The 71,214-nt window shown below is 45.1% G+C and overlaps 1 protein-coding gene across 1 annotated transcript; it reads left to right on the top strand.

Annotated features, from left to right (window-relative positions):
- Positions 1 to 41,970: 41,970 nt before the first annotated feature.
- On the top strand, positions 41,971 to 67,426 carry LOC138731059 (hydrocephalus-inducing protein homolog). The gene is made up of 15 exons (XM_069876755.1): positions 41,971 to 42,105; positions 42,624 to 42,749; positions 44,646 to 44,765; positions 45,459 to 45,593; positions 48,478 to 48,677; positions 50,648 to 50,772; positions 51,804 to 52,005; positions 54,229 to 54,316; positions 55,056 to 55,155; positions 57,397 to 57,515; positions 59,037 to 59,260; positions 64,905 to 65,040; positions 65,460 to 65,624; positions 66,332 to 66,484; positions 67,184 to 67,426. The coding sequence occupies exons 1-15, from the start codon at positions 41,971 to 41,973 to the stop codon at positions 67,424 to 67,426; spliced, it is 2,271 nt and encodes a 756-aa protein (XP_069732856.1).
- Positions 67,427 to 71,214: the final 3,788 nt, after the last annotated feature.

Genomic DNA, 71,214 nt, shown 5'->3' with positions numbered 1-71,214 from the left:
TTCTCAGAAGCGCAATGGTAAATTTTCCGTCTGTCTACCTGAAGTGCCCCAGGTGATGATGACTGCAGCATCCAATGTTTGAATTGGCATCAAATAGGTGAGCAGAATGCCTTGGCAGTTTTACAGTGAGTGTAGTACAAGATGTTGGCAGTGAGCAGTGTGATGCTGACTTGGCACTGTGTTTTCTGTATGTGGTTTTTTTTTTTTTTGCAGATGATTGTCCAGGACAATGTGAGAGTGCAGGATTTTTCCAGATAGTTGATGCAGTTTGGGTTTTTTCTGCCAAGGATATCTTCAGGCCCTCGGTCCTCAGAAAGTTAAGGGGGCTGTGGTTTTGGGCCGGGAAGAGGGCAGAATGTTGAGAATGGCAGGGAAGGGATTTAGCCTAGGGTAGAGGGTTGTGCAGGAAGAGTGCACCTTGTTACACGTTTGGAGAGGGGTTTAATTTTCAGCCCCAAGCTAGCGTGTACCATGCAGGGCAGTTCCAGCCTGTATCTGTCTTGTTGTTTAGATTGTGTAGACTCTGCTGTGTCTTAAATCTTCTGCAGGTCTTGATGTCATCTTTGCATTTGATCCACGTGTCATCTCTAGACTCTTGGATGTCTGTTCTTAGTAAGGTGCTGATCGGGCACTGCTTTTCTTGCATTGTGATCTTCATGTACAGATAGGTCTTGCATTTCGGCAATTTCTGGTCAGTTGCCTATTGCGTAGGCATCGCAGGACACATTAGCATCCTCAGCCCTTATTGTTCCATTTTCTTAAATCCTTGTTCTGGCACTTCCTCCATACATACTCTGTTTTGAGGCCTTTAAGAAGGGCTCACCCTTGCATCCTTCTAGTTGTGGCTGTGGCTCTTAAAGGGGCCATAGTCTTCCATTTTTCAAGGGCTGACATAATCTTTCTTGCAGCTCCCTACATCTTGTTGCCCAATGCCAGCCCTCTTTTGAGAGTCATTCTTACCAAGTTTCCTTTTTGTTTCTGCATCCTGTCATTGGTTTTCTGTGCAGAGTCAGTCTGTGCACGTTTGAATCTGGCTAGAGCTGCTCTGCCTGAGCTAAAGAAACGGTAGTTAGCAGAAGAATAGCAGTGAAATTCTATCTTTAGATATACCTGTCTAGTTAGGCTTTGAAGGGCGAGGTGATACGGTGCATTCCAGAGCAAGTAGCCATAGATACATGGGGTGAGGAGAATCATTTTTGGTCGGTTATGCAGCCACAGAGGGAATGACCAAAGCCATCTCAGATATAACGTTGGAGTGTCGGTAGAGCAGTTTAAATTCTTGGGGCAATAAATCTGGTGTGTATGGTTGTTAAGATTTGATTTTATCTTTTTTTTTCTGCCTGGCTGTTGTGTGAAGAAGGGTTGGTATTCCTGAATCAAAACAGTGTGTGGAATTGTTTAGTTACTATCGAGTCTGGGGGTAAGTTATTGAATGTTGAGTTCTACAGGTGCAGAGGCATCGGGTCTGGCAGCAAGGGGTGACAATTGAACTGGGGGCAGATTCCCATAGCCAGGTGGGTTGGCTGCCGAGTCAACAGTTAGATATGACTTGTACCTACATTACCTACAAACGCCAGCTAGTAATTTTGTTTGGGTTTTATTTTTTGTCTTTCAAGATGCAATGAGCATCGTTGTCATTTATGATGTTTGTGTTGCCTGTGTCTATTGTGACATCATTTTTTATATATAGTGTGTCGTGTGTCTATTTTGACATCATTGTCATTTTTAATGTCTGTGTCGTCTCTGTCATCATTCTCGTGTCTGTGTCGTCTGTCTCTATTGTGAAATCACTGTCATTTATAATGTCTGTGTTGTATGAGTCATCATTTTCGTGTCTGTGTCTATTGTGACATCATTCTCATATATAGTGAGTGTCGTCTGTGTCGTATTTCTCTGTTGTGAAATCATTGTCATTTATAATGTCTGTGTCGTCATTTTCGTGTCTGTCATCTGTGTCTATAGTGACATCATTGTCATTTAGGAAGTCTGTGTCGTCTGTGTCTATAGTGACATCATTGTCATTTAGGAAGTCTGTGTCGTCTGTGTCTATAGTGACATCATTGTCATTTACAAAGTCTGTGTTGTCTGTCGTCTGTGTCCATAGTGACCTCATCGTCATTTATTATGACTGTGTTGTTTGTCAATTGTGACATCGTTTCTTATAATGTCTGTGTCGTCTGTGTATATTGTGACATCATTGTCACTTATAATGTTTGTGTCTGTGTATGTTGTGACACCACTGTCACTTATAATGTCTGTGTTGTCGGTTTATTGTGACATCATTGTCACCTATAATGTCTGTGTCATCTGAGTTGTCAGTGTGGTCTGTGTCTATTGTGACATCGTTGTCATTTATGATGTCTGTGTGGTCTGTGTCGTCTGAGTCGTCTGTGTGTACTTTGACATCATTTTCATTGATGTCTGTCGTCCTTGTTGTCCCTGTCTTTTGTCTATTGTGACATCTTTGTCATTTATAATGTCGTTGTCACCTGTGTCATCTGTGTCTATTGTGTCATCGCTGTCATTTAAAATGTCTGTGTTGTCTGTGCAGTCTGTGTCGTTTGTGTCTATTGTGACATCATCGTCACAAATAATGTCTGTATGGTCTGTGTCGTCTGATTCTACTGTGACGTAATTTTAATATATAATGTCTGTGTCATCTCTGTCGTTTGTATCATATTTGTCTATTGTGACTTCATTGTCATTTATAAATTCTGTTTTCTGAGTTGTCTGTGCCTATTGTGACATCATTTTCATTTATAGTGTCTGTGTTGTCTGTGTCTACTGTGACATCGTCATATATAATATCTGTGTGGTCTCTGTTGTCTGTGCCTGTTGTGACATCATGCTAATTTTTAATGTCTGTGTCATCTCTGTCTATTGTGACATCATTGTAATTTATAATGTCTGTGTCGTCGGTGTCTATTGTGAAGTCATTGTCTTTTATAATGTCGGTGTCGTCTTTGTCTGTTGTGAGGTCTTGTCATTTATAATATCTGTGTTGTCTGTCTATTGTGACATCAATGTCATTTATAATGTCTGTGTATTCTGTGTGTACTGTGAAACCATTGTCATTTATAATGTCTGTGTCATCTGAGTCTATTGTGACATCATTGTCATTTATAATGTCTGTGTCTGTTGTGAAAACATTGTCATTTATAATGTCTGTCGTCTGTGTCTATTGTGACATCATTGTCATTTATAATGTCTGTGTTGTCTGTCTGTTGTGACATCAATGTCTTTTATAATGTCTGTGTCGTCTGAATCTATTGTGACATCAATGTCATTTATAATGTCTGTGTGGTCTGTGTCTGTTGTGAAACCACTGTCATTTATAATGTCTGTGTCATCTGGGTGCCTATGTATATTTTGACATCATTGTCATATATTATGTCTGTTGTCTGTGTCGTCTCTGTGGTCTGTGTAGTCTCTGTCACCTCTGTTGTTTCTGTCGTCTGTGGTTATTATGAAATAATTGTCATTTAAAATATCAGAGTAGTCTGTGTCTAGTGTGACATCATTGTCATTTATAACATCTGTGTTGTCTGTGTTTATTGTGCCATAATTGTTCTTTATAATGTCTGTGTCATTTGTGTTGTCTGTGTGGTCTGTGTCTGTTGTGACATCATTGTCTTTTATAATGTCTGTCTCGTCTGTGTGGTCTGTCATGTGTGTCTATTGAGACATCATTGTCATATGTAATGTCTGTGTCCTGTGTTTCGTCTGTGTCTACTGTGACATCATTTTCATTTATAATGGTTTTGTCAACTGTGTCGCTTGTTGTCTACGTCTATAGTGACATCATTTTCATTTATAACGTCTGTGTCGTTTGTGTTGCCTTTGTATATTGTGAAATCATTGTCACTTATAAAGTCTCAGTCATCTGTGTTGTCTTTGTCTATTGTGAAATCATTTTCATTTATAATGACTTTGTTGTCTGTGTCATCCCTGTCATCTGTATAGTCTGTCTATTGTGACTTCATTGTCATTTATAATGTCTGTGTCGTCTCTGTCATCTGTCTATTGTGATATCATTTTCATTTATAATGTCTGTGTTGTCAGTGTCTATTCTGACATCTTTTTCTTTTATAATGTCTGTGTTGTATGAGTTGTCTGTGAATATCGTGGTATCACTGTCATTTATGTCTGTGTCATCTGTGTCTATTGTGACATCATTGTCATTTATAATGTCTGTCGTCTGTCGTCTGTGTTATCTGTGTCTGTTGTGATATCATTGTCATTTATAATGTCTGAGTTGTCTGTGTTGTCTGTGTCTATTTTGACATCATATTCATTTATAATGTCTGTGTCGTATGTGTCATCCGTGTTGTCTGTGTCTATTCAGACGGCATTGTCATTTATGTCTGTCTGTTGTGACATAATTTTTTTTACTATATCTGTGTCGTCTGTCTGTTGTGACATCATTGTCATTTGTTATGCCTGTGTTGTCTGTGTCTTCTGTGTCTATTTTGACACCATTTTCGTTTAGAATGACTGTCTTCTGCGTAGTCTGTATCGTCTGTGTATATTGTGACATCATTTTCTTTTATAATGTCTGTGTTGCCTGTGTAGTCTGTGTCTATTGTGATATCATTGTCATTTATGTCTGTTTTCCGTGTTGTCTATGTCTATTGTGACATCATTGTCATTTATAATGTCTGTATTGTTTGCGTCTATTTTGACAAAATTGTCATTTATAATGTCTGTGTCTTCTGTATCGTCTGTGTCTACTGAGATATCATTTTCATTTATAATATCTGTGTCATCTGTGTCCGTTGTGACATCGATATTTAAAAGTGTGGGTGTCGTCTGTGTCTATCGTGACATCATTGTCATTTATAATGTCAGTGTCTTCGGTGTCGTCTGTCTATTGTGACATCGTCATTTATAATGTTTTTGTCATATGTATCGTCTGTGTGTATTGGGACATCATTGTCATTTATAACAACTCTGCCGTCTGTGTCGTCGCTGTCTATTATGACATAATTGTAATTTATAATATCTGTGTAGTTTGTATCGTCGGAGTCTATTATGAAATCATTGTCATTTATAATGTCTCTCTTGTCTTTTACAACTGTGTCGTCTGTGCTGTCTTTGTCTATTGTGACATCCTTGTCATATATTATATCTGTGTCATCTATGTCTATTGTGACATCTTTTTCATTTATAATGTCTTTGTTGTCTCTGTCCACTGTGTCGTCTGTGTCTATTGCGACATCATTGTCATTTGTAGTGTCTGTGTCACCTGTGTCGTCTGTCTCTATTTTGACATCATTGTCGTTTAAATGTCTGTGTCATCTGTGTTGTCTGTGTCGGCTATTTCATCTGTGTCTATTGTGACATCATTTTCATTTATAATGTGTTTGTCTTCTGTGTCGTCTGTGTCTATTGTGACATCTATGTTATGTATAATGACTGTGTCATCTGTGTGGTCTTTTTCTATTGCGACATCATAGTCATTTATAACATCTTTGTTGTCTGTGTATTCTGTGTCTATTGTGACATCATTGTCATTAGTAATGTCTGTGGCGTCTGTGGTGTCTGTGTCATGATTGTCTGTGGTGACAGCATTGTCATTTAAGATGTCTGTGTCATCTGTGTCTATAGTGACATTATTTTAATTTTTAATATCTGTGTCCTCTGTGTTGTCTGTGTCTATGGTGACATCATTGTCATTCATGTCTCTGTTGTCTGTATCGTTTGTGTCTTCTGTGTCTATTGTGACACCATTTTCATTTATAACGTCTGTGTCATCTGAGTTATCTGTGTTGTCTGTCGTTTGTGTCGTCTGTGTTGTCTGTACATATTGTGACACCATTGTCATTAAAAATGTCTGTGTCGTCTGTATCTTCTGTGTCTATTGTTACATAATTGTCATTTAGAATGTCTTTGCTGTCTCTGTTGTCTGTGTCTATTGTGACATCATTGTCATTTGTAATGTCCGTTCTTTGTGTCATCTGTGTCTGTTGTGACATAATTTTCTTTTATAATGTCTGTGTCTTCTTTGTCGTCTGTGTCTTCTTTGTCGTCTGTGTCTACTGTGACATCGTTGTCATTTATTATGTGTGTCGTCTGGGTCTGTTTTGACATCATTGTTATTTAAAATGTCTGTGTTGTCTGTTTCTATTCTGACATTGACGTTTATAATGTCTTTGTTGTCTGTGTAGTCTTTGTCGTCTGTGTCTTCTGAGTCTATTGTGACATCTTTGTCATTTATAATGTCTATGTCGTCTGTATTGTATGTTTCTATTGTGACATCATTGGGATTTTTAATGTCTGTGTAGTCTGTGTCTACTGCGACAACAATGTCAATTATAATGCCTGTGTCCTCTGTGTCATCTGTGTCTATTTAGACATCTTTGTCATTTATAATGTTTGTGTCGTCTGTGTCGTCACTGTAATTTATAATGTCTGTGTCGTCTCTGTCTATTGTGACATCGTCATTTACACAATCTGTGTAGTCAGTGTCATCGTTGTCGTCTGTGTCTATTGTGACATCATTCTCATTTATAATGTCTGTGTCTTCTGTCTATTGTGACATCGTCATTTATAATGTCTTTGTGGTCTGTGTCGTCTGTGTCTATTGTGACATCATTATCATTTATACTGTCTGTTTCGTCTGTGTCTTTTGTGACATCATTTTAATTTATAATGTCTGTGTTGTCTTTCTCGTCTGTGTGGTCTGTGTCTATTGTTACATATTTTTCATTTATAATATGTGTGTCGTCTGTGTCATCTGTGTCTGTTGTGACATCTTTGTCACTTATAATGTCTGTGTCGTCTGTGTATATTGTGACATCATTGTCATTTATAATGTCTTTGTCTTCTGTGTCATCTATCTCGTTTCTCGTCTGTGTCTGTTGTGATATCGTTGTCACTTATGATGTCTGTGTCCTCTGTCTGTGACATCATTGTCATTTATAATGTCTGTGTCGTCTGAGTCATGTGTGTTATCTGTGTCTATTGTGACATCATTGTCATTTATAATGTCTGTGTCATCTGAGTCATCTGTGTCGTCTGTGTCTATTGTGATATCATTGTCATTTATAATGTCTGTGTTGTCTGTGTCTATTGTGAAAACATTTTCATTTATAATGATGTGACGTCTGTGTTGTCTGTCGTCTGTGTCTATTGAGACATCATTTTCATTTATAATGTCTGTATCGTCTGTATCGTTTGTCTTTTGTAACATCATTGTCATTTATAACGTTTGTGTTGTCTCTGTCGTCTGTTTCTATTTTGATGTCATTGTCATTTATAATATCTGTTTCGTCTTTGTCTATTGTTACATCATTGTTATTTATGCTGTCTGTGTCATCTGTGTATTGTGACATCACCGTCATTTATAAAGTCTGTATCATCTGTGTCTATTGTGACATCATTGTTATTTATGCTGTCTGTGTCGTTGGTGTTGTCTGAGACGTTTGTGTCTATTGTGATATCATTGTCATCTATAATGACATTTTCGTCTGTGTCATCTGTATATATTTTGTCATCACTGTCATTTCTAATGTCTGTGTCGTCTGTGTCTATTTTGACATCATTGTTATTTATAATGTCTGTGTTGTCTGTGTCATTTTTGTCGTCTTTTTCTATTGTGACATCATTGTCATTTATAATGTCTGTGTCTTCTTTGTTGTGACATCATTTTCAATTATAATGTCTGTGTCATCTTTGTCTTCTGTGTCATCTGTGTCTATTGTGACATCTTTTTCACTTAGAATGACTGTCGTCTATGTCATCAGTGTCTATTTTTGCATCATTGTAATTTATAATGTCTGTGTCGTCTATGTCTATTTTGACATCATTTTCATGTATAATGTTTGAGTCGTCTGTATCTTTTTTATGTATTTTTACATAATTTTCATTTACAATGTCTGTCATATGTGTCATCTTTGACTATTGTGACATCGCTCTCATTTATAAAGTCTGTGTCGTCTATGTCAGCTGTGTCTATTGTGACATCTTTTTCATTTAGAATGACTGTCGTCTGCGTTGTCTGTGTCTATTTTGACACAATTTTAATTTATAATATCTGTCTTCTCTATTTTGACGTTATTTTCATGTATCATGTCTGAGTCTTCTGTATCTTCTGTATGTTTTTTAACATAATTGTCATTTATTATGTCTTTGTCATCTGTGTCTGTTATGACATCATTGTCATTTATAAAGTCTTTGTCATCTGTGTCTATTGTGACATCGTTGTCATTTATAATATCTGTGTCATTTGTGTCGTCTTTGTTGTCTGTGTCTATTGTGACATCGTTGTCATTTATAATGTCTTTGTCGTCTGTGTCTATTGTGACATCATTGTAGTTTATAATGTCTGTGTCGTCTGTGTCTATTTTGACATCATTTTCATTTATAGTGGCTTTGTCATCTGCGTCATCTCTGTTGTCTCTGTCATCTTTGTCTATTGTGACATCATTGTCATTTACAAATTCTGTCTTCTGTGTTGTCTATGTCTATTGTGACATCATTGTCATTTATAAAGTCTGTGTCATCTTTGTCTATTGTGACATCATTGCCATTTATAATGACCTTGTTTCTGTGTTGTCTGGGTCGTCTGTGTCTATTGTGATATCATTGTCTTTTATAATGTCTGTGTCTTCGGTGTCTATTATGACATCTTTGTCATTTATAATGTCGGTGTCTTCGGTATCTATTAAGATATTGTTGTCATTTATAATGTCTGTGTCCTCTGTGAATATTTAGATATCGTAATTTTTAATCTCTGTGTCGTTGGTGTCATTTCTGACATAATTGTCATTTATAATGTCTGTGTAGTCTGGGTTGTCTGTCTATTCTGATGTCTTTGTCGTTTATTATGTCTGTCGTCTGTGTCTGTTGTGATATCATTGTCATTTATAATGTCTGTGTCGTATGCGTCATCTGTGTCTATGGTGAAATTATTTTCATTTACAATGTCTGTGTTGTCCTTTTTGCCTCTGTCGTCTGTGTCGTCTTTGTCTATTGTGAAATCATTTTCATTTATAAAATCTGTGTCGTCTCTGTCATCTGTATCTATTGTAACATCATTGTCATTTATAATGTCTGTCATCTGTTTCTGTTATGATATCATTGTCATTTATAATGTCTCTGTCATCTTTGTTGTCTGTGTCTTCTGTGACCTCATTTTTATTTAGAATGACTGTCGTCTGTGTCGTCTCTATCGTCTGTATTGTCTGTGTCTATTGTGAAATCTTTGTCATTTATAATGTCTCTTTTGTCTGTGTCATCTCTGTCGTCTTTGTCTATTGTGACGTCATTTTCATTTATAATGTCTGCATCTTATGTGTCGTCTATGAATATTGTGACATCATTTTCATTTATAATATCTGTGTCCTTTGGGTCGTCTGTGTCATCTGTGTTGATTGTGACATCATTGTCGTTTATAATATCTGTTGTCTGTGTCGTCTGTCTAGTCTTTGTCTATTGTGACATCATTGTAGTTTATAGTGTCTGTCGTCTGTGTCTATGTCTATTGTGACGTTATTGTCATTTATAATGTCTGTGTCTTCTGTGTCTATTGAGACATCTTTTTCATTTATAATGTCTTTGTCGTCTGTGTCTATTTTGATATCATTTTAATTTATAAAATCTGTGTCGTCTGTGTCTATTGTGACATATTGTGTAGGGAAAAGATCAGAAGGGCTAAGGCTCAGCTAGAAATCAGATTGGCCAAGTCTGTGAAAGAGAACAAAATATCTTTCTACAAACATATACATAATAAAAGGAGGACTAGGGAGACCATACAGTCCCTATTGGACACAGAAGGAACAACAGTGACTGGGGATGAGGAAAAGGCTGAGGTACTTAATGCCTTCTTTGCCTCAGTCTTTATTTGTAAGGAGGGTCGATCCGTCTGTGTACAAACCCAGGAGCTAGAGGAGCATAATGAGGCTCCCGTGATCCAAGAGGAGGTGGTCAGAGCCTTGCTAGCCCGACTAGACACCCACAGGTCTATGGAGCCAGACGGGATTCACCCAAGGGTATTGAAGGAGCTGGCAGATGTGCTGGCCAAACCCCTTTCCATCATCTTCCAACAGTCCTGGCTGACTGGGGAAGTCCCACTGGACTGGAGGCTGGCTGATGTTGTGCCCATCTACAAGAAGGGTCGCAGGGAGGACCCAGGGAACTCCAGGCCTGTCAGTCTGACCTCAGTACCAGGGAAAGTCATGGAGCAGGTGATCTTGAGTGCCATCATGGAGCTCATGCAAGAGAACCGGGTGATCAGGCCCAGTCAACATGGGTTCACAAAAGGCAGGTCTTGCCAAACTAACCTGATTGCCTTCTATGACAAAGTCACTCGGCTGCTGGACGAGGGAAAGGCTGTGGATGTGGTCTTCCTGGACATCAGCAAAGCCTTTGACACAGTTTCTCACAGCGTTCTGCTTGAGAAACTGTCAGCCTCTGGCCTGGACAGGCTCACACTCTTCTGGGTGCAAAACTGGTTGGATGGCCGGGCCCAGAGAGTGGTGGTAAATGGTGTGAAATCCAGCTGGAGGCCGGTGACAAGTGGGGTTCCCCAGGGCTCAGTGCTGGGTCCAGCCCTGTTCGATGTCTTTATCAATGACCTGGATGAAGGTATCGAGTGCACCCTTAGCAAGTTTGCGGATGACACTAAGCTGGGTGGAAGCGTGGATCTGCTGGAGGGTCGGGAGGCTCTGCAAAGGGATCTAAACAGGCTGGACCACTGGGCAGAGTCCAATGGCATGAGGTTTAACAAGGCCAAGTGCCGGGTCCTGCACTTGGGGCACAACAACCCTATGCAGTGCTACAGACTAGGAGAAGTCTGTCTAGAAAGCTGCCTAGAGGAGAGGGACCTGGGGGTGTTGGTTGACATCCAACTGAATATGAGCCAGCAGTGTGCCCAGGTGGCCAAGAAGGCCAATGGCATCTTGGCTTGTATCAGAAACGGCGTGACCAGCAGGTCCAGGGAGGTTCTTCTCCCTCTGTACTCGGCACTGGTGAGACCGCTCCTCGAATCCTGTGTTCAGTTCTGGGCCCCTCACCACAAGAAGGATGTTGAGGCTCTGGAGAGAGTCCAGAGAAGAGCAACAAAGCTGGTGAGGGGGCTGGAGAGCAGGTCTTACGAGGAGCATCTGAGAGAGCTGGGGTTGTTTAGCCTGGAGAAGAGGAGGCTGAGGGGAGGTCTCATTGCTCTCTCCAACTCCCTGAAAGGAGGTTGTAGAGAGGAGGGTACTGGTCTCTTCTCCCAAGTGACAGGGGACAATTTTCAAAACAATTATTTACCTAAAAAAGCCCACGATGTATAATTTTATCTTACTGTAGCACTGTATACAGATTAGCATTTCACTGTAGTAATTTCCTAAAGTAAATTCTTTGCGTGTTTCTTATTCTGTGTGTGAATCTCTTCTTCCATTTTTTTCTTAGTTTATTTTTTAATGCTGGTCAGAATCAGCACTTCTGCTCTCCTGAGCTATGGAAACCAGAAATCCCTTGCTGTAGAGCTGGTAGGATAAAAGGATGCTACACGTAGGTTGGCAAGTAGTCTGAATAGTGTCTAGCTGGGATGCTCAGAGAGGACTGGAACTCTTTATTTCTTAGTTACCTTCTCTGTCTAAAAATCTTTCTCAGGGATTTTTCTGAGTGGTCCCCATGTCTGTGCCTCACAGCCTTGTGTTAAAGATAAATAATCTGTGCCAATAAATAGATTATTACCTTTGTGTCATCTCAATAGGATGCTGGACGGTACCTGTTCTTCTGGAACAGCTCATGAGTGACTTCGTGGGGAAATGTACATCCTAGCAGCTCCAGAAATTGTTTCTGATGGGAATAAATCTTTTCATTGTTATTATTACCTCAATTGAGCATTATTAAAGTATCCAAATTGATTTTGGTGAGAATGCAGTATCCAAGTGGGGATCCGGACCTAAACGGCTCCAAACCACTTCAGTAGAATGAAATATTTCATCCCAATTGAAGTGAGATTTTCTTTAAATCTTCTTTTCATCTGCTCTTTGCTTTTGAAAAAATGAATTGCAAAATTTCAGTGCTTTGATACATTTGGGGATTCTTTTTTTACCTTTCATTTTGAACCTCTGGTACCTCTATCCTAGTATTTGAATATTAACTGTGTGTTTTGTTATGTCTATCTCATTATTTGAATAACTATTCTGTGTGCACAATTTACTTATGAAATTGAGTGTTGGCATAGAAAGATACAAACTGCGAAAACAGAAGCAGAATGATTGTTAGTGATCTCCGGTGCCTCTGAAAATGCCAACAAGCCTGTAACAGGATTCCCGTTTTCCTCTTTTCAGGCTTTCACATTCTTGAAACTTCGGGGAAATATTAACTGCCCTCATTCATATACAAAAAACCAGATTTTTCAACCAGGCTGCCTGCACCAACTTCCATAGAATTTTAGATTATTTGGTTTTCATAGATTTTCTTATTTTTTTGTTGCTAATTTAGGATTGGACAAAGATTTCTTTATTTCCTCAAAAACCTCTTGCTGTTATGGAAAGGTTTTATCCAAATCTCTCTCTACCTTTACTGTTACCTCGTTTAAGTCACAGATCTCGACCCATAAGGACAAATAACCAGCAACACGTTCCTGGTTATTTGGAAATTGCATTAGATTATTAAGGGGACTTTTATTTTTCTAGTCTGTTGTCTGGAAAACTTATTGATCTGTTTTCATTTTCATGGTCCCCTTGAAATTGGGGGGCAATTGAGGGGTGAGGAAGGCAATTGGAGGGGGCCTCAGGGGCAACTGGAAGGCAGTTGGGGTTCTTGGGGGGCAATTGGGGAATGAGAGGGGCAATTGGGGGGTCATTAGGGTTCCTGGGGGGCAATTAGCGGGGTGACTGGGGGGGGGCAAGAGCATTTAGGAGGGGCTGGCGTACAAGTGGGGGGGAATTAAAGTTCCTGGAGGGGATTTGGGGGGACAATTGGGGTACCTGAGGGGCAATTTGGGGGCAAGGGGGGGCAATTGGGGTATGAGGGGGGCAATTGGGGCAGGGCAAGGGCATTTGGGGGGGCTGAGGGCAATTCGGGAGGGGGATTGGGGTAGCTGGGGGGCAACCTGGGGGGAATTCAGGTTCCTGGGTGGGATCTGGGGAGACAAATGGGATCCTTGAGGGGCAACTGGGGGAGAGTTGGGGTTCCTGAGGCGCAATTGGTGGATTAGAGGAGCATTTGGGGGGGCTAGGGGGCAATTAGTGGAGGAATTTGGGTTCCTGGGTGGGGTCTGGGGGGGAATTGAGATTTTTGAGGGGCAACTGGGAGGCAATTGGGGAGCAACTGGGGTTCCCGGGGGGGGGGACTTCGGGGGGCAAACTGGGGTTCTTGAGGGGCAACTGGGGGACAATTGCAGACAACTGGGGGGAGCAAGAGCGTTTGGGAGATGCTGGGGGGCAACTGGGGGGGAAATTGGTGTTCCTGGAGGGAATTTGGAGGGGCAATTGGGATTCCTGGGGGGTAACTGGGGGGCAAGAGGCAGGATTTGGGGGGGCAATTGGGCAGTGAGGGTCCTTTTGAACCAAAACTGTTCTACGATTCTATGATCTTGGCTTATGTGTTTCTTGGTCTTGCTTAGCTTTGAGGAGCTCTTTCCTCAATATTGGCTCTTCCAGCACTGTGTGTGTTATGTGGTGTCCTAAACTTCTGCATCTTGGCAGCGATAAAGTGTAGCAGAGCAGAGGTGCATGGAGAACCTGTGTTACTGTGAAGAATATGAACCCAAGTGTTGTCCAACAGCAGCTATTTTTGAGCGTAAAAGCTAAGTTTCTGGCTATACTGCTCTGTTGTTTGCAACATGTGAAAATGGATGATGTTGTTCATGGTGTTTTGAATTTCTTCAGGAATGTACAGGTAACAAAGAGTGCATAAACTTTCCCTACTGCTGCGTGTTTGGACTGAGATGTCATGAATCAATGCTTGGGTACAGAAACAGCATAATTCAATATCGCAAGCTGGCATGAGAACATTGGCTTATCCTGTAGTAGTCCCTCTTTGGAGAATTATTATACTTAATGTGTGGGGAGCACAAAATTGACCAGGTGTTGTTATAGTGTTTAATGAACTGCTGGTGAGCCTTAGATGAGGTGAGGAAACCAGATTCTCACCAACCACGTAAATCTGTTCCCTTCAAAAGAGAAATTTCCCTAATCATCAAAAGCCAGATGAAGGAATCTTTTTTTGCTATGCTAATGGTGTAGTTGGAAATGAACCGAATGATGTTTATCTCTCTCTCTGTACTCTCCAGCTGTACTTTCCATTTAATAAGTAGAGACTTGAAGTTACCACAAAACACCTGGTGTCAGTAAAACTGGGGAATTTTTGCAAGTGGATTTCTAGGAAAACATTTTATAATGCACTTTTTATTAATTTGGATATAAATGATACTCATGTGAAATTGGGGGTGTTGGTGGATGAGAAGCTCAACATGAGCCGACAATGTGTACTTGCAGCCCAGAAAACCAACTGCATCCAAAGCAATGTGGCCAACAGGGGAGGGAGGGGATTCTTGCCCTCTGCTCTGCTTTGGGGAGAGCCCACCTGGAGCCCTGTGTCTAGTTCTGGAGTCCTCAGCCCAGGAAGGACATGGAGCTGTTGGAGCGAGTCCAGAGGAGGCCACGGAGATGATCCAAGGGCTGAAGCACCACCCATACCAGGACAGCGTGAGAGAGGCAGGGTTGTTCAGCCTGGAGAAGAGAAGGCTGTGGGGAGAACATAGAGCAGCTTCCAGAGCTGAAAGGGGCTCCAGGAAAGCTGGGGAGGGGCTCTTGCTCAGGGAGTGCAGAAATAGGATGAGGTGAATGGTTTTATGCTGAAAGAGGGGAGACTGAGATGAGATCTTAGAAATGTTTTGCTCTAAGGGTGGGGAGGCCCTGGTCCAGGCTGCCCAGAGCAGTGGTGGCTGCCCCATCCCTGGAGGAGTTCAGGGCCAGGTTGGATGGGTCTTGGAGCCCCTGATGCAGTGGGAGGTGTTCCTGCCCATGGCAGGGGTGGAACTGGGTGGGCTTTGAGGTCCTTTGCAATCCAAACCATTCTGTGATTCCATGATTCTATATTTATAATGTTAACTTCTAAATATTCTGCTATCATCAGTGTTACAGAACTTAATTTACATTTGATTCTATGAGTTTTGAAATGTTCCTCGTTTCTTTCCTTGTTCTGGTAAGGTCATTATTCCTACAACATGATCCTCTTTCCATTCTCATAAAAAGTTCTGTTGTAATATTACACTCTCTAAGAAATAGTTTGAAAAATATTCTAGTCCAGCTTGTGCAATGGTCATGAGCTTGATTTCTAATTTAGGATAAGTTTACTCTTTAGAAATGATTCTCATTCTTGCAGTGAACCTTTGTGCTCCTGGAGGCATATCCTCCAGCTTGCCTCCTGTGGGTTGCTCACAAGGAACATTTAAATAGGTAATTTCCTACATGCCCATAGTAAATACACACTGCTTCAGACTGGCATTCAGAACTTTAAATGAAATTACAGGAGTTCGATTTCTGTTAGCTAAATTGGCCATCTGTCATCTATTATGATAATATCATGTATACAGGCACAAAGTTCCTCTAATCATCTGACTTTTCTTAAGCCTCAGGGCATAAAACCCTATAAAATGGAGAAAATGCTCTTTACACCCACTGAGCAAGTGCAGGAGAGACTCAGAGCTTCGTGAGAGGGTGGACACATGGGACATGTGTATCCATGTTATTGATTAACACTTGGAGGGATGGGAAATGGTCTGGACCCCAACTCTGCAATGCTTTTGGACTTACTGAATCACCCTGATGTTCTTGGATGAATAGTTAATAGAATTACTCAGTCCCTATTTGGTAACTAAAGGCTGAGTGCCCTGTGGTAGGTGCATCTGGGGTAAGAGGTTGGTTTCCCTCCCTGCACGGTGGTTGGGTTCCAGCATTTGCCTTTCAGCAGGGCAGAAGATCCTGGTTGTGCCCTTGATCTCTGGAGCTGGAAGAGAGCAAGAGAGGGCTGAGGTTGCTTAGCTGAGAGGCAGCAGTGGGGTGGATCCAAGTGCTGTGCACCGAGCTGGAGTCTCGATGAGAGCAGTGGCATCTTCATAAAATCATAGAATCATAGAATAACCAGGTTGGAAGAGACCCACCGGATCATCCAGTCCAACCGTTCCTATCAAACACTAAACCACGCCCCTCAGCACATCGTCCATCTGTCCCTTAAACCCCTCCAGGGAAGGTGACTCAACCCCCTCCCTGGGACGCCTCTGCCAGTGCCCAGTGACCCTTTCTGTGAAAAATTTTTTCCTGATGTCCAGCCTGAACCTCCCCTGGTGGAGCTTGAGGCCATTCCCTCTTGTCCTGTCCCCTGTCACTAGGGAGAAGAGGCCAGCTCCCTCCTCTCTACAACCTCCTTTCAGGTAGTTGCATAGAGCAATGAGGTCTCCCTTCAGCCTCCTCTTCTCCAGGCTAGGTTTTGCTGTGATGAAATTCACCCAAATGGAAAGAAAATGCATGAGGCTTTCTGAAATGCGGGTCGCTAATAAGATAATGCTTTTTTTTTTTTTTTTTAATGTAGGAGTATCAGTTTCCAATGTGTCATTCTTAACATATGCTATCTATAAAGCTTTTTATTACTTTTATTTTGCAGAGTAAATACACAGTACAATTATTAGATCTGTGATAACATTGCCAAGAGAAGGTTTGTTTTTTCCAACAAATATTCTGTGTTTCGGTTAAAAAGGAATATAGTCCAGTTTAACAAAAAGGGAAGAATTCTGCTATTTCTGTTTTTTTCTTTTAATCAAATTGACCTTAATTTGCAAGTGCAGCTCTGGGGCTTCACATTTCTTTGACAGGAGTTGGGTTTTGCACAGAAAAAAGAACATCTCTCATTCTGAGTGCTTATAATGTAAATCAACTAGATGCAGTAATTTAACATACATTTATTTCAGTGTAAATTAAAATTTGACACACGTAATTGCTCTTTTGCGTCTGTGTTATAAATGAGGAGAAACAGTGGTGATGTATCGCAGTAATCAGAATGAACATGCAAGAAGAAGAGAAGAAGGATTACCTGTGAGAATTCAAGGTAATTTTCTGTCACAGCAGACACTCCTTGGGAATACCAGAATGATGTTCTTAGTTCTACTAGTTCAGTAAGGAAGAAACCCTATCATCGGGGATGAGGTGCTGAGGGACATGGTTTAGTGATTGATAGGAATGGTTGGACTGGATGATTCAGTGGGTCCTTTCCAACCTAGTGATTCTATGAGTCTATGATTCTAGGATCTCCACTAATAGTTCAATTTGCTTTCTGTCTTCTAGGACCACCTTACAGCTTGTCAAGAACAGACTGAGGTGCCACAGACAAGGTGGGCAGCAGGAACAGCAAAGCACTCCTCCTAAGACAAAGGATGAACTGGACCAGGCCAGCACTCCCGCAGATGTGAGAGATATCAACCTGTGAGGACAATGGCACAGAAAGTCACGGTTGCACCCCTAGCCCCTTTTTTTTATTATTATTTTTAGAGTGAATTTTTTTTTAATCTGGTCTTATATAGAATGTATTTAAATCTCTTTTAAGGTAAAAAAATTATACAAAAACTGAGTAATGCAAAAAACCCCCATTGATGCCTATGATGTTCTTTAGAAGGCAATTCCACAATATATTTGGTAATTGCCATTTAATTATGTATCAGCAATATTAAATGCTTGTAAAAGTATACAAAGTAGCTGGATAAATATAAGCCAGCATTTGTGAGAACAAAGTAATAGAGCATACTCGTCTGTCTGTTAAGAACTAGTGCATACATCCCTTTTTGAGATTTAAGAAAGGAGTTGTGTGTGCGGCTTTATGGCCTGACTAGATTGCAAAGCAATAGAATAAGGGATTCAGGGCAAAGTGGGAAAAGATCCCTGAAGCAGTGGAACGATTTTGAATGCAGAAGAGATTTGCTGATCTGCCACCTCTATTGTTAGTCAGAAGTGTTTGTTGGATTGTATGTTACTTTTGTTTATTCTTGCTGTCTGTGGTAGCTGCTACCTAAGAAAGAAAATACTTTATTTTGCCAACCAGAAGAGCAGGTGGTGGGGGTTTTGAGTTGGTATTTTTTGGTTTATTTTTCGCTTTTTTTCCCAAATTCCCCTCTCCCTTCTGGTCTTTTTCTGCTTTTCCTTCAGAAATGGTTCATTGCAAACACAGCAGCCATGAAGACATTTAAATGATGCTCTGATCACCTTCCTTTTTAACACATTCTCACTGTGTTAAAGAAGATGAGATTTGATTTGATCCTTCTTCTGCCTACCCATCTTCCCCCACAACTCGATGATCCTGGAGGTCTTTTCCAACCCAGTGATTCTGTGACAGCCATCCTACATTAGCAAACATACCTTCACAGGGAGCATGGCAGAGGGTGCCCAGACAGTGGGAGAGGGACTGGGCTGTAGCACAGCTGCCCACGGTTAGTGTAGGCATGACGTCCACTGCATTCACACGGTTTGCTCCCCTCTGTGTCATAGATTGGGTGTACGCAGGAGTGGTATTTAGGATGCCTCCCCTGGCGGAGCTTGAGGCCATTTCCTCTTGTCCTGTCCCCTGTCACTTTGCCGGGGCTAAGGCTGTCCTCAGCTGCAGTGACATACTCAAAAAATACAAACCACGTGGTTAGAACCAGAAGTGTGCTTCTGTATTTGAAGTCTAGAAAACCTAGAACTTTTCACAGTATTTTTCACAGCATTTTTCACAGTAGCATCAAAATTAAAATGCTGCATAGTACTCCTTTTAAGAGAAATTAAAAAATATGAAACTGCTATTGCAAATGAGCTGTGAGGCTTTTTATTCTTTGAATTGCAGAAACCATAAACCTTCCTACTGATTAAAAAAAGGACTTTGCTTGTTATACTTTCACAAGTGCCAAAAGATTGGCACCACTGCTAAAAGTGTTTCTCTCTCAGCTTCCTATTTTTAATACTTTCCCCCCTCTCCTTACTGTACTGTAGGAGCACCTCATAAGCAATTTATTTATATTCCAACATATATTTATATTCTCTTGTAAAAGAGAAAAAACCTGTTAGTCCCATTTTTATACAATTTGTGTCTGAATAATTGGATGGCTCTTAATTACTCAGCAAACCACCTGGCGACTGGATTTTTTCTACTATGCTTATTACCGTGTTCTCATGTACCTCAAAAATCACTCTTGGTTGCACAGTTTCTGTTCGTATACTTATTGTCTCACAATATGCCTTTTAAGAGGTATGGGTGTTTATGTGGTCAGGGAGGCTAGAAAGTGCAGTGGTAGATATGATCAGTTTAAACAAAAGTTTTTAGAAAGTATCATAGAATCATAGAATCACCAGGTTGGAAAATACCCGCTGGATCATCAAGTCCAACCATTCCTATCAAGCACTGAACCATGTCCCTCAGTGCCTTGTCCACCTGTCCCTTAAACCCCTCCAGGGAAGGTGACTCAACCCCCTCCCTGGGCAGCCTCTGCCTGTGCCCAATGACCCATGAAACATTTTTTCCTTCCTAATGTTCAGCCTAAGGTATGTGAGGTAGTAAAGTCTTCATTGCCTTTTGAAAGGTCTTTGTTCAGTGCTGTCATTTTTATTAATAACCTGTTCTTTTGACTAATTTAAAGAGGGTTCTATGAAAACTGTTTTGGTGGGATTAGGTATGCTGTATGGACAACAAACTCAACTTGACCCAAGATTTCTCTCTTGGTTTCATTCATTCATTGTGAAGATAGCACAAAACAAAATGTGGTTCTAGATAGATGGTGTTAGCAGGGACATAAAACGTGAACTATTGAATGTTGCAGTCACAAAACAAGTTTTCCTCTAAAACATAGTTGCTGTGTAGGCAAATTCTGGTATGTTCCTTCTGTGAAATGGTCCCATGAGATCTAAAGAGAGCAAAGTCCTACAAATGGTAAGCTACTGGATCAAAACATTGTGGAAATTACACTGAGCTTGTGTAAAAGTGTTCATAAATATACAGAATGCATTGTTTTGCCACTAAATGAAATATTTAAGTCTTCACTCAGTTATTTGTTGCATTTAAAAGGTTACTGCAAGAATTACCTTGTTTTGCTTTCTATAAGCTTTGGGAAAACTGTGAGTAAGAGGAGAGGGCTTTGTGGTGCAACCAAAGGGAAGAAATGAGCCTCCACACACCGAGTCTCTGTCCTCAGCCTGTGCCCAGGAGGCAGGATCTTCACCCTTTACCTTTCTCACTTCCAGGTCTCCTAATTGTGGATGCTTGCCTTGAATTGACCTCCAGTGTGACCTCAGCGTCTCTCATTCTCCACTGCCATCTGGTGGTAGTTTTCTACTGAATTCCAGGCGTTTGAGCATCCCTGGAGAAAAAGAGGTATTCGAACAAAACTGTGAGTGGGACATAACCAGCTGGAGGATGAGGAATTAATTCAGGACTCCTGAGCAAAAGTAGTTTCCCTCAAGTTTTCTAGCCTCCTCAAGTTCAGTCTCTCTTCTTCTCCAAGAAGGATTTTATTTCAATTTCTTTGGATTTGATTCTTACACACAGCAAAATATTTATCTTTCTGGAGTGCCCTGACAGTATTATTTAAGTTTCCAAGTTAATTAAGACTTGGCCTAACATTACAGGAATTTACAACAGAAATGGATGAAATTTGGATGTGATTTTCCTTGATGGCTAGCAGCACCAGAGTTAAAGATTAAATCTGTAATCTAAGTGAAGTGCAAAGCTTGCAGAATGGGAACTGACTAAAATGGGACTGTAAAACCAGAGGATGCAGAACTGCAGGAGGACCACTAGATGTAATGTAGCTCATGCAGACGCAGCTATTCCTGGAGCTCCACCAGGAGCTGCCTGGGGTTTCCTAGCCTTATGGAAAGTAAAATGTTTAACTGAACCTTCCCACTTCTCCAACAGCTCACCTGGAGGCCTTCATCCCCTGAATGACTTCATCCACCAGAAAGCCTGCGGATTGATTGGAATTTTTACACCTGTGTGGTTGTAACCCCTGTGAGCAAATTGGACTGAGGTGTTCAGCTTGAAACCAATTCCTCTGTGCAGTTTGAACATCTGAAAGTGGGAGAAGGCCATCTGAGTATTTGTGGAAGCAGATGTCTTCTATAGTCATGTGTGTGCCCCTGGGGGGAGCAGGTAGTGGTGAAGTTGGGGAGCTTTCTGACTATTCATGTGGCTGAGTTCTCCAGATCTAGAGTTGGGGTGTGTACAGCTCATTTCATTTAAGCTCTCAGGGTGTTGTTGCTTGTGCCTGACCTCTCTGGCTCTCTGTTGGCCACTGGAGCCCATCCATAAAGATGAGTGCTCGAAGGAGGTTTGCTTTTATGCTGAAAGTTATGGAAGTGCTGCAGTTAAAGATGGAGCGTAAGTGGAAGTAATAGTTTATGAAGGGAGAATCCAAAATAGTTGCATTTCAATTTTTCTGACAAAAGGCAGGACTAGGGTTGCATGTGGACTATGTGAAAATTATCCCGGTTGTTTGGTGTTCTGTGCTAGAATAGCCAGAGGGTGTGGTTAGGAGGGAACAAAGCTTTTGTCTGCCTGTTACTGGCTGGGATGCTCTGTTCCAGACCTCTTTTTATCCTGCTAAAGTAGACAGGAGAATCTTGTAAAACAGAAAACTGTGCTACAAATGTGACATGCAACATGTATGCCTTTTGACTGCTGGTAAATGTTGTAAAAACTTTGGAGTTGCATGAACTTCTTGCAACTGTTGAATATTTTCTGTTTGTAGGGTTGGTAGCATTATATGAAGAACCAGAGGAACCAAGTAGTGCCCCGGAGTATCCTTTTTATCCTTGTGAATGGTTCATAGAGATCTCACGCCAAACAGCAATACCGCTACTGACTCGTAGAAGAGCTGAAGAGGCTGATTTAGAAGACGTATGCTGAGAATATGGCTTTTATGGATGCCTTTTAGCCAGTAGTTGCATTCTTACAAGCTAACAAAGTTTGACAGAATGCAAGAGAACTGTGTGTGTGCCAGCAATTACAATGTCAAGTTATAGGCCGTTACAGAATGACTTGTAGCATTAGATTTGAGTATTTACAGTATCTGTGGCTTCTGAAGTCTTTAATGATACAAGAGGGAGAAGAAAGGAACATCTTTTGTTTCTTGCTGGTTTTAAGCAGCATCCCCTTTTGGCTCTCGCTTCTATTTCTTGTTTATTCCTTGTAACTTCAAAACTTCTACATTTAAGTGAGGAAGAGAGGAGGAGGGTGTAGTGAAACATGAGAATTTCTGCTGTGTCAACTGATGTCTTGGTTTAGTTCTTTTTTTTCCTTAGGGACTGTACCAATGAACTTGAAAAGCTTTCTTATTTTTGTAACTTCTTCCTGGAGAATAAAAAAATTGTAATAATATTCAGCAGTTTAATGCAATTTTGGTCATGCATATTGCAGCACTGACTTCATTGTAAGTGTGAAAACTAAAATGCAGTTCTGCTGTCCAACTGAAGAAATACTTAACATCTGAACATCAGCTTTCTGAAGCATCATCTGGGAGCTTCAGTTCCTGAGAATCCAGAAATAGAGACGCTTTGCTTGGAAGTGGCAGAGATGCAATTAAAATATGAAGCTGTGTTGGAAGAAAATAAAAACCTGAAAGTAAAGGTAAGATATAAGTATCAACCACAACAGGTTGTTTAGCCTGGAGAAGAGGAGGCTGAGGGGAGACCTCATTGCTCTCTACAACTACCTGAAAGGAGGTTGTGGAGAGGAGGGAGCTGGCCTCTTCTCCCAAGGGACAGGGGACAGGACAAGAGGGAATGGCCTCAAGCTCCCCCAGGGGAGGTTCAGGCTGGACATCAGGAAAAAATTTTTCACAGAAAGGGTCATTGGGCACTGGCAGAGGCTGCCCAGGGAGGGGGTTGAGTCACCTTCCCTGGAGGGGTTTAAGGGACGGGTGGACGAGGTGCTGAGGGACGTGGTTTAGTGTTTGATAGGAATGAGGATCCTATCGGACTTGATGATCTGGTGGGTCTCTTCCAACCTGATGATTCTATGATTCTAATGTATCTCTTGTAAAGGCTTTCAAAGGGCAAATGGAAGGAGGGCTCTTGTATATTAGTTTGCGTGTGACCTGGCAGACTTGGATGTAGCAGGATGTTACCAGTGGAGGGACTCCTATCCATGTGGAACTGGCACTTTTCAGGTAAAATTATCTAGGTATTTCTGACACAAGAGTGGATCTGAAGTGCCAGCTGAGGCACAGCTGTTCTGTAATGGGTTCACAGGCAGTGAAACAGCTCTGGGGAGCCTTTATAACTTGCCTTTATGAGAGGTTACTGACTATAAACCTAATGACGTTGCAGAATGGAACCTTTGAGAACCTTGATAAGCTGGAGGCTTATGTGCTGCTGTAGGTTTCCATGCAATTGTTGGAAGAGGGTGGCTGTTCTTTTATGTGACCATCACTCTGGGTTTGTTACTGGGAAACAACCACCCCACTTTAGTTCCAGGAGGAGGGGTTCTTGGTCATTACTCCTTTGTATTTCTCTCCTGGAGTGCCCTTTTGCTGTCTTAGTAGCTCTCAACCTCCTCTGTTATCCACTGTGAGTGCTTCAAGCTACATTTGTTATTTCTTACTAGGAATGATACTGAAAATGCTGACTAATCAACTCTCTAAGACTCATTATGGAGTTTTACAAAGCAAGCATCCTTTATGACAGTGTTGGATGTATGGAGGAATAATTCCATCAATTATGCGTAACGACGCAAGCTTGTTGCAGAATTGATTTCCCATCTGCCTGCATATGTATAACATTTCCCAGTAATCTCATGCATATTCTGTTACTTCCAAGAACTAATTTTAATATCATTATGAACTTCACAAAAGGCAAATCTCCCCTAATTTGTACCAGTTCCCTTGTCTGTTCAACTGTGCATTCTTTAGGTAAGGAGAACCTATAAACAAATGGAAATGATAACATAAGACACATCTGTCCAGCACGTAATATACCTAACACAAGGTGTTATTCCTAGCGAAAACAGTGTCTGACAAACATGCTGGGAGACACGCTGTCTGAAAAGCAGCAGCTGGCTTTCAACAAAATAGTTACTTGCATGAGTCTTAAATGAAGTTAGAAAACTGATTCTACTTTAGCTGAAACCATAATATCCCAGTTTTGCAATAGTTGCTACTTCTTGCATCATATCCCTCCTTTTTTTTTGGACCCGTTGATTCTCATCTAAAGGTCCACACCTTTCTCCGCACAAGATAACAAGCAAGGCAGAATGACACTAACATTGTTAGCCCAGCTGGGCTTTCCCCTCAGGCCTCTGTACCCCCTTGATTCCCATGTGGTGAGCAGTTGGGGACTGCTGTTCTGCAGTCCATGTAGCAGCAACCTTCTTAGTCGGTGAATAATGAATCCGAGGTCCTTTTCCAGCTTACTTCACAGCTCTGTATATAGTCAAAAGTACTTTGTACGGTCCTTTCCACCTGGGTTCGGAGGCCCAGGACTTGATATACACCCAGTCTCCAAGCTGGAATGGATGTGCTGGTGTACCAAGGCCTGGAATTTGTTAGCAGTCACTAATTTCTGCAACTCCTAGAGAGTCCTTCCTAAAGACAGCAAATAGTTATTAATGTCCAAGTTCCCTTAAATGGTGATATCTCCTGGGATATGTGGCATCTCCATGTAGCAGGTAAAATAACTCATGGGATAAGGCCTCCTTATCCAATCCAAGGTTCAATTAAAATTCTTAATAATGTTAAAGGTAGAGCTTCTACTCAGGTCATAGAAGTCTCCTGACATGTTTTACCCAACTGCAACTTCCAAGTATAATTCATTCTCTCTGCTTTCTCACTAAACTGAGGCCTGTAAGGCATATGCAAATCCCAAGATATTCCTAGGACACTGCTTATTTGTTTGATTACTTCTGCCACAAAATGAGGACTTCTGTCTGAAGATCTCTCTTAAGGCACCCCAAACCCTGCAATAATTTATTTAAGTAAAATTTTTACCATTTCTCTTGCCTTAGCGCTGCGAGATGGGAAAGCCTCTGCCTGGCCCAAAAAGGTTTCTACTATAAACTAGAACGTGTCTATATCCTTATTTTTGGACTAACTTAGTAAAGACTATTTGCCAGTTTCCAGGGGAATTTCCTGCCTTAACATTCCCAAGTATTACTCGATTATTGAGATTGGGATTGTTTCTTTGGCATACCCCACACTTTTCCACACAGAAGGAACAACTTTTGTCATGGCTTTTCCTGCAACTACTTTCTTTAAGTGTTCTAAAAGATTTTCAGTTCCTCGGTGTACTTTGTAATGCTCTACTTGGCCAATTCCCTTAAAGGAATAGGAGGCATTACCACCAGGGGTATGACAAACTCCTTCGCCTGCTCCTTCGCTTGTTGTGTCCTAATCAATTCAAGCATCATATCTAGGAACTGTTTCTGGCAATTTTATGCCCTTATCTGGTGCTAGGGCCACGATGCCTGTTTCTGCAACCTCTTTTGCAGCTTTATCAGCTAATTGATTTCACAATATGGTATTAGATTTCTCCAGCTGATGTGCCTTGCCATGCATAGTACCCACTTCTGTAGGTTGCTGAATGCTGGCTGGTAATTTTTTCATTTGTTCTGTATACTTGATTCCAGTCCCTTGTTCTGTTAAGCTCCCTCTCCTTCCATGTGGCTCCAGGGGTGTGCACAACTCCCATGTTTGGAGTCTGTTCAGATATCTACTTTCTTGTCTCGACTTAAATCCAAGGCCCTGGTTAGGGCCACTAATTTGGTTTTCTGAGCAGAGGTGGTTGATGGCAAAGCACAAGCTTCCACTACTGAGCTTCTTGTGGTAGCTGCATACCCTGACAACCTCTTTCCTCCTTGCACAGAGCTGCTCCTGTCTGTAAATAATCCCTAATTTGCACTCTGAAGTGGTTGATCTTTAAGGTCCAGCTGGCTGGAATATACTTCTTCAGTCGTCTGCCAACAATCGTGCTCAGGAGTCCCTTCTACCCCGTCAGTAGAAAGAAACACTGCTGAGTTAACAGCTGAAGTGATCTTAAGCAGGACATCACCCTGCTCCAAAAATACCACCTGGTACTTTATCATTCAACTAGGAGAGAGCCAATGTCGTCCTTTTTGTTCCCGGACAGCGATAACCGTGTGTGGTACATACACTGACATTTTCTGGGGGTTGTAAATCTGCGAGCTTCCTGGATCGACATAACTGTAGTGGCAACTGCTTTTAGGCAGCCCAGCCATCCTTGGCTGACGTTATCCAGTTCTTTTGAGACACAGGACATTACGTGTCACTCTTCTCCCAGAAACTGAGATAGTACTCCCAGGGCCGCCCCACGTCTTTTATGCGTGAGAAAGCTCAAAAGGCTTTATTAAGTCCAGTAGCCTGAGTGCTGGTACTTTAATTAGAGGCAATTTTAAATATTTGTAGGCTGCTCTGCTGTTATCAGTCCAGTCCAAATGCTCAGGGGGAGATATCTTTAATGCCTTGTACCAAGGCTTTACTAACAGTCTATAATTTGAAATCCAAAGCCAACACTGTCCACTGTCCCAAGAAAGGCTCTCAACTCGTGGAATGTACGGGGCTTTGGGAGTTGATAAATAGCTTCCTTTCTTTCTGTTCCCAATTGCCACTGTTCTTGTTCTCAGATCCAAGCTAAGTCACAGTTGATCGTGCAGCAGAGCTTTCTCTCTAGGAACTCTGTATCCACTTAGACCCAAAAAGTTTAAGACTTATGATCAGTTGCAACAATCCTCTCTAGCAGTTGAGGCAATGAGGATATCATCCACATATTGTAATACTGTTCCTCCATCTTTTTATTTTTTTCCATGTTTCTAGTTTTTCAGCTAATTGATTCCCCAAAATTGTACTGTTTTTAAAGCCTTGGAGTAGAACAGTCCATGTATACTGAGGTTTTCTGCCAGTTTCGGGGATTTCCCATTCAAAAGCAAAAAGCTCTTTGCTTCCCTTTTCAAGGGAAGTGCAGAAAAAGGCATCTTAGAAGTCTAGCAGTGTAAACCAACCCTGTGTTTCAGTTAAACCTGTTAAAAGAGTGTATGGATTCACAACCATTGGATGTATCCTATACTAAATGGTAACCCTTACCATTTGCCTTTTAACTGGTACAATCAGAGTATTCTATTGTGATTCGCATTCCACTAACAACTTCTATTTCAAGAATTTCTGAATTACTGATGCTAACCCAAGCTAGCTTCCAGTTTTGTAGGATATTTTTTAATTCTTATTGGGACCAATCCTGGTCTCAAATCGCCTCCTTACAGTTTCTGTTTACTTGGACCTTCCAGCTGTCTCTCTAGCCCGCACTGCCAGGACCACAGCATCTTCAGCCTCTCAAGGGATTACTTTTCCTTGAAAGCTGACATCCTGTAATAACAAAGCTGTCGTTTGATATATTTGGATTCTGATATATAGACCTCGGTTTCCTGTTGCCCAAATCTTATTTGAGCCTTGGCCTCTTCTCCTGTATCCTCCCCTATATCCTCCTTTTCCACAAGCATTCCCTTCCAGCACTGCTAATAATCTCTTTCTCTCCCTATTTCTCTATGCCACTCAAGCAACATCCAGTAATTTTCCTGAGTCTCATGCTCAGCTCCTTGTAAAACAACGGAGCCACTATTCCCCATAAAACTCCCAATGCCTGCTTTATGAATCCACTCCTTCTCTGTACCATCAAACATTACTTGCTTAATCACCATAATGTCTTCCCAGTCAGGGTCTTGCATTTTAATCATTATCTCAAAAGCGCTAACTGTCCGATCTGGATTATTTCTATAATTTCCCACTGTTAACTTCCAATTGTTCACGTCAGTAATAAGAAAAGGGACTTTTCTAATCACTTGTTCTTCATTTCCCACAGCCTGATATAAGGGAGTTTGTATAACTTCTCCTTGTTTACCTCTCAGTCGTCCCGCTGTCGGACTGAAGCCTTCTGCTCCCATTAATGATCAGCCACCCTGAGCGTCATTCTCTCATTCATCTACTTCTCATCCCTCATTGTGAGACCCTCTAAAGTGGTGTCCAGAAACGATCAATAAATCAGTTTTGTCCTCAGGTCCACCACCTTTTTTGTTGTTCATAATCTTCCAAACATCTTTGTCCAATACTACAAGCAGAGCAATATCTTTTCAAAGTCTTTCCCTTATCTTTTTCCAAGGCTAAGAGAAAGGGATTACCAGGTGCTAAGATCCCATTCTTTTGGCCGCTCTGGGCGATTCTGCAAAGTGAAAACCGTATCAGCATATATTGCCTCATGCCACTTCTGTTCCCTTCACAAGACCATCATCTACAGCAAAGTATTAGAATCTAAAGTCGTATTGAAATACTGAATAAGATTTTCTCTAGCTACCACCTGATTTGGAGGTCCGCTGAGTTGTCTCCAATGCATTAAAACACACACCAAAAGGGATTTCTCTGCAATGATGCCACACCCATATTATAAGCAGTCAATTATGGACAGACCAACCAAAATAAATTGCAATTACCCCTGCAGTGTCAAGACATTAGACAAAACAAATGATGCCAAAGTCAGTTTCCCAAACTTAAACAAATTGGAACTCTTGACTGCTCACACAATCACACAGACAGTTATGAATCACAGGCAAACTGAAACAAAATCATGATTATATGCTGAAACTGGAGACTGTGACCCCAAAATCCTCATAATATGCCAAAGCTGGGGACTCAAATCTCGAGTCCAAATTCAGGGGCTAACCCCTTAAGTGCCTTTACATCCCAACCCTGCAGGGCTTTCACCGCCACCTTACTAGCAGGCAAACGAAACTCAGGAAGGATGCTTTAATTCTTGCCAGTGGAATGCTTGCTCCCAAGACACAATCCAAAGAGTCAAGAGTGTGGCCCTTAGTGGAAAACAAAATGGTCTTGATTGTGTAGTGGCCATCCTTTGTGGTAAAATCTACAAGAATGATGAAATGCTGCTTTAGCGGTTCTCGTTAGTGCATAGTCATTGCTGTAATTTAGTGTTGCTATGAGAAACATGGGTATTTTAATTTTTTTGAGTACTTGTTTATTTTTAAACTACTCTGCACTGGCATATTTCAGAGACTCGGTCCTAATGCTTTAGCTGTTTTAGAAGCTTGAGCTTCCCTTTAATTGACCTCAGCTCCAATAAACACCTTCATGTGTTTCTTTGGGAATGGCTTGACAAGTAAAGGTCGACCTTTAGTGCCATACTTTCCAGAAAGTGTAATGAGAGCCATTCTGATTACAGGAAATGTTAGTTTAGGTACTGTTGCTACGAATGTGACAAGGTATGGTGTCTAATGATTCACTAAGAAGAGCTGGCTACTGATTTGTTTCAGTAACACCTGAAATCATACGAGTATCATGAGTACACTGTCAGCAGGTCTGTCCTGACAAATAAAAGAGGTCCAGGAAATAAGGGAGAAAAATTCAAGTAGGACTCCTGGTTGTCCATAATGCTTTTGTGTTCAGTTTCTTTTGGACTCTCATTTCAACCACTTCAACAGGCTCTAAGATAAGTTTGCTCTACAAAAGGCCAGCTGCAGGGAGTGCGGGTGTGAGCTGGTAAGTAAAATCTGGTGTTAGAACTAGGTATTAGTTCCTGGTCCTCCCTGTTCAGCATTATCAGTACAGCCTGGAGTCTAAATTAAAAGCCATTGGCTTACCAGTTGATACAGATGTTTTACAGTTTTCTTGATGCCATCCCGACTTAGACAAGTACACTGAGAGTCACAGGACAAGACTAACTCCATCTCACTATAAGCTGAGAGTTGCTCCGCATACGTCCTAATATCTTAGGACCACCAGACTAACTCCACCTCTCAGATGTGCCTTTGCTGCAGGTTATGAGGGAAGTGGATCGGGGAAGTGACCAGACTTTAGATAAAAGCTATCAAAGATGCTCTTTAACCCAGATGATTTCTTTTATTTGCTTTAGAGCACGGCTGCCAGCACAAAAACTAGGAGGAGGTTGTAAACTTTTAAAAATATTGCGGTAGAAGATGAATGTATACACCTAGAGTTTTTGTGCAGAGAAGCTACAAAATGTTTCTTTTGATGCTGTAGCCTCACTAAGTGACTTATACCATAGTCAGAAAGAAGTAGAGCAGGGAAGGGCAGTGACATGATTTCAGGTAAATATCCTACAGGGAAACATCCTTGATTAACTTTTCTGAGTATGGTCCAGTCTCAGTGTTACTTTATAGCTTAGATATTACACACAACAGAATTATGGACCCAACCAACCCTTTTGTTTCAGACAAAACAACTGGGAGACATGTAAGCAGTCTACAGTTTTAATCCCTGTATCTTGTATATCCAAAGTTTGGAGTTGTTTCTCTTTGAGCTGTTGAAATGGAAAATCAAATGTTACTTCAACAGTGACATAGCAAAGTCTAAAGTGAGGGACTGTAAACAGAGTTTGAGCTGACATTTCAGCTTGGAAGTCAGGAGAAGGAATGAAATGAAGGAGCCAGCATGAATGCTCACTTTTCTGGAGGGAAAATAACATTTAAGAGGTTATTTTTCTACTGATATTGCAATTTCTAAAGCTGCATCTGAAGACCATCTATTCTTATACCATTCAAAACACATTCTTATTTAACACAAAACTAACTGCCATCTGCTTTCCTTACCCCATCTCTCCATTGTCTTTGAATTCTCTGCAGTAATTCCCGAATATAGATTGGAAAGGAAACTATTTACCAGCCTAGAATGATTATAAGATTTGGTAACAAATCTTGACATGCCAAACGAGCTTGGCTGTAGGACGTGGCACCTGGGAGATTCAACTGCAACATGAACAAAGAAACACGATTCATCTAGCTATAATCCAATTAGTTAGTGGAATCCAAACTAAAAAGCAGTAACAGTGACAGCCATAACAACTTACCTGCTACGCTGGATATACATTCAACAACCACATTTTCTTTACAGTATGCCTCTGCTTGTTTTCACACTTGGTAGATATAACCCTCAGAACAGACCATGTTTCTTCACAAAGCAACATCCTGAACAGCCTCTGCAGATGATGGCAACATCTTCAACAAGTCCCAGAGGGTTTATTACCTGCTTAAGCAACGACTAAAATCTTGTGCTTATTAACTCTATTCCAACATGTCCTCTCCACTGGGAATAAGCTTATCTGTCAATTCTTTAAAGGACGTAGATGATTTATCTGGCTATGGGGTACTCAGGCCGTTCATTCTGCTGCCAGATTTCCCTTTCTCCTGGTGAATGCAAAACCAAGAAACTTAAAAGTCCTGCTCCAAGGAGAAGATAATGTAAAAACTTCTACTGATGTGAGTGAAGCCAGGATTTCATGTCATTTTACCTCATTTTCATTTATGAAATCCAGGTAGTGTGTCAGGAGGTCCCTGAAGTCAGAGGAGCTGTGCTCATTTATGCTTCACATTTTCTGCGAGTTAAAACCTTCTATAAAGTTTATGTGGAGATATTTCCTTACAGTTTCCTCCCCTTGTCCCCCGCTATCTTCTTCTCGTGCCATTTCTTATCCAACACTTCATTGTCAGTTTTTGTCTCTTGACATTTTTCCCCACTAAGTCCAAATCCCCCTCATTCCCAAGCTTTCACTGCATGTACCATGACTCTTGTCCTTACAACACAAGGCTTTTTGGCTTTCATAGTAAATTTGACGGGTTTTATCAATGAAAATAAGGATAGGATCAATGAGCTGATGTTGCTTCTAAAAAATGCTGTAACATAGTTACATGTCTGAATGTTTTCAGCACAAATACCTTTATTTCAGGTGATTCTAAATTCCAAGATAATGAATAGCTCTTTCTTAGGATATTATGCAATGGACTGGTTTGCCCCATAACAGCTTCTTCTTCAGTTTTAATGATGTGATTGCAAGTCTTTGGTGTCAGAGTTCAGTGCTGTCCCAGCAGCTCATCTGTCATAGATCTGTGAATTCAGTGAGGGTTTTGATCTTCTAGATTATTTCAGCAAACGAAAATGTTACTACATCTTTGATGAAATAGAAAAACACAGAACACTCTCAGCCCAGTGTGTAGTCTTTTCACTCCTGCCACAGCTTCCTGGGGCAACCTCTTCCAGGACCTCACCACTCTCATCATGAAGAAACTCCTCCTTATGTCTAGTCTAAATCTGCTCCTCTCCAGTTTATAACCACTCATGGTTCCTTGGGTTGGTTGCCTTCATCACAGTAGCATCTCATATCTGTTAACTTAATCTGTTAACTTAAAACACCAAGCTACAAGAATGAAGTGGAGATCTTAGAGTACAAAAAGAGATTGTAGGGAGTCAACAGCTACCTGACAGGTATAGATTAATAAGACTTTAGTATTCAAAACCATGCAACTGTCCATCTTTTGAGCTCAGGTTCTGCATGCTTCTGAAAAACAGTCAAAGAAACAAACACCTCAGCTGCATATTTAAGCTGACCAAATGGAAAAACCGTGGCCTATAGAAAGCATAAACCTGGCTGGATTCCTCCTGCACAAGAGGAAACTGAAGGTATATGAAGGGGCCAAGAGAACACCTGCTGTTTGTGTGGCCTTGCTCTCTCTGTGCACAGTACAGGGTGTTTTGAAGTGCTGTAAATATAAGAAATATTGGACAAAAAAAATCCTCTGTGTAAAATAATGTGAATCCTGGATGCTGGCTAATTCAAAAGGGATATGTAAATTCTCAGGCATTTGCCAGAAACCTATGACTGTATTTGTCTAGTGTTCTCCACTGGGAAATTCTGAGGATATTGGCAATACATTTTTAATTAAAAAGTACTTTTTTGCAAACTTTAATCTTGCACATGGCACCACAGCTGACTGTGGTGCGTGCATCGTCTCATGCAAAAATATATGTATTTCCAGAATCCAACAGATTAACATCCTGAATTCAAGTTATATCAACGGTGGGCCTTGTTCTGCTTATTTGCCCTCGGGAGACATCAAAGCTAATGAACTTAGCCTGGAGATCACAGACTCTCCTGTGTCATGCTCATAGCCATAGTATTAACCAATGTGACTAATATCTGTGGTGTGTTCTTTCATCTGTTTTGTCTCTTCTTTCCAAAGTAAATTTTCACAATTTTCAAAGAACAAACCCCAAATTATAATCCTTTCAGTGGGTTTTATTTTAAATAACTGTTTTGTAAAATGAAAGTGCAATAACAGCAGAACAGAACAGCAGTGACCAAAGCATTGCATCTCTTCTCTATCTTTACCCATTAAATATTTACTTCCTATTCCAGTTCGTGCATAAATCAGCAAAACTTTCTTAAGATTTTCTTCCTTTTCTATCCACAGCTGCCAGTGGAGCTGTGCTAGGCACCAGAGCGGGAGTCTGACTGCGTTCTATCAGTCTGCCTCGGAGCACAGGCTTGACCACAGTTATTTCTAAATGTCCAGGGAGTGAAGGAGGAACAATAATTGATGCTGCTAGTAGCATCTCTCTTTTTAAACTATTCTCTTGTTTAGGATCACAAGAAAGATGTTTTTGTAACATCCTGTACAGAGAAAGTGCCTTCTGGCTACAGCTTGTCATCACTGTGTGTGTGAAGCACTAAGTCGTTGTCCTACAAGTGCCATACAAGTTTTGCACATTCAGAGCTGCACAGTTTTCACTTAACCTGGCCATGTGGCCATGAAAACTATTCACTGCCAGCACAGGCAGATTTATAGTTTAAGGACTGACTTTCTGCCTAAAAGACAAGGATTTAAAATCTTTCTGTTACCAGCTGTTTTATTAAATACCAGTGATGTGAGGGCTTTAACGGAAGTTCTGTCTAAGTATCTGAAGGGAGTGTTTGCACCAGTGTCTGTTGCAGGTCAGGGCTAAATTCATTCATGGAATGACCGGACTGAATTCAAGTCATACTAGGAATAAACTGTCCTATTTTTGCCTTTTGCTAGATGAATGAACAGATTAGAGACATGTGGATATTAATGTACCATAAGATTGAGTGGGACTATGCCCTGCTGGATCCCCTCTGATCACTCTAAATGTATCTGAGCACTTCAGACTACAGCAGAGCATAGATCTGTGCGGGTGGCAGTTATCACCAGCTTGCAGCCATATAATCTACAATTACCATGCATTTATCCTCATTTAGCATTAGCAACAAAGATTCTGGCATCAGAATTAGTATGCACGGCTCCGCACTCTGTCTAGGTCACAGCCCAGACATATCGAGTCCTCGGAGACCCAGAATGTTTCCCATATGCACGGTTTGACTGTAGCCAGTGGATCTGATGCTCATCGCTCTTTGGATTGCTGACTGGGAATCTCTGCAGTCTGATTCACTGTCTGCAGGCGATCTGTGGTTGAGTAACCGTATCTTGCTGCCACTGAAGTTGGTCTGGGAGTCCTTGCAACACAATTGCATGTCCTTTAGGGAAGATCTTCTTTAAGATTAAAATAAACAGATGTCTTGGTGGTTTCTGATATCATAAGTATTCTTTCCTGTGAAGTAATACTACTATTATTAGTGGGTTCATATGCATTCAAAAAGTTCTTTTATTCCCCTCCCCTTCTTTCATCCCACATACATTCTGGTTTTACATGTGCAAAGAACATTGCTCTCCTTGTGGTTCTTGTCAATGTGTTAAGCTGCTCCTAATGCGATTTCAGTATCATCATATGAGTCTGGGATGTCTGCGTGGGGATTTGTTAGTCATACATTTGTAGTAAGAATGTTGACAACTACAGGTTGGATAGTCTGAGTGCATTTTTAGATACGAACATATGCCGTCAGTGTAAATACACACACACATATATATATTTATATTTACTGTTTGACTAAGCCTGTTTCCCTAAGCCATGGGATAGCAACACAGGGGCTGGACATGTGGACAGAATCTTATCTGTTGATTTGGGGTCCTGAATACCTTGCTATAGTACCAGGCTGTAGGTTCAGTATATGTATGAGTGTAAACTCCTGGATTTTGGGCCTGTTCTTCCTTGCTAAATAAATCGTGGACAGCTTTCTCATCCAGATGCCAAAGGATGCAGGCTGGCTACATTCACGTAGCTGTGTTTTCTGCACTGTTTGTGTGACTCTTAACACACAGTTATTAGTTTTCTCATTCTTGTTTTTTCTCAGTTCAAGATGCTGGAAATAGCGCAAGAACTGTATTGTAGCCCATCAAAATGGTGGTTTCATGTTATGAGTACAAAGATGCTGCATGCCTTGGGACGTACCATGAATGTGTACTGGGAATTTCTGAGGATGTAAAGTCTCCTGGACAGTGTAAGGTAAAGAAACCACGCTGGTGCCCTCTTTCCTATCTTACCCATAAGCCCTGGAACTTGTTTATCCCAGAACTGGGTCTAGATGTTGCTCTGAAGACTGCTAGGGAGCATAGACCACAACTGTGCATGGGAGACAGCAAAGACTGGCATGGTATTGACCGTAACCACCAGAGCTCGAACCCTTTGACTCACCCTGTTCCATTTGGTACTATAACCACAGCCTGTGTGACTACAGAGGAATCTCCTGAGGCTGGAGTTGTACCTTTATCACAGAACTATCATAAAATGGATTGTGTTGTAAAGGACATTAAAGCTCATCCAGTAGCAACCCCCTGCTATGGTGAGGGACACCTCCCACTGGATCAGGGGGCTCAAAGCCCCATCCAACCTGGCCTTGAACCCCTCCAGGGATGGGGCAGCCACCACTGCTCTGGGCAACCTGGGCCAGTGTCTCCCCACCCTCACAGGAAAGCATTTCTTCCCAAGATCTAAGTTTATGAGCTAAAGACAAATGCTGGCTATCTAAACGGCATCCTGCAGAGGTATGCAAAGAGCTTAGTAAGAGGTTGCCACGCTAGTATGATTCTACTTGTGTTCCTTCCCCAGGGCTGGCTGGCACAGCTGTACTAAGCCAGCCAGCGAGCTTTCCTTGGGAAGGATGGATTGCACTGTGTAGGAAAACCCTGGTTACAAATGTCCTGCCTTTGTGGTCTGTCTGTTTTGGTTTAGGGATCAGCTTTAAAACACCTAGATGTTCATTTTGGAGTTTTTAAGAATGCAGAATGTTAATGAAGTATTTTGTTCCAGAGGGAAATACATGAGTCAATTAAGGCACGGGTAACATCCTAGACAAAATTTATCTGCAAGAATAGAAAAACACAGTGGGAATACTCACTGATTAAGAATGGTGCTGCTGTCATCTCGCATAATTTGTTAATATTTGGTGTCCTCAAAAAAGCATAAAGGAATTAGGGCCCTAATTCCATGAGGATTCACTGGGTCTTGGTTATGCTACTTCCATGGCCTGTTTGGTAAACAAACCCTACTACAGTCACCTTTGCTCTTCAGCACATACGCACAGCCCCTACTTGTCACTGCTGAAGAAACACGAGCTTGTGCAGATGTGCATACTTGACTTCTGCTCTGGCACAGTGTGAAAGCTTGTTGTGTTGCATTTAGCGTACAAATTGCATAGTAACGTGTGATCAATATGCTAACCCCACAAAATTTTAAGGTGTTTCTCACACAAGCTGAGAAGGGCTTTGCTGTGGTGCTCCTTTCGCACCATTGAACCTCACTTGCTTCCTTCCACCACCCCACACGACAGTGATGCTGCAGCAAAACCAAGCAGGCTGCCTTGGACAGATTGACCCTGGGGAACTGTTGTTGATGAAGCAGACTGTAGCCTGCTTACTGAACAGAGTAACTCAGCAATGCCACAGCTGATGCTCAGAAGACTCTGTTCTGTTCTTGAACCAAGATATCCAAAAGCCTGGGCCTGGATTTCCTCAAAGGCTCTGTTCTACTCCACTGACTAGCTCTGACTCCAGCCCTTGAGCCCCAGGAGCAAAGTGTGATGGTGTCAGGCCACCACCACTGAGACTATTCCCTGTGGAGATCAGCTAGTGTCTAATTTTGGCCCCTTTCATTTCTCAATGCAAGATCCACGCACCTGTTTGAGAAGGTCTTACCAGAACAATGTCCCTCCATAAGCACTGTACACTCCCCTCGCAAAGAAAAAGAAGAAAACCAGAGAAATAAAAAGGAAGAAATATGAGTGTGAGTTGGGAGGGTGTGAGAGGCCAGAGAGCACTAATAGCCTTAATGGCCCTGACCAGCCTCACCTGAGGCCTCCACCCTGTCTGTGGGATTTAAACTCAGTCTTGAGACCTTGCTTCTAGTTCAAGCTCTGCTGTAGCATCAGTGGTTTGTAGCTCAGCCGTGGATCTCTCTGATGTGGACCCTGAACCATCCACTGACTGCCTGGGTTGGCCTCAATTCTGCATTGTCACTATGGACCCATCTGCCGTCACTGGGCTATGTCTGACCATGTTTGCCACCAGAAAAATTAATTCTAGGTTGTACTTGCTCCTGGCTTCTCCTTAAACCTGATTCATCACTAGGAGCTTACTGGTGACTAGGACTCTTGGTTGAACCTCTCCTATCCTGCTTACCTTACTCAGTGGCTGGTGAGGCTCCTGCTCTGCTGGCCCTAGAGGCATTGAAGGTAAATTCTGAATGACCTAGAATATCCTGAAGAGGTGTCCATTGAAATGAAGGGACTAAAACTGCTGCACTTACCACTGAGAAGTACAGTTTTAAAATTGTGTGTTTGATCAATCCTTCCTGCCAGATTATGAGGTTTTGGGGAAGAACTTTTCTGGTTTGCTTAGAAAGCTAAAACTCTGGAGAGCAGACTGCCATGAGCTGTTTTTACTGTCAGCATTATTCAGGTCCCTAAGCTGATTAAATGAGACCTTGGCTAATGTGTGTCATGTCTCAACACTGTGAGGATGAAGTGTTTCATGAGTTTTGGGAGCCAGAGCAGACTTTTAGTTACGTCGTAAGAACTCTGGTTACACTTGAAAGGCAGCTTACCTCTGCTTCTTGCAATCTTTCTCCCAGCTGTGTCCTCTAAAGTCCTTTCTGTCAATAGGTATCATGACCCAAATTCCAGAAGGGTTGAGAATGCAGAATTAAGTGATGTATGTACACTGCAGGGAAAGACTTTGGTTGTCCAGAATAGAGAAGAGGGCAGGGAAGCTCTGTGCAGGAAACTATCACCTCCAATAAGTCAGGAAATGCTGGGGACAGGCTGTGTTTTACAACTCACTCTCTTCAAAACCTTGGATAAAGGGTCTTTTCTATATGAGCTGTTGCTCTATTTTGTCATCTTCTCTAGTAGGCAGAGCCATCAAGATCTGATTTCCTTCTCTAGTCACAAGGCAACAGGTCATCCTCACCCACTCATTTGTGTAACTGAAGAACTGTAAATGTTGTCTGCAAGGTGGAACAGATTCAAGCAGAATCACAGTAAAAGTTCCTTGCCCCTCTATTGTGGAATAGCCTCCTTTTTCAGGCAGTGTCACCAGAAGTGAAAGCTCTGATGTTCAGACTGCTTAAAAATGAAATTTGGGAACAGAAGTGAGATTTAAAGTTGCAAGGTTTTCTCCTTTCAGTACAGAAGAGATGAAGTCTCCATTATTTAGTGCACAGGAAGGAATGAGACAAACAGCAAATTAGAAACTAAAAACCGTGATGTATTGTCTTTCCCTCCAAAAGAATCATTATTTTAGATAAGGCACTTGGCAGAAAGACCATGCATGGTCTAATCTAGGAAGCATGTCATTATTTAGCTTCAGTTATCTCCCAAATACTGTTTAAAACTTCTAGCTTCCTAGTAAATTAGGATTAAAGACCAGTTAGCCTAGTGATGAAGGTCGCTTTGTGATACATAGTTGGTCTATGTGAGAGTCACAGGTTTTTCTGTGAAAGAAATCCACTTCTGCTAAACAGATTTTTATACAGAATGGATTGTTTTTTGCCAAACTGAACTGGTTTTCAAAATTGTAACCAAAAGAAAAAGAAAAATCCTGCAACTGTGAGCCTACACCCCTTTCTGCATGAATATGTTGCATGTCATTAATGTGGACACGTATCAACTTAGAAAACAGAATGAAACTAAGAGCTCATTTCACATGGGCCACCAAAGAATTCTTGGCTCACTTTCACGTTCGGATGTTGTTTGCTTGCAACAAATTCACTATGAACACACCCCATTTTGTTAACACTTCTGGTTTAATGTGTGTGAGAGCTCTGTAGCTGGACAGGAAGATTCTTATAAGGCCACATCAAGACACTCTTCCTTTTTGTGAGGATGCTGGGGTCTGATTTTTCTGCATATTACTTACTTGCAATGAAAAGAGGCTTTCAGACTCCTCTGATCCAACAGTACATTGCATGACCTTTGAATTTGCCTTGTGACTGGAAAAGCAAATTCAAAACTCACTAATATTTTTTGAGGCCTGATTCTCTGCTTAAACTGGCTTAAGTTAGTGATTTCACTATGATTATTCCCTATTTATATTGCTATTTTTGAGGGGAGAACCAAGTGGGTTGCTGGTTAGGTAGCTGAATAGTAACACATGGAGGGAAAAGAAAGAGGCATGAATGTACATAACAGAAATGTAGAAGCCTCTGCTCCGTTCTCTGCTTGTGAACAGACCACATAGCACTTACCTAACCTGTCAGTGCATTGCGACCCCTCTCAGTCAGAACGAATAACCTTCAAATGGCATTATAATACTTTCCTATTTTTGTAGTCTTTTATCCAAGAAATGCAAAACTGAAAGAATTATTTGCTGGAAGACTCATATTCCCTAGAGTGGTTTGCATTGTGTGTATTTCCCCCAAATCATTTTCATATGAGTACTGAAATGCTTCTCAAAATCTCTTTATTTGCCTTTGTGGATATTCCAGAACTCTTCCAGAAAGTCTAAAGTTTCACAGATTTTCTGGGATTATTTGATTTCAACTGGAACGTGACTCGCTTTGCTCCAGGCAGAAGAGAAACAAAGTCAGTGTGCATCTTCAGAAGCTGAGCCTGTGTGTATAAACACAGCCCTTCCACTGGTGACTCTTGGTTGTAGAGGACCATAAGCCTGTGTTTGTGCTCAAGAGGCCCTTTGGACGCTCAGGGTGCAGATCATTAGTGCTGGCTACAACCCTGTGGTGTTGGCTCAGCCAGGAGAGGAGGTGCAGGGTGGGTGGCTTCACCGTACAGCCAGGGAGTGAGTCTAGGGGGAATCGTCGCCCACTCAGAAGGAGCTGGGCTGGAGCATCCACCCGGCAGAGAGCTGCATCCTCTGTGCTCACCACACTGAGTGCAGCCACCCAGGTCCCAGGCTGCAGGGAATGCCAGAGCCTGTCCCTGAGAAGTGACAGCAGCAGACAGAGCGGCTGGGAGAGAGATGGCAACAGGATGAGGTGCTGGTGGCAGAGCAGCCTGAGGAAGGAGATAGTTTTAGAACCAGGGAATCTGAGGGACGGGCCATGGAGCCCTGCTCTGCCCTCCCCAGGACACCAAGAGGAGCAGCCCCCAACACAAAGCCAGGATGAAGAGGATCCTACACCCTCCCCCTCACTAAGGAGTGAGTGGGGGCCAGTGCCCAGTCAGGGGGGCAGGGCGAGCCCCTCCTTGCCCGCCTCGCTTTCCCAGCTGCCTCTGCACAGCAGCTGGGAGGCTCTGGAGATGGAAGGTCAGGCAATAGATGTGGATGGCAGCTCATCTACCCCAGAGATGTGGCCACGGTCAGACAGCCCCTACCTCCATATTATAGCCACCTCTGTGGGGAAGAAAAGACAGGTTATAGTTGCAGAGGACTCCATTCCGAGCGGAACAGAGGGTCTGATATGGCAGACAGACCCTCCCCTTCGGGAAGTCTGCTGCCGCCCTGGGTCCCAGGTTAGGGGCATCCCTAGGATGTTCCTAGCCTCGTACAGCCCTGTGCTATTGCCCATTCCTGCTCGTCCATGTGGGATCTCACGGAGCTGCAACGCACAGCCCAAGGGCAATCAAAAAGAGACTTCAGGGCCTTGGTACGTGCGAGAGTTCGGCTACTTGTGTTTTTACAAAATGGAAGTTTTAGCATTAAGATGGAGGGCCTTGCTGAACTGAACTTGTAATATTCCTGCAAAATATGATTGCATGAGCTGTTTTTCACCAAGAAGTGGCTGAGAAAGTATTTTGGAGAAGAGAAATGTTATCTCCTGGTACCTTTCTGGCACAGTACAAGATATGCTTAGGAATTTAAGAAATTATATAGAACAGATTGGGTAGAGAAATCTAATATATTAAAAGCAGCCGAGTAACTGCCTTGTAATAGCTTTGTGATAGGCTGTAAATTTGGGGAGAGGGTGGTGTTGCCCTGAAAAGATACGGTCTATAAACTTCTTCAGTTTTCCATAAAGGTTGAGGACTTTCCTGCTTCCCAGAGGGAGCTGCTCCTGCAATTGCAATCACGAATAAATGAAGAAATAATGGTGCTTCGTAAGATGTGTGCCTCAGTTTACCTATTTGACTCATGAGCGGTTCTGACCTAAGGGAGGTGTGGGGAAGATGAACAGATGTCATCTTCTTGGAGAGAGTTATTTCACAATTTGCAGTAGGTGGATGGGAACTCCCTGCCGGAGCTGTGTGGGCATTAGCAGCCTTTTGGGAGGCCTGGGCTCTCGGGACATGTTTGCAGTCTCCCTCCCCTCCCCTGAGCTGACAGACACTGCTCTGGATCAGGGGGGCTGCGGGCAGGCACCACCCCTCTGCGGGGACCTGGTGGGCGCTGAGCACCCCTCCGTGTCTGACATCACATTGCACAGGCTGCTTCCCTCTCTGTGACCTCACGATGCCGGGTGGGTCGGGGCAGGCTAGGAGTCCCCGTCGCCAGGGGACGAGGGCAGTAGCCCACTGACGGTGGAGCTGCTTTGTGTGTCCCAAACCGTGTCCCGTGCGGAGTGGGAACATCTCAGACTGCTTCAGGAGCGCACAGATCACTTGTCACAGGTTGTCCAGCCTTGCTGCTTGGCTGAAGTGGGGAAATAACTCAGGGTTTTACTTCTATGAATCTCAGCTCTGCAGCTTTAACGTGGTCTGCTCATGAAACAGGGTGGGGAGGCCCCCTGTTCACATAGGAAGGATGCCAAAGCCTGGAGGCACAGGGGTATCCTATCTGCCACAAATGAGATTCTAGATTTTCAAAGTCCTGTTGTTGCTTTTTCCAGGTGACTGAGTCATGGCCACTGGCAGGAGCCACGAGCCTGTGGGGCTTCCCAAGAGGGCTGATGGATTCCAGAGCGAAGTGGCAACATCTCGTGATGGGAAGCGGGGCAGAGGGGCAGAGAAGCCTCTGACTGTCAGTACAGACCAGGTAAGAGCTGTGTTTGGGCTGCGAAGTTCCCCTGTGTCCCTCCTCTGCCCACTTCTCCTGTTGTCCAGCAGCACTGGGAAGCTGGACGCGGGCTCCCGTATCTGTGCCACTGTGCTTGTCGGAGGTGGCTCTCGTGGTGCAGTGAGGTTTGGGTTGTGAGCTGCTTCAGGGCAAGTCCAGAGTCTTGCCTGAATGTGCCACTGGAGCCGAGTTAGACAATTTTCCTGGGTGTTCAGCTGAACCAGCTGGAGCGTGAGAGTGTACTTCTTTCCATCCTCTGTGGGTGGTGAGTGATATCTGCTGCCCTGCTGGCACACTGGCCAGTGCTGCTCCAGCTGTACCAGACCTCCAGGAGCTGGGCGTGTGGTGGGCTGCTCCAACTCTGGCTGAAGACTTGGAGACATGACTGGTCCCAGATAGAAGAGGTTCCAAACTTATCTATCGGTGGCATTTGAACAAGTAAAGCCTTTCTGGACCAATTTCTGTAGCTCTTGCTGAGCTGCTGTTTTGTGTTTCAGCCCACTCCTTCTGCCGTCATGAAGGAGAAGTCTCTCACCACCAAGCAGAGGCCGGCCCGTACTCAGGAGGCGAAGCTGCCCCGGATTACCCAGCTTCGAGGCATGAGTGAAGCCTCTTATCACAAGGTAGACTTTTCCTGCCCTTCTCTTTGCTTTTTGATGTGACATTTGCAGAAGGTGCATGCTTGTAACAGGCTTGCCTCCAGCTCCTCCAGACACCTTGGTGACTGGGCTCTGTTGTCCTTTCAAACTGCTGGCAGGCAGTGGTTTCCTTCTGCTAGGGGAAGAAGAAAGCATATTTTGCCAGTGGGACATTGCAGTCCTGATCTGCACTAGGCTGATAGAAATAACCTTTGCTGAAGGTGGTGGATCTTGCTGGAGTCAGCTCCCATCCCAGTTACAGTGGGTAAAGCGCAGTGCTGGGGGAAGACGGGGGCAGAACACAAGGGCATGAGGACCCTGTTAGTTTCCATCCTCCTGCTGAAACTGTGAAATGCCTGGAGTCAGGACTCCCTCAGGGGTAGTAGCACTGGCCTCTTGAGGGGATTGCTGCAGGGACTACTGCCTGATGAGCAGAAGACCTTTATTTAAGCTTAATGGCTCCTTTATATATGTTAACTGGTGAGAACAGGCGATGTATTCTTTACAGTGATTGGGTTTTGCTACTTGTTCCCCCACCTAGGTCAGGAATATTATTGGCTAAGATTAACTGTTAATGCACTGTGGTATTTCTTCTTGCTACTTTGCTTCTCCTTCTCCCAGCCAAAGTCTTTTCAAGGACAGCCTCCATTTCCCTGTGTCCTTTGGCCTGCAAAAACCTCCACAGCCTCTGAAGGCTGTAGGCCCTGTGATAATTGCTTAAGATTTAACAAAACCAATTGCATGAATGTTTTGGGTTGGAACAAGGTGTGGGAGCCTTAGAAGGGTGTTATGTTTGCAGCCTGCGGGATGCTGCCAGCTCTATGGGGGAATCGCCCTGGGCAGAGCGGAGTGGATGTGCTTTATCCTGATCACTGGTTTCTCAGATATCTGTTTAAATCTGCTTTTCTCACATGACTGCTCAGTGTCCAAACGTGTCGATGACTGAGGTGGGCTCTTGAGCAGAAAATTGCCAGCGAAAGACCTGTTACAATTGGTTAAGGATTGCCCTGGACTGCACAGGAGCTCGGGAACACATCAGACAAGCACACAAGTAACTAGCAACATGCTGCAGCCACTGGCTTCAGCATGACCAGGGTCTCTGTGGAGGAGCAGGGCACCCACCTGTGCCTTTAGAGTGGAAACAATGCAGCTGCAAGTGGGGAGAAAAAGCAGGGAGGAATTTTCTGATGAATGCCTCTGTCAACACTTGGTGTTAGTGTATGTCTTCAGGCATGCTTCTGCAGTGGCATTAAAGAAAACAGCGGTCATAGAATAAAAATAAAGCATCCATTTAAAGTTTATGGAAAAGGAGATGCCAAGCCCACTCTTACTCGTAGCTTAGGTGCAAAGAGCTGAATCTTACCACCGTCCAGCATTCACCTCACCTCTCTTTTCCCTGCCGTGAGTGTTACTTCCTGGGGTGCTGGTTTCTAGGCTCTGTATCAAAAGAAATACTGAGGGCCATGTGGGGCTTGGTGCCTCGGTCTCACAGTAAAGATCATCCCAAAGTTGTCTGCCGTGGAGCAACTTTCAGTTGCTCCATGAGTGCTTGTGGCTGTTTCAGGAAGTGCTCTGGAGCTGTGTGACCACATCAGTAGAGGGCTCAGCTGGAGGTAGGCTCTGCTTTGCCTTTTTGAGAAGGAAGCCTCTTGGAGAAATGCCTACTAAGGAGATTCTTAGTCTGAGCCTGCTTAAAGTGGTCCAGAAATTATTGATCACCTCAGAACATGGATGGGGAAGCTCCTGTTTCCCCAGAGTGAGCCAGGCAAATGTGCTTCCCAAAGGACACTATACTTCTATGGAGACCAGTCTTGGATTCTCATTCATGAATCTTCCTCCCAGCAGCTGAACCACTCACCACTGTCTGTCTTGTGTCTCCAGTTCTCAGCAGCTGACCGGCAAAAGAGCTTCTTCCAGCCTTTCCCGGCGGAGTTGGTATTTCAGAACTTTGTCGCCCCTGAGGTCTATGAAAAGGCGGTGGTTCTGAGAAACAATGACAAGGTAAGTGCTGGGACATGAAGGTTTGATCACAGCATCCCAGAATGGTTTTGCTTGGAAAAGACCTTTAAGATCATTGAGTCCAATCATCGATCTAGCCCTGCTAAGTCTGACAGTAGACCGTGTCCCCAAGTACGACATCTACTCGTGTCTCTGTTTTCCTGTGTTCTTCCTTTTTCTCTTCTTAAGCTTGCTTTCATTCCCAGTAAGGCCATGGTGTCTGTGGTCTCCTTCTCTTGCTGCTCCGCCTGCGTGGCTGTGTGGCACCGCGGCTTGACTGCCTCACTCACGCCCGATCTGTTACAAGGGACTTTTTTCCTTCCTCCAGGATAACAGATGCTGTTTGACCTTCAGAGAACGCATTCCCCCTTTGGAGGTGTGACTGCATGGATGTGTGTAGGCAGAAGCAAGCAGGGTCTTTGGGCTGGTTGATGGTGTGACTGTAACTCCGTACGGCTGGTGTCTTCCCTGCTTGGCGCTTCCTTCCCAGAGAGGTGTTGCCCGTCTGCCTGTGCCCTAGAGCTGTTTGCCCAGGCAGAAGGGATTTGAGCCCACCCTTGTGTGGTCTGCACACTAACCTCTGGAGTGAAAGGTGCTCTGGCAGGGAGGCTGAGGAAGGATTTTGCCAGGGTGTGTCCAGGTCTCTTCTTGTGTTTCCATGAGTGGCAAAATTATAGTTTCCTGTCTTTCCTTCAGGTTCCTCGGCTGGTGAAGGTCACCACGGAGATCTCACCATATTTCAAGTTGGTCAGTCACGATCTTGCCTGGCACAAGGTACCACCTGGCAGGACTGCAACTTTCCACATCCTTTTCATCCCTGAGGAGAACAAGGTGAGAGTGGAGGCCCCAGGAGGGTTGTGCCTTCAGTGGAAGATGAACCTACAGGGCTGGCTTTGGAACAGAGCATCTGGTTTTGAGGAACTGCGCTGGTTTTAGTGGGGTGGTACTGGATGCAGAACTGGGGGAACCTCTGTCCATGTTGTGAAGATGATGCTCTCGCAGTCTGAAGGCTCTTCAATGTTTCAGATTGCTTTTATCCCTCAGTGCTGGGCCATGTCCTTAGCTCCAAGGAGGTTGCTGTGCTGCTGATGGCTTTGAGATGCCTGCCTGGAAGAGCATGTATAGGAATAAGTAGGCAGACACATCACCCCAGAGCCTGAGGGCAGCTGTCTTGCTGTGCCTGTGTCTTCATGCACGTAATTGGGGTTGCTCTGCCTACAGGCCCCTATTCCATGCCAAATGCGCATTGCTTTTGCTCAGAGGTTTGACTGTCAGTGCTGTGGACCTTGCGTGTCTGAATCTCAGTGCTGTGACGTGAGGGGTCAGTGCTGTTCTCTTGGCCAGTTAACAGAGGAGGATTTAGTACAGGGCGTGGAAGGGAGGAAGCATTGCAGGGGAACAAAACCAGGCAACATCCTGCTACCTCTTAGCATGGCTCTGTTGGATAACTTTGAGCCAGCAGATGTTTCTGCACCAGGCCACAGGGGCAAGATCTCTTTGGGCATACCTGTTTTCTCATCTTTCATTTGGTGTTTAGATTTAGTTTTGCAACTTGTGCTACCCTCAAACAGCGTGGATATGGTAAACTAAAGAGAAAGTACCCTGTGATCTCTAGCTCCCCATGCTTATGGAATTATCTGTTTCTTTGGAGAGACTGAGAAATGATTGAACATCATTAATATTTAGGGTAAAAATTATGCTGGCTTAAGGGAGTTCTGCAAGCAACCAAGTGACACGAGCTTCATCTCACTGAGACAAGCTTTGCCAAATACACTGGTGCCTTTAAAATATGATATATTAGTAACAAATAGTGTTCATTTTTGAGGTGGAAGAGAGAAATCGGTGTCCAGGAAAGGCAAAGTGCCGCTCTTCAAGCTTAGAGAGGTAGCAGAGCAACATATGAACATTGCCACAAACAGAAGCAGGGCGAGGCAACCCCAGAGAGCCCTGATGTCCAATACTTTGTCCCTTATCTTACCCTTGAGCGGGTGAGTGTGTGGAGTAGGGAGCTCTGCCAGTGAGAGCTCCTCTGCACAGCTTCCGCCACACTAGGCGGTTTCTGCTGAGGAACATGGGGGAACTGACAGTGGAATAGAAATGTTGGATAAATTGAATACAGTTTTGTCTTGTTCTTGGTGGAGTGTGAGTCACTGCAGTACCAGGGTGCTGCAGCTCGGCTGGAAGTGCATCAGCAGCGCGGTCAGGAGGGGCACAGCGCCTGCAAAGCCTCCTGTGCTGTGCATGCAGTTGCCTGTGTGCAGAATACCTGCTTTTCTTTGTGGGAGGTGTAGGAGTGCTGCCTTTGAGCTTTCTCTGCCTCTCTGCTGTTGTATCATCCCCAGGGACTGTGGCTATCCCCATGAACTGGGATGAAGGTACAAACTCCTCCATCATGGCTGGAGTCCTCCTGCTGTGGGGTTGATTTACAGAATTCTCGTGCTTTGAGTTTGTGCTTCCCTCGGGTAAATCTGACTTCAGCTGCCGGCTGCAAGGGCTTGAGAGAAGTATTTAGGACTGGTTATGTAGCAAAAAGGATGGCAGTTTGCTGGTGTACTGGGCAGCTGTAAGGGTCCCAAGCCGAAGCCCGGAGGGTTTTGTTTGGAATCCCCCAGACGATATAAAAACGAGGTCAATTGCTGTAAATCAAAAGGGTTTCCTTTATGGCAAAAAAGGTGGAAGATGAAAGGCAAGGTAACATGAGCAGTGGTAGGAAAGTGAGGAACAAAGATAGAAACCCAAGCAAGAGTTCAGAATAGGATTGCAAAAATAGTTACCACCATGGGTCTTCAAGGGTCCGTGTCTCAGCAGCCTGGTGAAAAGTCAGGGCTCCCACAAAGAGTTAGTGGTAGGCAGAGCCGAGCGTGCGAGTTTTTTGGATGCTTTTATAGCTTTGTCAGTCCAAGTTGTTGTGTCTCCACAGCTTCACCCATCTGGGCCTGGGCATTGTCACGCAGTGTCTCCAGCTCAAGTCTGCTTCAGCTTAGCAACAGCAGCAATCCTTGAGGCAATGATGTTTTAATCTGGCTTTCTCACAGCAGTTAAGGTTGTTGTGGCTGTGACAATTATTATTGTTAGCCTGTGTTTGCAAAGAGCCTGAAATGACATGTTTTTTCAGTGGGTGCTCATTCAAATGTCAGTGGTGTCACTTGGAAAGCCAGAGCTCATAAGTGACTGCTTATCAGATGTGAATAAGAGAAGAGGAGCCTTGTCCCTGTAATGCTGTGGGAAATACGCGTGTGCCTGACACTCTGCTGACATTAAAACAGTTACCGCGTGCAGCTTTTTCAGTATTACCAGGGCCTGAGTGTTGATTGTGCACGTGAGAAAGTCTTTTTGAAAATGAGCCTGAGCATCCCCTGCCAAGCTTCAGTGATGTTGCTGCATTTCTGGGATAGGATCCAGTGCTGTGCACAGCTAGGTTCTTAATGGTGCCTCTGATAGTCTGCAGTGGGGATTGAAGCTGGTTTTGTTACTGCTGTAATCTCCCACATGAAATGACTCTGGTTTGGTGCCTCAGAATCGAAGTATCGGTTTTGTCTGGTTCTGTCAGCTTGCTTCCAGAGCAGGTGGATGGAAGGGGTTGTTTCTTCCTTGTGAGCTCACAGCCCTGTGCAAGTCCTGCTGCTGGAATGAAACGTCATTAAGGTAGAAAGTACCACTGCGCTACGCGAATGGTACCAAATGCCAAGTGCTGAGACTGTTTCTTTCCCTGCAGGTTTATTTGCACGAGCTCATCTGCATCACAGAAAGGGGAGAGTTTATTGTGCCAATTCGAGCTATTGGTGCTCGAGCTATCCTGGACTTCCCTGCCCACCTGGACTTTTCCGTCTGTCCAGTCAACTACAGCACTCGGAAGACACTGCTGATTCGCAATGTTGGTAGTCGGGAGGCCCGCTACCGCCTCAGCACTCGGAGGTAACAGAGCTTGTTTCTTCTGTGCAAACTACTGTTGTGTGATAAACAGTAAACAGAAACCAAAAGGAACCAGAGCGTGGGAGCTGCTCTGTTGCCATAGCTGGAAGTGGGCAGGATGGGGGTTCTGCAGTTCCTTACAGTGTTTGAAGCATGATGCACCTCCTGACAAAACTCTGCAAGCTGCAGTGGTGTCTCCAACACAGCATGCAGCAAGACTGATTCTGTTAGATTGAAAGGGAAAACATAGGAAGGCACCTCGGCTGCCTTTGGGCTGTCTGAGATGCTGCATGGCAGCAGCAGCTCTGGGAGCTCGGCTCAGGCAGACCAAATGCCGTGTTCAGAAGCAGGTAAGCTCCGAGCTACTGAAAGAGACATTTAAGACGGTGTCATCAGCTATGTCTGTGTAAGCAAGTGCAACCGGAGATGGGCAATCAAAGTAATTGGCATTGAGGCCCTGACAATAACGCTTAGCGGTCCAGGAACTTTGTTTTGCAAACAGAATAAATAGTGCTTTTCATTTTTACCCTGGGAGTGATCTTATTAGCCTCTGGATTGCCACACGGCTAAAGGAATCCACTTCCCCCACCCCGAGTCAGGCCTGGATGTGAGAGTGTGGCTCCGGGGCCCAGGGTGTGACAGTTGGTCTGGCCCCTGGGACCAAATATTCTTAAGCAGAATGAGCTCGAAAGTGGAGCTGAGCGGGCACTGGCTTCAAAACTGCACTGCAGCCTGAGAGCAGAGGGCTAACGTGGACGCAGGCAGAATCATAGAATAACCAGGTTGGAAGAGACCCACCGGATCACCGAGTCCAACCATTCCTATCAAACACTAAACCATGACCCTTAGCACCTCATCCACCCGTGCCTTAAACACCTCCAGGGAAGGTGAATCAACCACCTCCCTGGGCAGCCTGTTCCAGTGCCCAATGACCCTTTCCGTGAAAAATTTTTTCCTAATGTCCAGCCTAAATCTCCCCTGGTGGAGCTTGAGGCCATTCCCTCTTGTCCTGTCCCCTGTCACTTGGGAGAAGAGGCCAGCACCCTCCTCTCTACAGAAGATGCAGCAAATGCCTTGTGCACAGGTTGATGTCCTTTTCTTCCAGAGCTTTGTCTCTCCCAGATTTCCTGGAGAGTGCTGGAATATGCCAGTAGCTGGCTTACAACCTCCTGGCCATAAGTACCTCCAGAAATGCTTACAAACCTCTGCCAGCCAAACATGCCCATTCTCTGGGGTCACATGCACACGGTTTTCCCACGGTCCCCTCATCAAATGCCTGGCGTGGGCTGTGTTGTGGGCAGCCTGCGTTGCTCCTTTTGTTTCCACGGGGTAGTATCTAGTGTATGTTTGCATTCATTGAGATTTGTGTGGTGTTTCCTTTGCTCAGAGCAGCTTTGATTGCAATGCTGATAAAATTGAACCTTTCCTAGCCTCAGCCAGGCTGTTTTTTGAAGGTAAAAAATGAATGCTGAAAATTAAACCATAATTATTCTCTGGTCGTTAAGAAACACTTTCATTCTCCCTGTCTGATTTATAGCCTGTGATGTCATTGGAACAGGTATTGCCTTGACATTTGCATCTCTTGAGGTGTGGTTTACAGGTGGCAGAGTTCCTGAGGCAGTCAGGGTCAAGTTGTGTGTGCAAACAGTTCTCACCACCTCTGTGCTCTTCAAAAACCATTCTCTGACTATATTGCTCGCAGCCAGACTCCTGAGTCTCACTGCAGAGAGCTGGGTGGAGAGTATGGAGGAGATGAGGTTGTTTTATACCATAGGATCTTCTGAAGTGCTAGATCCCTTCAGAAAGGAGAGTCAGCAGCTCTGTTGCTGATCCTGGATGTTGGGGTTTGCTTCTGCTGCCTGTGGTTTGATTGTTCCTTGCTTGCCTAAGTGAGCTGAAGTGAACTAGACTGCAAAAGGAATAGAGTCCTCAAGTCTCCCACAATAGTGCTGATATCTCTGTTTGTGTTGCAGCCCTTTCTCTGTCAATCCCTCCATTGGGAACCTTGGGATTGGTGAGGCCACACAAGTAACAGTGGAGTTTCACCCATGGAAAACCGGGAATCATTCCAGGTCCCTGGTTGTTCACTATGACACCGGTAAGCGCTGCATGCTGCACACTCTCAGCTTCCTTCAAAACAGTTATGATGCAGTTATTTTGAAATAAACTTGAAGACGGAGAGCAAATGATTACTTGAGGGATTGTCTCTCTAGCTTCAAACCATGCAAAGAAGCTAAATGCTGTTGAGATGAATTGCTAAAGTGAAATGGAAATATTTAATCACTCACTCTTAAAAGCTGCTTATTGCAGGCATAGAGCAGGGCACCAGGCAATGTCACCCAGCCTCACCTGGCAAGCCCTGGCTGCTTTGTCCTGCACTAAGTCAGACTCCCTGTGATTCGCATACAAAAAGCAGCCATGTGGCTCTGTCAGAAACACCAACAGCAGACTGTTTATTACAAAACAGAAGCTCTAAGGACAAGCCCACAATCTGGGAGGTTCGGATGCATTTTCTGTGCTTTGCTGTGCTGACTTGCTTGGCTCACCAGTGGCAGCATATCCCAATACCTCATGCTGCTGTCAGTGTGACTTAGGCAGGATCAGGTGCACATTATATTGGTTTAATTTTTGCCGTGTGCTGCTGCTTCTCTTGTTCCTCTGAACCTCCCTTGTTTGCCCATGTGCCCCCAGATACCTTTGCTTGTCAGCACCAAGGCGTCAGGAGAAACACAGCCCTAGTGGCAGGTCTGCATGAGGCTCTACGTGAGGCCTGGCTGAAGTGGGACTCCTCAGTCACCTGAATGACCTCAATCCAGAATTCCTTGTGACCTGAGTGGGATGGCAACCCAAAGGCCACCTGGGCACATCTGAAAAATCTCACTGTCAGTAGTGTCACAGCGTCACCTTGGGGCTAGATGTCTACAACTACCCAGAAAAAGGGTGCTTAGTGTGGTGTCCAGGACATCCTCTGGCAGTCCACATGCAGCTATCAGGATGTGGTAAATGTTCTGGTCTGTGAAACTGTCAATACTGCAAAGAGCCATAACACTTCCTTCTGCTACTGGTGGTTTGCTCTGTTCTAGTATCAGCAAGTGAGGTGAGCAAAGACTCCACTGTGCTTTGTTCCAGGTGAAGATATCCACACAAGGCTTTATGGATCGGCTGTAGATGCCAGCATTGAGCTGGAGAAGGGCTCCTTGACGCTTGAGAAGACTTCCCTTACTCTGGCAAGCCGCGGCTCTGTGGTCCTCCGCAATCAAAGTGAAATTACGGCCCACTTCCAGTGGAAGGCTGCTGTTCCTCGGGAACAGGAGGATCAGCAAAAGCTGAGGTTTGTTTGAAAAACTCCTTTCAGCTGGATGCTCTGCACAGGGGTAAAACTGACGTATGGCCTCAGAGTGATGTCGGTGCTTTGGAAAGGTTTAGGACGAGTAAACCATTCACAGTGTCAGGGGATGCCACTGAGCTCCGAGATAACAGAGCTCAGCACTTCCCATTCCAGTTCCACCCATGCTCCAGCTAAGGATTATATTTTGGGGAGAAAAGTTTGCAATGACTAGACAGCAAGTTGGTGTTTTGTGGGAGCAGAGACCACTGAGGTGCGGAGATCCCTGAGCTCCAGAGGGTCCATGAGGCTGAGGAATGTAGCTTCAGGGAGCAGAACTATTGTGACAGTCACTGCAGTTGCTTCTGCTCCAGCTTTGATACTGCGGCAACTGGTTTCCCAGCAGGGTGCAGGACAGAGTGCTTTGGTCCTGGTTTCCAGCAGAATGAAGTGTTTCTGCCCTTCCTTAGAGTCTGGTGAGAGTTTGGAGGTGGAGGGTTCTGTAGGGAAGGTAGGACAGCACAGAACTGAGAAGCGCATTTGGGCTTCAGCTGCCCGTGTCTTCATGGTAGTGGGAGATGGGGCAGGTTCTTCAAAGGGCATCATTGGTGAAGCTTTGCAGTTGCCATTTAGGTCAGCACAGAGAAACACTTAGAGCTGGGTGAGTGAGTTAGAAATTACACACAAAAGCTTGGGTAACTTGTGAAATTCTTGTGTGACTTCTCAGCCTTGGGTGGATTTAGGTCTCTAGGAGTTAGTCTGAACCCATCATGGTTAGGAAACTGTCCTAAACTTGCATGATTTTTTTAGGGCTTCTGAGCAAATAACGTTCAGTGTAATTAGGTCAGAAATGCCTTGAAGGCCAAAACGAGTTTTCCACTGCTCTCTATTTTTAATTACCCAGTGCATGGCTTCCGTGGAATCTCAGTGTGTTAAAAGAAAACCTCTTCAACTTCTCTTGATACCTCCCCGGGCCATTCCTTTTCCATCTCTTCCTACCTGCCTATGTCTCAGAGTGGACCCTGAGTGATCCTCTTTCCCCTCAAGAGCAACCAGGTTTCCCCACAGTCAACATTGACCCTTGTTGTTTTTTTTCTAGTTACATTTGATCTTGCACCAGTTTGTGTCCTCAACGCTGACCAGGAGGTTTTGTTCTTCCTTACTTGCAATCTTAGGGATGTCCATAGCTCCAGGGTGACTGTCCTGCTCTAAGAGAAACTTTTGAGGTCTTGCAGCAGGGAGGAGGCAGTGTGGGACTCTGCACTAGGATGTGACCCAAAATGACCTGGATTGTTATGAGGTCTGTCCAGGGATTTGCTCTGTCTCCCTCCTGCAGGACTTTCTGGGATGTAAAGGTGGAATTATTGTCTGTGGATGGGTTGAGTTGAGCATTGTCCATCTCAGTGACTGGAAGCCCTCCCCATGCACAGCATCATCTGTCAGCCCTGGAGAAACATTTCCCATTGCACTGCCTGGGAGTGAGCCGAAGTGAGGGGTTTTGGTGTTGGTGACAGCATTTGCCCGTGGCTCTGTGTGCAGCTCCATGGCTGCGGTTCCTTTCTATCTGTGTTTGAATTCAGCTGGGTAGCGATCGCTATCCGGTTCTTACTGCTGCGCCTCCATCTGCTGCACATGCAGCCTTCCAGTTCTCCCTCAGAGATGTCTCCTGCTGGTTAGTCACGGCCAGGGGACAGGCGTGGGAAGGGAGGAGAGCAGTATGCCAGCTGCGCTGCAGCAGTGGTCCCTTCTCTTCTCTTCTCTTGGTTGTGAATGATTTCTGCTACAACTAGCAAGTGTGGGAGAGATCGTCTGCATCAAAGCTCTGCGTTGAAGGCCAAAAAGGAAAAAGAAAAGGTGGTTTAAGGCTAGATTGAAGTGTTTGAATTCAGAGGTGATGCCCCTTCCTTTCTCAGGGCCTCTGTTTTCATGCATATAACCCCATTAAATTTCACCAAGTTGTTGCGATAGCTGAATACATTCATCTGCTTTTCGAGTGTTCTGGGATCCTGTGCTGGAAGGCAGAACTTGTAAGTGTGGAGTAAAACTGCCTGCCGTGCCGGAGGGCAGCAAGTGGCAGTTGGATCCCTTGGGACCCCATGGCACAGGGTCAGCCCCTTGCTGAGCTGCTGCTGTTCCTCCTCGAGTGCGTCACTGCCCTTGTGCTTACCTGATGGTCACTGCAAAGATGTTGCTTATTAAATGATCTGCTTGGTTTGTCTCTCCCTGCAGGCTGTGCCGCGGCTTCCAGAAGCAGAGGGAGAAAGTGCAAGGAGACTCCCTGCTTTTCTCCAATGATGTTTTCACCATTGACCCAGTGGTAAGTGATAGATGAGAAGCTCCCTTCCTTCTCCTTCTCCTCCTCCCCCTTCTCCCAGACAAGGTCGCTTGGCAGATCCCACATCAGCTGGTTGGATGTGGTGAGAAAGAAGACTCGGGGTTTCTCTCATGGGGCTGGGAGAACTTATTGCAAAAGCCATTTCTGAACTGCGGGCATCTGGCAGGCGGTCAGAGCTGCCTAAAGCTGATCTCTGTTGCGAGGGCTATAAATTGAGGGCACTTAAGTGTCCTTACAGCCTTCAGAGGTATCAGGGTGCATTATGTACTTCTAGGTATCTGTGCAGGGGCAGGGTGTCAGTGCAGCACCTTTGCAACCTAGAATGGAAAAATACATTTGATTTGCTCAATCTTTTCTGATCTAAGTCAAAGCGTTTGTGTAGCCATAGTGGCACAGGGATACAGTGGAAGATTTGGAGGAGAGAGGTCCCTTAGACTGCCTGGTACTTCTGAAGAAATCCTGCCTGATTTGCTGGAGTATGAGTCACTTTGGTTCCTTCTCTATAGCCTGAATTTAACCAAATGCTTCTCCCAGGTGCTGGTAAGGGTGGGGGACTTAGAAAGTTTATTTTGCAGCTGATTCCAAATGCTCTTAAAAAATTTTGGTGACAGGTGTTGTTGGCTACTTTCTCTGCACTGATGCTCTGAGTAAGTGCTCCAGGTGCGGAGCTGAAAACAAGAAATGTAATATTTGAAGATGCATGATTTGTCTTGTGTTTTAGGAGGGAGATGTCTTGCCAAATTCTTCGGTTGAAATTAACGTGATCTTTAAACCCCAAGAAGCCAGAGTCTATGAACAAACAGTCTACTGCGACATCTCAGGTATGGCTCCTTCGTCTTCTGTCAGGCACAGGGAAGGTGAGGCACAGTCTTCCAGCTCCCTCTGCTCTTGTGTAATTGCTAGGAAGGGTCAGCGACCAGCAGGGTTGTGCTGGCATGTGCCCACTGTCCCTGTGGTTTCCAGGTAGCCTTCTGTCCAAGACCAGCCCTCAGGATGCCTGGCTCTAAGCTTGGATCACTGATCCCAGAACCATCAAAGCATGAATTTGCCAGGGCTTTGCCAGCATTTGCTCTCCTGTGAGGTGTCTGTGAAGGCCAAAGAACTGCAGAGCAGAAGAGCTTTAATGGACAAGTACGATGCTCCTGTAGCCCATTTCCTTCCACAATGAGTCTTTATTACGCAGATGCATCATCAGACTACTGAGGTGGTTGGAGCTGAGTTACCACTGTGCTCCCAGGGCCCAGATCACCTCCCACTGCCCAGACGCTGCCAGACCTAAGGTGTCTGAGCCCTGCTGAGCACAGGGTCTCTGTGAAAGGGCCTCCTCTGGCCAGCACATGCTTCTCTCCCTGTGTGGGCGTTGTCACCTTGTAGCTCTGAGTCCATGGTGCGTATGGGTAGCATTGCCCAGGGCTGGCTGTGAGCAGCAGGGTGAGCACCCTTCCTGGAAATCAGAGTTCAGGTAGTCTGGTAGACAAGCTTTATGTTCATCCCATCTTTCAGAAGTGCTGTCAAGTCTTTTTCTGGGAGCAGTTGTCATTGCCCTACCCAGCTTTGCCCCTCACAGCAAGCTGTGTGATTCAGGTTACTTTGTCCTTCCCCTGCATCTCTGCATGGTGCTCCTATGGGTGGTTTTCAAGAGCGGGGCATGGCTGTCTAACTTCCATCCAGGGACCGTGGTGGTTTTCCCCATCTGAGAGGAAGAGGCGAGAGGCCCATGATCCCCAGCTCCCATTCTGGAAGGTGAAGAAATGACTGACCCAGCTGCTTTGTTTCTTTCCTGACTGCTCCAAGCTGACAGATACAAATGTGATGGAGCAGCTTTAAACAGTAACTGTGCAGGGTTTACTGGGCAAAAGCTCCCTGTGGTAATTACACAGGGCTTGTGTCAACAAGAAGTCTTCCTGCCCACCAGCTGCAGTTGTTGGGGCTGTGGAAGGAAAGGGTTGATTTGAAAAGATGCTCCCAGGCGTTCCTCACTCAGTGCTGTGCTCCTGGCTCTGAGGATCTTGTACTGGTGATAGGGGTGTCCCTCACGTTGCTGCAGGGCTTTCTAGGGGTTGTGGCAGGAAAGCTTTTTTGTTGCAGAGAAACAGGAAAACTACTTGTGTGCAAGCTTATAATTGGTCTGGGAGTCATAAGAAACAGCTGGGTAACTGATGTGTGTTTAGCAAGAGGAGCCTGTTCTTGAGAAACCCTGATGAGCCCTGGGGAGAGGTGAACTCTTCCACTGGCTCCTTGGAAGAGGACCTCTAGCTGGTCATTTAAACGACGTGCCTGCCCCTATCCCTTACAAAATAGAGCTGATCCACTCGATTGTCAGGATGGAAACTGTGCCAGAGCCGAGGTGCCTGGTACAAAGAGTTGAAAGAAGAAAATGATGATCTTTAACTAGAGGATCAATTATTTCTGCTTCTTGGCTTCTCTCACTGCCTTGTTCATGCATTTGGGTGCCGGTCACAAATCCCTTTGGAGCATGATGTGCGGGTGGCATGCATGCCTCTTGCTGGGAGTATCTGGCAGCTTTGCTGCAGTTGCAGTACTGTGAATTTTGCAGCTGGATCTCCTGCCTCACTGGAAAGGGACTTTGCTGGCCTCAGCTTTTTTTGCAGGTCCTGCGCTAATGGCTTAGCAGATGCTTCTGGATTGGTTCTTTACAGAACTGATCAGCACTGGTCACTTGGCAAAACTGGCAGTTAGGCAGTGGTCTGAAATTTGCTCTTGTAAAATATTTAAGCTTAAAATGAACTTTCTTAATTATTCATGCAAATAAAGCCGTGGCTCTTGGGCGCTGGGAGGCAGCAGGCGATGTGGGGCTCAGCTTCTGAAAATTCATTTTTGTGTTCGTCTGTACACAGAACTGCAATTGGTTAAACTTTTAACTGATTGGTTAAAAATTAGGCAGCAGCCCAAGGGCGTACCTCCTGTGGGTCCTGTATCTTCTCCAGGAGCATCTAGAGCTGGTCCCTTCCAGCCTGGAGTCAGGGACTAGCATGGAGGCAGCCTGGAAAATCCAGGATGACAGAGGGAAATATTGTACTGAAACAGAAATCTCTCCCCAGGCCGTGAAGCCAGGCTGCCGCTCCACATCAAAGCTGAGGGCATTGGGCCCCAGCTCTGGTTCAGCTACGAGCAACTGGACATTGGGGACGTTTCTGTTGGATCGGCCTGCAGCTGTGAGGTGAGCAGTAGGGGTACACAGGAATTGGGGTGGATCCTGATGGCTTTCTGGGCAACTGTGAGCCTTGTGGACCCACGGGATTTCTGGCAACACAGGCAGTTGTGGGCAGGGAATATTGACATAACAGTCAAATGGTGGGGGGGGGTGGTGGTGGTGGTGTCAGAGAATGTGGATGCTTTTTGATGGAGACCAAAATGTGCATGTGTTGTTCATGAAGCCCTAATCCCTGCCTTTGGGCAACCTCCCTTTGAAGTCAGCTGGGAGGCTTCATGCAAAAATAAACCCAGCACCTTGACACAAAAGCAACAGTGGATCAAAAAGCCACTTGAGTCTTGGGACATGTCTGGCTCTAAAGAGAGCAAAACATTTCTGGAAAGAAGTAGAGAACTGTCTACATATTTTCAAATTTGCCCCTCCTCCCCCCACTGTCAAGACTTTTGCAAAAAAAAACCAAGATAGAGGAAAGAAAAGAGCTAGAAAATGAGGTGATAGAGCATGCCAGATGCTTTCAAAAGATGGACTCTGGCAGGTGAGGACACATTAAGGTGTTTTCTTACCAAAACATTGTGCTCTCTGCATTTTTAATGCTGGTACTTTATTGACTCTCTCTGTATCAATTTATCAGTATCATTACCTGAGAAAATATGAGTAAGTAGGTGATGTTGTTAGTGCCACACTGAGCAGCAAGTGGCAGGGCTTGCCCCTGAAGCAATTAGGAGCATTCCAGCTCGGTTCTGGGTGGGCTTCTTGGTGACAGCATGCAGGCAGATGTGGGCCCTCCTTCCCTGACATGGAAAGAAGTTCATCTTAGCAAATGCTGTGGGATTGTGTCAGTCATTCAAGGCAGCTGATCTACTGAGTGTTCAAGAAAATAGGCGTGGTTCTGAATTTGCAGTTATTCTCGCAATGGTAAATTCACTTGTGGTGGCTGTATTTAGGGAAGAGAAATTCTTTGGAGTAGATGGAGCAGCTCTGCACCTCCCGCTCCTCCTTTCCTGATGTATCAGTCTAAACAAGGATGGAGAAACTGTCACATTGAAGTTAAAATTAAAAAAAAACCCTGACTGATGTCCTGTAGCAGAGCTGGAGAGCTTTCCTGAGGTTGGTTTGAGTGCAGCCCCAAGGTATCTGCTGCAGGCAGTGACCTTGTCGGCTGCAGTGGAAGCTGGACGTATTCTGCCTTTGGCAGGACCAGACTCACCTGGGGCAGAAGCTGTTGTGAGTGAGTCACACATGAGGCTGCAGTTGGCCTTCAGGGTTCTTAGGGACAGGGCTGCATTGACGGGGTGATGCTGTGCACCTCCTCTGCACTGCAAGCCGAAGCAGACTGCTCTGTGTCAGTGGGCTAAACCCAGAGTGATTCTGTTCATGTGAAGTTATCACTGCTTTGCTTGAGAAAAAACAAAGTCAGAACTTGTCTTGTTTGTATTTTCTTTGGCTTCAGCGAAGCACAGCCCATCAGCCTTCTGAGAAATGGAAGATTTCTTAATGTATTTCTGTTTTGCATTCTTACTGCTGCAGGTGTTCCTTTTTAACGAAGGAGACATCGATGGTGCCTTCAGCCTGATACCTCCAAGTACAGCTCTGGGCTCCTGCTTCACCTTTCGTCCCCAGAAGGGCATTGTTTCACCGCATGGGTTCCGAGTCATCAAGATCTCCTTCAGTTCCACCATCCTGGGGAAGTTCACGGAAGAGCTCAGGTTCAGGGTGAACGGATCTGCTGAGCCTCTGACTTTGACTATTGGGTAAGGAGGGGTGTAGGAGCTCTTCGGGCACATCTGTAGCCACCTCTGGATAATCTCCCACCAACCTCATTTTGTGATGAAGCAGAGGTGTTGTCTAAGGTCTTAGTGTGGGGTGTCTAGGATCAAGACGAAGACGAAGAGCCAGGGCTTTTTAACCTTCACTCTAGTTTGAATCCTGCAATTCCAGCAGCAAATGAAGCATGGTTCTTTACAAGGGGAAGTGACTGTGCCTCTGATGCTCTCAATACCCGGTGTAGCTCTGAAAGCCATGAGTCCCTGTGGGAAGCAACTTTGCCTTCCTGGTGGGTTGTTCTGCAATTTTCCGAGATGCTGTGTGCATGGAATTTGGCAGCAGTGGGTTCTTTCTGTGACCCTTTGCTACCCCTGTGTGAGACCCCCAGGGCTTGAAGTGATTTCCGTGATGGGAAAGAGTTTGCCTGAAGGCTGCAGGGGAAAGGTGTGGAGTTGCCTGCTGCCCAGCCCGGGCTCCAAGGACCTGGAGTGATTCCTTCCTACAGGGAGCTCATTCCCCCGGGGGCCCTGGCAGACAGTGGGATGCTATCAGCTCTGGGCAGCGCTGGTCAGAGACGTCCCACCTGAACACACAGCAAGGCCAGCAGGGCCTGGGAGGTGGCTGAAGGCTGGGCCAGCCTGGGGCGATTCTGCAGCCAGAAGCAGTGTTTTTAAAATCCTCTGTTAAAAATCCATACAAAATGGGAAGCAGCAGCCTCGGCTTCGTCTCTCATGCTATAAGCTGTCTTCCCAGCGCTTGTGCAGCGAGAGCTCCGGTGCCTCCTTTCTGCAGACAGAAAAGTGCTGATGTGGGAGTTGGGAAGCCCAGCAGCAAATGCTGTCCCAAGGACTTGGGTATCATCCCATGGGCTGGTGCCATTGCAAAAGAAAACCCTCACCAAGCAAGGGGGAGAAGGGGAAAAGAACAACTGATGATAGGAGTGGCAAAGCTCCTTTCTCGGGATCCAGGCAGCCTGCGAGCTTGTCGCAGTCAGTCTTAAGCATGGGCTGGGGGACAATGTGATGTTGGCAGGAAAGCTGGTGCTGGATGCTCTGGGGCTGCCTGCGCCTCTTCAGCATCCAGGCTGCTGGGCTGCTGCTGTTGGGAGGCACTAGATCAAAACAGTAAAGAAATTAAGGGACTCCATGGTTGATATGCAGTGCTATAGACCTATGCAGTGCTACAGGCTAGGAGAAGTGTGGCTTGAGAGCTGCCTGGAGGAGAAAGACCAGGGGGTGTTGCTTGACAGCCGACTGAACATGAGCCAGCAGTGGCCCAGGTGGCCAAGAAGGCCAATGGCATCCTGGCTTGTATCAGAAACAGCATGACCAGCAGGTCCAGGGAGGTTATTCTCCCTCTGGACTCAGCACTGGTGAGACCGCTCCTCGAATCCTGTGTTCAGTTCTGGGTCCCTCACCACAAGAAGGATGTTGAGGCTCTGGAGCGAGTCCAGAGAAGAGTGACAAAGCTGGTGAGGGGGCTGGAGAACAGGTCAGCATCCTCCTCTCCACAACTTCCTTTTAGGTAGTTGTAGAGAGCAATGAGGTCTCCCATCAGCCTCTTCTTCTCCAGGCTAAACAACCCCAGCTCACTCAGCCGTTCCTCATAAGGCACAGAGCCATCATTTGTTCAGGGTCCTTCATGGGGCCAGCAGCGACCCGAGGGCCAACCCTGCCTAGCACAGAGCTCTGAGTCGCATCGGTGGCTCTCAGATGCTTTGCCTGGGCTGCCTCCTGTCCACGTGGATGTCATGCTGAGCATGACGGTGACTGGTTGATTTGAAACTCACCGTGGTCCTGAGACCAGATTTTGCTGATCTGAATGGTAATGCAAGCTGAAAGCTTAGCACGTCTCTAACCAAGCTAACACTTGTCTTTCTCCTCACAGGGGCTGTGTCTTTGCACCAGCTGTTCATTTTGCTGTACCTTGCCTCGATTTTGGTGATGTCCCCTTTGGTGAGTGCACCCCGGGCTGGGACCTTGAGTTGAGAGGTCGGTGTGTGGCCAACATGGAGCACTGCAGCACGAGAACATCCATCACTTGTGTTCCTCCTCAGCGGCCTTTGGGGTGTTAAACCAGGGCTGCTGGTTGCTTAGGCAGTATTCAGCCGCCATGAGATCAAAGGGGACCAAAGGAGTAGAAAGTCAGTGTGTCCTGAGATCCCTCGTATCTGTCCAGCCCCAACCTCGTGATCCTTGGTGGGAGAATGACTGTGCAAGTCCATGTCCCAGAAGGGCCCAGGGCGTGGGACTGCGGGAGAAAGGAATTTATGCCACATACGAGCCTGTAGCTGCTCTGGGTGAATGTTCCTGATGTAAAGCAAGGCCACAATTTCCCACCTGACCTTCAGCGTGAGATGTTATGCAGCACTGCAAGGGCACCTTGTTATCACCAGCCAGCAAATATGCCCAAACGATGGCTCTTCATCAGGCACTGATGTCCTTGGAGATGTGGGTTCCTTCCCTGCTGACAGAGCCGGTGGCTGAGCAACCAGAGCATCTCCACTGAAACGCAGATTCTGGTTTTGCATCTCAGTCTCAGAAAAGGCTTTTTACTGAGATGATCTCCAGTTTAGGTGCAAAATCACTTGTGCATTGATTGAAGGGCCGTTATCATTCTGTGCCCAGGGTGCTTCTGTTCATGGACCATTTAACAAATTGAGGGTCAAGTGGCTTCTTGTGGAGTGGCCTGCAAGTTGTCCCGTGCTCGGTCTGCTTGACAAAAACATGAGATGCCTTAAGGATCCTGCCTAAGGAAACTGCATTGGAATGCTTTTCATCATGCTGTAGTTCCCAAGCTCCTCCATCCTTTGTCTTCCTGTAGCTTCTCCTCAATGCCAATACGCTACTTGTTCACAGAGTTAAGAGGGGATTTTATGGATTCAATGCTCAGAATAAGTGGTCTGTCTGGGTGCGCACTCATAAGGGAAATATAATTCATGCTGGTTTGGGTGGGGGGGTGAGAGAGCTCCTCAGTTAAAGAGAAAGAAACTTCTTGTGTTCAGCATTGCTAAGAGCAAGCATTACCAAGGAAGCAAGCTCTGTGATCAGTATCAAAGGGAACGTCAGGGACAATTAATTACTTGCCTAGTTTCTCAAATTGGCTGTAATTCAGATAGAAAAGAGCTGAACTCCAAGCACAGTTTTATCATAACAGGGTATTCACACTAGGATTCCTTGGATAGTTAGGTACATAAATTCATACTTGGGTTGTTTTCCTAGGCTTCCCTTGCACATTGTCCTGTCGCCTCATTAACACCACCTTGAGGCCCACGACCTTCAACCTTCGCATTCCTGGGGACGGCTACGGAGCGCCCAGTGTCACCAGTTATGCTCTGATGTCAGACGACACTTGCCTGTCCTGGAGAAGTGGAGCTCAAGTGAATATGAGGCCAACTGAATTTACCATAACTCCCTGCAGAGGGACCATCCATCCCCAGGAATTCTTGGATATCCAGGTATGGGAACAGTCTAGCCGTACGTGCTGGAGCAGGTGGAGCTGAAGCTTTGCTGTTGTATGAGAGGGTTTTGGTGCTGCTAGCATACACAAGTCAGATACGTGCACTAATGTTAGGCTTTTCTTGGCTGGGTTACTCTGGGGCATTTCTGCAGGAGCACCATTTTCTCTCCAAAATCATAAGCTGAAGGTCTTGTACTGTATTGTCAAGGAGAGAAGCCATTCGTGTTTTGAGAACTGCTTAGAGCAGTTTCTTTGATTTACTGTGGGCAGAGGAAAGATGAGGACAGAAGGTGGCTGTTATAAAAAGAGAGATGTCATTGCATGAAACAGTTTGTTTTTCTGCTTGGTCTGATTTTGCATCTCCTGTTGAGCAGAAGGAGCTGTATTCACTGCAGAGATCTCCAGAGCAGGCTGAAAAAGCTCTGGGACCTGTGAACTGCACAGTGTAGCTGGGCCACATTTTGCCCTCAGCTTCCCACTGTAAAACTGAGCTCATTTTGGTGATGTCAACAGTTTTCCTCTGGTTTTACGTTATTGTAGGTGAGATTAAAAATTGGTCCCTTAATTTTAATGCAGTATTGAGTAGAGCAGTAGCCCAACTGTGTTTTGATTTAGCTCATATGTGCTCTGATAACTGCACGGTATATTTAATGAAGTAGCTATTGTCAGAAGACTGTTATCACTCCTTTAGACTGTGCTCTACACGAGGACCAGTAGAAGAATTAGGGCAAAATCCTCCCTTTCCTTACCATGGAAGGAGAACTGGAGGACACCATGCATAGCCAATGGCTTTTGGGAGTGATGAAGCATTTGCTGCTCTTCTCTTCTACCAGGTCACTCTGTGTTCCAACACTGTGAAGAGTTACAAACTGGCACTGATGGTGGACGTGGAGGGCTTTGGCAGGAAGGTGTCATCATTGCTCATCACTGCCAGGTATCTTTACTTTCTTTGCAGCTCATTGTCTCTCTTTGTGTGTTCACCACCAGCACGCTGCCTTGCACAAGCTTTGCTGACTGCAGCTTCCAAGAAGCAGCACTGCCTAGCTAGCCAGCTCTGCCCAGCCAGACGTGAGAGCATCAGTGCTTTGAAAGCAGCCCATGTTGTGAAGCACCTGGGCTCCAGTGGGCAGGCAGGGCCCTGAGCCTTCTCCTAAATGGAACAGTAATTATAGTCATTATTGGCCTGGATTTTGGTGCTTGAGGTGTAAGAAATTTCCCAAGGGCCACCTCTCCTCCTTTGTGCAAGTGCTAGAGTTGTGCTGGGTTGCAATCGAAATGCAAATATTGTTTGGGATGCAGTGAGCCTGCTGAAAGCTTCTGTCTGGTTCAGTTAATGAAGGTGCGTGCAGGTGGGGAAGGGGCTTGTGGCAGGGCTGGTGAGGGAAAAATCGAGGTAAGATCTCATGAAGGGGGAAGTAGTCCTTGTTGTGGAAAGTGAGCTCAGGTTTTTCTGCTTCCCTCTGGTTCTTTTGAGCATTCCCACACTCGGACTTAAGCTGAACCTGCAGCCAGGTTCAGTCCTGTTGTGCTGCAGTGATTATCTTTTTGATTACAAGACGGGTTAGTTTTCCTGTCCCAGACATAGCCATTCAGTCAGTATCTGGGCTGCAATTTTGTAAAAGTAGTGCGGATGGGAAGAGACGGTGTATGGACCCATGGGGGTGGAATTAGGAGACGGCGATCACCCACTGCATAAAGGCAGGTGGTGGCAGGTGCCCTCCACCGCTGGGACAAAGTGGCTGAGTTTTCAGGCAGGGCAACAGTGCTGTGGGAGGGGAGGGAGTCACCTTTGCTGAGATCCTGGGGTCTTGTGTTCCCTGAGCCTTGGCAATCACTGGGCCCCATTGGGAAGGCTCCCCCTGAACTCCTGCCTTTCTGGGGCCATTGGAAGGGTCCTTGCAAACCTCCTGCAGTGAAGGCAGCCGTCAGCACAGGGCAGGTTGCTTTGCCTGGGCACCTGGCAGCCTCTGTGATGCTGAATCTCAGGGTTTTCCCCTCCTTTGCAGGAGGTTGTTGAGTAAGGAGTTAAAGGCAGTTTCTTGCTGTAGGGGTACTAAATGTCTGTTTGGCAGTGACAAACATGTTGTGCTTCATTTTTTGCTGTTCAGGGAGTAAACAAATTCTGCATTCTCTCAGCATCTCTAATTCCTTTTTGGTCATCTCTCTGCCTAGATGTGTAGTTCCTCTGCTGCGAGCGCTCAACCCTGTTGTGACCTTTGGACAATGCTTCCTAGAAGTCCCCTATCAGCAGATGCTGACCCTTGTGAACGACAGCGATCTGCCGGGCTGCTACAGGATTCTTCCTCAGGTTTGGCATTGCATCCGCCTCCTGCCCTCTAATGCTACCGAGGGGATTATTAGAGAAAAAAAAAGAAGGGTTCCCGTAAGACTGGTGAATTATATTCAGGTTGGTTCCTGTGTTCATATTCCTACCTGAATATAAACTCTTTAGGAAGCAGATTAGCTCCTAATCCTTAGGATACTTTCATGAAGGAGAACTTAGAGGATTGTGAAAAGGTACTGCAAGGAGGCTACCAGCACAGGTTTGGGTGTGGATACAGCAGCTTCTGGAACCCTTCAAGGTGCTAAGCCCATGCTGGTTTTGTATTTGCTTTTGTGCCTTTCTGCTTTGTCCTAGAGGTTTTTTAAAATGTGTTAATTGCTGCTGTGGTAGTTGTCAAGACGTTTAGTTTCCTCTGAAGCTGAGTTTGATTCTGTCCCTTACAGGAATGCAAGGATGCTGCTGCTGTACAGTACTCCAGCCTCGTGCCATGTGGGATCATCCAGCCACACAGCTGGGTGCCAATCCCATTTACACTGCAAACGCGGGTGATGGGAGAGCAGGACACTGTTGCTCGTGTCATGACGATTGGGAGGGAAGGATCCCCACTGGTGAGTGCTAGGGGAGATGCATGGGCACTTGTGCTGGGGGGGCCTAAAGGGTACAGAGATTCTTCCTGAGGAAACAAGGACTTGTAACACATGGCTGGTGTGGACAGGGACCAAGAGGATTCACAGCATGAGCAACAGCCAGTACCTCGAGAAGAGGAAAGGTGGCATCCTTTTAGATGATGAACTGAGTGTCTGACACAGCATTTAATGATGGATCTGTGAGAAGGGATAGCAAGCCCAGTCTGAAAATTAGCAGAGTCCCTGGGTCTCACACTCTGCTGCATTATTCGATAGAGCAACTGCTGCTTCCTTGGGACTTTGGTTGAGGAGCACACAGGGAAATCCCTGAAGCCTGCTAAAGCAAGCACTGTGTAAGAAACTGTGCTGATAGTCAGGCCCATCACATCTGAGAAATATCCATCACATCTCTCTGTCAATGCCCCAGCCAAGGCCACGGGCCCGGAGCGGTGGAAAAGCAAGCGTGAGAAACCGGGCTTGTTCATCTGCTGCTGATGGGAGCCTGTGGCTTTCAGACGGATTCACTCTAGGTCCCACACTTGCTCCAGGCTTTCTTTTTCGGTCTGTCAACACTGCAAGCTTCAAAGAGCTGTAATTATCCCTCAGGCTTGGAGCACTCAGAGCTGTCTGACCTTTTTAAACTTTCCCTGGTTTTTTTTTTGATCTTTCCTACCTGCTTCCTGGAGCAGGAAATCCATCTGGTGAGCTTTGGAGAAGGACCAGTTGTCTGCGTGCATCCAAGCAAGATAGATTTTGGCAGTATCCAGGTCCTACAAGATGTCTCCCAAACTCTCCACCTGTCCAACCAGTCTCCCACCCCTGCATCCTTCTGGGCAGAGATGGTAGGTATCTGTGGGGCTAATTTCCAACAAAAGTGACTGGTCCGTAGCAGCCTGTGAATTAATTTTTATATACAACATTTTCTGTGAGAGAGAAAGCAAGCTGTTCCACCACAGTGCAGCAAGAGGAGCCTGGCTCTGGGGCAATTTTACCTGGAGCCGTCCTCAATAAAATAGGGAGTTTGCATGGCTGTTTGAGCAGAAATGAGCCTGGATCATTTTGACAAGTTCTTCCTTTATTTTGTGGAAAGGGCTTAGCTCTGACAATCATGCTTTTGGAGTTCCAGGAGCTCAAGAGAACCCTGTAGCCCATTGCTGCTGAGAGGGCATGGGTTCCCCTCTGGTTTCCCTGTTCTGTCTGCTTTTGCTTTGTGTCACATTCCTGTTAATGACAGAGACCAGGGTGTGGATGCTCTCTGAGGAGAGGTATGGCTTGGCAAAGTACAGCTGCACTTTTAATGCTGAGTTCTGCCTCCTCTTTCACTTGTGCAAGGCCAGAATGACCCAATCACTTTAATTAACCAACCCTAAGTAATTTCAAGAAAATGGAACGTGGTGGCTTGTCAGACGTCCCTTAGGTCAGCATCCGTCCATCTCTCAGATGCTGCTGGTGTCTATTGTAAGCAAACTGTGGTAGCTCTTATTCCCAATGCTAGTCTGTCCTGGTTTCCCTCCTCAGCTAGTGTCTGGCTTATCTTACAGGCTGGCAAATGCTCATGCTGGAGGATTGAACCCAGTAAAGGAGTGATCCCCCCCAACGCCGAGCTGTCTGTGGCTGTCACAGCAAACTTGGATGACACTGAACTATTTAATGACGAAGTGAAGGTGTTCATTGAGAACAGCTCTAGCTACGTCATCCCCGTCCAGGCTGTTGGCATCGGCATCACCATTGTCACCGACAAACCCATTGTTCCGGAGCTCAACTTGGGGCCCCGCTTCAGGTAGAGTATGTCTCAGCTCCTGCTCCTCCCGTGGGCTCAGCAAGGAGGTGTTTTGCCATAGTCCTTCAGCTCATTCTCCTTCTGCACTCAGGGTCCCAGCGCCATTTCATTGACACTACAGGAATTCTTTTAGAAACATTTTATGGCCACGTGAATGTGGGTTGAGATCCTCAAAAGACACCAAAATGGAAACCAGTTGCTAAATCATCTCTCAGTTACCCTTAATTTTAATGCTCTGTCCACTGTGACTGAGATGATGTTCTTCAAAAAGCTTTTCCTTGCTGTCCACACACAGACCAGCTGCTGGACGGGGATAAGCTTAGGGGCAGCCAAGGTCTGGCTCTTGCTGCGGGTTGGTGCTAGGTTGCTAGGTCAGCCTTTTGGGAGGTGGCTTTCTTGCCAAATGCACAGTCAGACAATGGCTTTGGGGCATTGAAGCTGGGTGACTGCTGTGAAATAGCAGGTCCCATGACATTTTCGATCTGTGCTTCTCTTCTAGCCAAATTCCATTCTGTTACCGCTTCAAGGTAACGAACAAAGGAAGAAAGACCCATTTGCTTTATTGGACAACCAAAGGGGTTTCCACATTTCAGCAGCATCATTGTCTCGATGCCCTCAGTACCACCGAGGGTGAGGATTCCTCCCAGAACCCCAAATCTGCCTGCCCCATGTTTAAGCTTCGACCGCTGAGCATGGAGCTGATGCCGGGCAAGAGTATGGAGATGGTGGTGGAAGGCTTCTCCAGCACTCCACAGGTGAGGTCCCCCATGAGGGCTGAGTCCTTCCCATTGGATCACCTCTGCTGGGACTTTTTCAGCAGCCCCTTGATATTTGCCTGAGAGGCAAGTGCTTTCAACAAACTGTTTTAGTGCCAGAAGTTACCACGGCAGCACCAGTTGCTTTCCTTGCTGGCCACCATCAATTGCTAAGGCTTTTCCATGTTTCTGTAGCTACTGTAAACCCAACTTGTTGATACCCAAATTTGATCTGAGGGAAGCATCAGTGCTTCAGGGGCAGACAATGGGTTACGAGGTGTCATGTGCTGAGGCAGAAATGAAGGGCAGAGAGTTACACTTAGACTAGGAGCGCAGGCAGAAATGAATTAACAAAAGCAAGGTAATTATCTGGGGGAAGCAGTGAGTGGACCAAAATCCCTTGGGAAGGAAGGGGAGTGTACGGGAGCAGCATTGATTTTCCTCTGTAGACAAAGACAAGCAGCGGGCTTGTCTAGCACTGAGTCCTGGAGGAGAATCCAGCACAGTGCGTCAGCTTTAATGATCAATGTGATGTTCTCCCTGTGGGAAACCGTTGCCAAGGATCATTATAATTGACAGCTTGACAGCTCCCCCCAGCCTCTCAACCAGCCCTGCTGTCCTAAGGGCAGCCAGGTCTCGCAACGCCCCTGGGTGGCAGCTCAGAGGGGGAGATTTCAGCACGGTCACTGGGTGTCCTCCTCCCTGGACCCTTCTTCCCAGGGGAAACGCAATGCTGTGGAGAAGCTGCCAGCTAAGGCTGGTGGGCATTCCCTGTCTCTGGAATCACTGGGCACAGATGTTTAAGCGAATGTAAGATAGGCATGCATTAAGCTCCTGCTGATAGGAGTGTTTTGGAAGGTGTTTTAAAGGGTTGCCTCAGTGGTAGTTTGAGGAAGACTTGACTGTGATGGGACTGTCCCTGTGCATTTCTGAGCTCCAAGGGTTTGCTGAAGAGGAGAAAAAGATTCCAGAAAGGAAATAAAATGGTCTGGGCTCTGGTGAGGGTGTCTTGCCTGGAAAGCCAAAAGGGTGTCTGTGAGTACAGCTGGCTCCCGCAGTGAAAATCTGGAGGACTTCATGCTCTTCAGGCTGGTCAGAAGCCCAGCTCCCTGCACTGCACGTGCAACACAGATGACTTGGAAGACTGTAGGCTCTGATGAGGAGCTGGGTTGTGGCACTGTACCAGAAGGAAGAGTGAGAAATGAAGGGAGGAATTTGGGGAAGTAAAACCATGAGAAATTGGGAAAAGGTGTTGAATAGAAGAGCCTCCAGCTTAAGCAGAGACTTTCCCTCTGAAGTGCAAGACAACCTTTTCCTAGGGAGATCTCTCTTAAAAGCATCTCCAGGAGGGCACAATTCACCCTTGGAATGAGTGCGGCCACTTTACTGGAAGGCAGGCTGGCTGTTTGGAGTTTTCCCATGTACCTTTTCCACTAAGCTTCCAAGAGAGGGTTTGCTGGCATTGGTCCTTCTGCCACCTATGTCCTTTAATATGGTTACATATTTTTAAATTGGTTCCTGCAGCTTTCTGTAAGCATTATGTTAGCAGCGGGGTACATCAAAGCATTAGTCATTTGGGGCAGTAGTTATTAGAGCTGTAGACAGCACCTGGCTCACAAGTGAATTTGTGGCTGTTAGGGTGTAGCGGTGTGGGCATTTGAGTGCAAAATAAATAGGATGCGGTATAAAAGGAAGCAGGGCTGCTGAGGAAAGCAATGGCCATAACTTTAGGGCAGTACTACCTGCTGGTGGTTGATGGCCAAGTTCCCATGACACAATTTCATGCAGGCTATCGGAATCCGTTATGCCTCCAGTCAGGTGGTGAGCACATGCCGTGTGTTTTCTGGGTGCCCTGGTCACACCTGCTGGGTAACGTGCAGCTTTCGCACGCAGGTGGTGAAGGAGCGGCTGCTGTGGCACGCCGTTGTGGGGAGCAAGGAAGAAAAGGTGCAGGTGATGCAGGTGGATGTCACGTGCGAGTTCATTGCTCCTGTTCTGCAACTGTCCTCCACGGAACTCATTTTCCGGGTCGAGAAGGTAAGGCTCTGGATTGCATGCTGGCAGTTAATTGTGTGGCTGATGACTGAAAGCCTCTGGGGGGTGTGTGAGATTGTGTTCAAAGGAGGAAGCTAAACAGCTTCTGCCAGTCTCTGGGGCTTTGCTGATTGATTTGAGTGGGACCAAGCTTTTGCCATTAGCACAGAGATGAGGCTGGGGACAGTCTTGCCAGGTCTGTTCTACTTTTCTTGATGCGGAGACAGAATTGAGCTGCTGAGCCAAGGGCATGAGGTGAGATGTGTGGGACCCCCAAGAACATTGGGGGCTTTGCACAGGCAGTGACTGTGGGCAGGAGAGCAGATTGCTGCAGCTGAGCGACACTAAACCCATCCTGAGGTGCTTTGTAAACTCATTGAGCTTGTTTTTGGAGATGCGACTGCTTTTTAACTTCATCTTGGTTTTATTTCGGTGACAGCTGATCTGTCAAAGGGGATCATGGCCACCTCTAGAGAGACACACTCATAGAGGGACATTTGCAAGGATGCTTCAAGGCCCAGTGAAGTCTGAACACCAGTCACGCAGGGCAGCTGAGAAAAACCAGTCAGCTCTGGATTCCTGTCAGCTCCCCAGGCTGATGAGGAAAACCTGCCATCTCTTGTCTCTCTTTGCCTTCTCTGCATTAATGTGGATGCAAGCTCTTTGCATTTCCCTCAGCCTTGCTTTCTTCAAAGGACCTGCAGGAGTCCTTCTGCAGCAGTGGGAACACCAACGCAGAAGCCCTTCAGTCTGTGGATCCTGACTCCTGCATTATCACCCTCTTCCTCGAGGTGTCTAAAAGAAGAGAGGCTACTTCATTGTTTAGTTTCTGTGTTTTCAGGTCTCTCCTTTAGATCTTAGGCATCCAGAGAAGCACAAAATGCCATGAGCAGGCAGTTCAGGTTGAATTAGAAGGTTTTCAGCTATCCCTGATGTCTGCCTGTGGTCTCTTTGGTGTTGTGCACTCTGATTTATTGAGTACTATAACACTGCAGCTGTTTGA

Source organism: Phaenicophaeus curvirostris, chromosome 26 (genome assembly GCF_032191515.1).
Source record: "Phaenicophaeus curvirostris isolate KB17595 chromosome 26, BPBGC_Pcur_1.0, whole genome shotgun sequence".
NCBI lineage: Eukaryota > Metazoa > Chordata > Aves > Cuculiformes > Cuculidae > Phaenicophaeus > Phaenicophaeus curvirostris.
This window is presented reverse-complemented; position numbering and strand designations above follow the sequence as displayed.

Excerpts from the sequence above, each read along its gene's own strand:
- LOC138731059 (XM_069876755.1), top strand. The coding sequence starts at position 41,971 with ATGGCCACTGGCAGGAGCCACGAGCCTGTGGGGCTTCCCAAGAGGGCT. Across the intron at positions 42,106-42,623 it reads TGACTGTCAGTACAGACCAG|CCCACTCCTTCTGCCGTCAT; the intron begins GTAAGAGCTGTG and ends TTTGTGTTTCAG. Across the intron at positions 42,750-44,645 it reads GTGAAGCCTCTTATCACAAG|TTCTCAGCAGCTGACCGGCA; the intron begins GTAGACTTTTCC and ends TTGTGTCTCCAG.